This window comes from Pseudophryne corroboree, chromosome 4 (assembly GCF_028390025.1).
Source record: "Pseudophryne corroboree isolate aPseCor3 chromosome 4, aPseCor3.hap2, whole genome shotgun sequence".
In the NCBI taxonomy this organism is placed as follows: Eukaryota; Metazoa; Chordata; class Amphibia; order Anura; family Myobatrachidae; genus Pseudophryne; species Pseudophryne corroboree.
The window spans coordinates 602315792-602387880 of NC_086447.1; the positions used below are offsets into that span (position 1 = coordinate 602315792).

At 44.9% G+C, this 72089-nt stretch overlaps 1 protein-coding gene across 1 annotated transcript; it reads left to right on the forward strand.

Moving 5' to 3' along the window:
* Nucleotides 1–8606: 8606 nt before the first annotated feature.
* On the forward strand, nt 8607–28407 carry IRF2BP2 (interferon regulatory factor 2 binding protein 2). Its single transcript, XM_063917569.1, has 2 exons — nt 8607–10186; nt 27133–28407. Exons 1-2 carry the CDS (start codon nt 9304–9306, stop codon nt 27852–27854), a joined length of 1605 nt encoding a protein of 534 aa, XP_063773639.1. The 5' UTR covers nt 8607–9303; the 3' UTR covers nt 27855–28407.
* Nucleotides 28408–72089: the final 43682 nt, after the last annotated feature.

The window sequence follows — 72089 nt, forward strand, 5'->3', positions numbered from 1 at the left end:
GACTATGTGTGCTTATGATTTTGGCTTATGTGAGATTTTGGCTTATGTGAGATGTCATTGACATGTGAGATGAACTAGATAGTACACCGATCTAGCAAGGATTGACTTGCCTGCACAGTCTATCTTTTCTTGCGATGCCAACCTGGCGGGACCGCGCATCGGGAATCGAATCGGGATCACAAGGTGACTTTCACCTTACGATCTGCACTAACTTTTCTTGAGATTTTGACTATATAGTCAAAATTGAAAGAAAATATCTCACTGTGTGTACACACCTTTAGGAATATGCGAGAAAAATAAGAATTTACTCACCGGTAATTCTATTTCTCGTAGTCCGTAGTGGATGCTGGGAACTCCGTAAGGACCATGGGGGGATAGCGGGCTCCGAAGGAGGCTGGGCACTCTAGAAAGATCTTAGACTACCTGGTGTGCACTGGCTCCTCCCACTATGACCCTCCTCCAAGCCTCAGTTAGGATACTGTGCCCGGACGAGCGTACACAATAAGGAAGGATTTTGAATCCCGGGTAAGACTCATACCAGCCACACCAATCACACCGTACAACTCGTGATATGAAACCCAGTTAACAGTATGAAACAACAGAGCCTCTCAACAGATGGCTCAACAATAACCCAATTTAGTTAACAGTAACTATGTACAAGTATTGCAGATAAACCGCACTTGGGATGGGCGCCCAGCATCCACTACGGACTACGAGAAATAGAATTACCGGTGAGTAAATTCTTATTTTCTCTGACGTCCTAGTGGATGCTGGGAACTCCGTAAGGACCATGGGGATTATACCAAAGCTCCCAAACGGGCGGGAGAGTGCGGATGACTCTGCAACACCGAATGAGAGAACTCCAGGTCCTCCTCAGCCAGGGTATCAAATTTGTAGAATTTTGCAAACGTGTTTGCCCCTGACCAAGTAGCAGCTCGGCAAAGTTGTAAAGCCGAGACCCCTCGGGCAGCCGCCCAAGATGAGCCCACCTTCCTTGTGGAATGGGCATTGACAGATTTTGGCTGTGGCAGGCCTGCCACAGAATGTGCAAGCTGAATTGTATTACAAATCCAACGAGCAATAGTCTGCTTAGAAGCAGTAGCACCCAGCTTGTTGGGTGCATATAGGATAAACAGCGAGTCAGATTTTCTGACTCTAGCCGTTCTGGAAACATATATTTTCAGTGCCCTGACAACGTCTAGCAACTTGGAGTCCTCCAAGTCCCTAGTAGCCGCAGGCACCACAATAGGCTGGTTCAGGTGAAACGCTGACACCACCTTTGGGAGAAACTGGGGACGAGTCCTCAATTCTGCCCTATCCATATGGAAAATCAGATAAGGGCTTTTACAGGACAAAGCCGCCAGAAGCCAAGGCCAATAACATAACCACCTTCCACGTGAGATATTTCAGATCCACGGTTTTTAGTGGTTCAAACCAATGTGATTTTAAGAAACTCAACACCACGTTGAGATCCCAAGGTGCCACAGGGGGCACAAACGGGGGCTGAATATGCAGCACTCCTTTAACAAATGTCTGAACTTCAGGTACTGAAGCTAGTTCTTTTTGAAAGAAAATCGACAGAGCCGAGATCTGTACCTTAATGGAGCCCAGTTTTAGGCCCATATTTACTCCTGCTTGCAGGAAATGCAGAAATCGACCTAGTTGAAATTCCTCCGTTGGGGCCTTTTCGGCCTCACACCATGCAACATACTTCCGCCATATGCGGTGATAATGAGTTGCTGTGACCTCTTTCCTGGCTTTAATAAGCGTAGGAATGACTTCCTCCGGAATGCCCTTTTCCTTCAGGATCCGGCGTTCAACCGCCATGCCGTCAAACGCAGCCGCGGTAAGTCTTGGAACAGACAGGGCCCCTGCTGTAGCAGGTCTTGTCTGAGCGGCAGAGACCACGGGTCCTCTGAGATCATCTCTTGAAGATCCGGGTACCACGCTCTTCTTGGCCAATCCGGAACCACGAGAATTGTGTTTACTCCTCGCTTTCTTATTATTCTCAATACCTTTGGTATGAGAGGTAGAGGAGGGAACACATAAACTGACCGGTACACCCACGGTGTCACTAGAGCGTCCACAGCTATCGCCTGAGGGTCTCTTGACCTGGCGCAATACCTCTCTAGTTTTTTGTTTAGGCGGGACGCCATCATGTCCACCTGTGGACGACCCCATTGATTTACAATCATTTGAAAGACTTCTGGATGAAGTCCCCACTCTCCCAGGTGGAGGTCGTGCCTGCTGAGAAAGTCTGCTTCCCAGTTGTCCACTCCCGGGATGAACACTGCTGACAGTGCTAGTACATGATTCTCCGCCCATCGGAGAATTCTTGTGGCTTCTGCCATTGCCATCCTGCTTCTTGTGCCGCCCTGTCGATTCACATGGGCGACTGCCGTGATGTTGTCTGACTGGATCAGCACCGGCTGGTGTAGGAGCAGGGATTTTGCTTGACTTAGGGCATTGTAAATGGCCCTTAGTTCCAGAATATTTATGTGAAGGGCAGTCTCCTGACTTGACCATAGTCCTTGGAAGTTTCTTCCCTTTGTGACTGCCCCCCAGTCTCGTAGGCTGGCATCCGTGGTCACCAGGACCCAGTCCTGTATGCCGAATCTGCGGCCCTCCAGAAGATGAGCACTCTGCAGCCACCACAGAAGAGACACCCTGGTTCTTGGGGACAGGGTTATCAAGCGATGCATCTGAAGATGCGATCCGGACCACTTGTCCAACAGGTCCCACTGAAAAATTCTGGCATGGAACCTGCCGAATGGAATTGCTTCGTAAGAAGCTACCATCTTTCCCAGGACCCGCGTGCAGTGATGCACCGATACCTGTTTTGGTTTTAGGAGGTCTCTGACTAGAGAAGACAACTCCCTGGCTTTCTCCTCCGGGAGAAACACTTTTTTCTGGACTGTGTCCAGAATCATTCCCAGGAACATTAGACGTGTCGTGGGGACCAGCTGTGACTTTGGGATATTCAGAATCCAGCCGTGCTGGCGCAGCACTTCCTGAGATAGTGCTACTCCCACTAACAACTGTTCCTTGGATCGTGCCTTTATTAGGAGATCGTCCAAGTATGGGATAATTAAAACTCCCTTTTTTCGAAGGAGTATCATCATTTCCGCCATAACCTTGGTAAATACCCTCGGTGCCGTGGAGAGTCCAAACGGCAGCGTCTGGAATTGGTAATGGCAATCCTGTACCACAAATCTGAGGTACTCCTGGTGAGGATGGTAAATGGGGACATGCAGGTAAGCATCCTTGATGTCCAGGGATACCATGTAATCCCCCTCGTCCAGGCTTGCAATAACCGCCCTGAGCGATTCCATCTTGAACTTGAATTTTTTTATGTATGTGTTCAAGGATTTCAAATTTAAAATGGGTCTCACCGAACCGTCCGGTTTCGGCACCACAAATAGTGTGGAATAGTAACCCCGGCCTTGTTGAAGTAGGGGTACCCTGATTATCACCTGCTGGGAATACAGCTTGTGAATCGCTGCTAGCACCGCCTCCCTGTCTGAGGGAGCAATCGGCAAGGCAGATTTTAGGAACCGGTGGGGTGGAGCCGCCTCGAATTCCAGCTTGTATCCCTGAGATACTATTTGAAGGATCCAGGGATCCACCTGTGAGCGAGCCCACTGATCGCTGAAATTCATGAGGCGGGCCCCCACCGTACCTGGCTCCGCCTGTGGAGCCCCACCGTCATGCGGCGGACTTGGAAGAGGAAGCGGGGGAGGACTTTTGTTCCTGGGAACCTGCTGTTTGCTGCAGCCTTTTTCCCCTACCTCTGCCTCTAGACAGAAAAGACCCTCCTTTTCCCCGCTTGTTTTTCTGGGTCCGAAAGGACTGAACCTGATAAAATGGCGCCTTCTTAGGCTGTGAGGGGACATGGGGTAAAAATGCTGACTTCCCAGACGTTGCTGTGGAAACTAGGTCGGAGAGACCATCCCCAAATAATTCCTCCCCTTTATAAGGCAAAACTTCCATGTGCCTTTTGGAATCTGCATCTCCAGTCCACTGGCGAGTCCATAAGCATCTCCTAGCAGAGATGGATAATGCACTTACTTTAGATGCCAGCCGGCAGATTTCCCTCTGTGCATCTCTCATGTATAAGACTGAGTCTTTGATATGGTCAATTGTTAGCAGAATCGTGTCTCTGTCTAATGTGTCAATATTTTCTGACAGTTTATCTGACCACGCAACGGCAGCACTGCACATCCATGCTGACGCAATAGCTGGTCTAAGTATAATGCCTGAGTGTGTATATACAGACTTCAGGATCGCCTCCTGCTTTCTATCAGCAGGTTCCTTAAGGGCGGCCGTATCCTGGGACAGTAGTGCCACCTTTTTAGACAAACGTGTGAGCGCTTTATCCACCCTAGGGGGTGTTTCCCAACGTAACCTATCCTCTGGCGGGAAAGGGAACGCCATTAGTATCTTCTTAGGAATTACCAATTTCTTATCAGGGGAAGCCCACGCTTCTTCACACACTTCATTTAATTCATCTGACGGGGGAAAAACTACAGGTAGTTTTTTCTCCCCAAACATAATACCCTTTTTTGTGGTACCTGGATGTAAATCAGAAATATTTAACACCTCTTTCATTGCCTCAATCATGCAGTGAATGGCCTTAACGGGCATTAAATTTGACTCATCGTCGTCGACACTGGTGTCAGTATCCGTGTCGACATCTACTTGTGCCATCTGAGATAGCGGGCGTTTCAGAGCCCCTGATGACTTTTGAGACACCTGGACAGGCACGAGCTGAAGACTCGGCTGTCCCACAGTCGGCATGTCGTCAAATTTTTTATGTAAGGAGTCTATACGTGCACTCATTTCCTGCCATAAACTCATCCACTCAGGTGTCTGCCCCCCAGGGGGTGACATCCCTGCTAAAGGCATCTGCTCCCCCTCCACATCATTATCCTCCTCAAACATGTCGACACAGCCGTACCGACACACTCCACACACACAGGGAATGCTCAAACAGAGGACAGGACCCACAAAAAGCCCTTTGGGGGGACAGAGTAAGAGTATGCCAGCACACACCAGAGCGCTATATATATACAGGGACTAACTGAGTTATGTCCCTAATAGCTGCTTTTCAATAAAATATATATACTGCCAAATTTAATGCCCCCCCTCTCTTTTCCCTCTTACTGGTACTGTAGATTGCAGGGAAGAGCCAGGGAGCTTCCTTCCAGCGGAGCTGTGAGGGAAAAATGGCGCCAGTGTGCTGAGGAGATAGGCTCCGCCCCTTTTTCGCGGCCTATTCTCCTGCTTTTTATGGAATTCTGGCAGGGGTATTTACCTCATATATAGCCCCTGGGGCTATATATTGAGGTATTTTAGCCAGCCAAGGTGTTTTTATTGCTGCCTCAGGGCGCCCCCCCCCAGCGCCCTGCACCCTCAGTGACCGGAGTGTGAAGTGTGTGTGAGAGGAGCAATGGCGCACAGCTGCAGTGCTGTGCGCTACCTTGGTGAAGACAGAGTCTTCATGCCGCCGATTTTCCGGACCATCTTCTTGCTTCTGGCTCTGTAAGGGGGACGGCGGCGCGGCTCCGGGACCGAACATCAAGGCTGGGCCTGCGGTCGATCCCTCTGGAGCTAATGGTGTCCAGTAGCCTAAGAAGCCCAATCCGGCTGTAAGCAGGCGAGTTCGCTTCTTCTCCCCTTAGTCCCTCGCTGCAGTGAGCCTGTTGCCAGCAGGTCTCACTGAAAATAAAAAAATCTAAGACTATTACTTTCTAAGAGCTCAGGAGAGCCCCTAGTGTGCATCCAACCTCGGCCGGGCACGAAATCTAACTGAGGCTTGGAGGAGGGTCATAGTGGGAGGAGCCAGTGCACACCAGGTAGTCTAAGATCTTTCTAGAGTGCCCAGCCTCCTTCGGAGCCCGCTATCCCCCCATGGTCCTTACGGAGTTCCCAGCATCCACTAGGACGTCAGAGAAATTATATTATTATTTCAACCATACAGAAATGAATCACAGTGATAGTGTCTGGCAGTATAGTTTTCAGTGGCCTCAGGGCACCAGCTACTCAAGGACACAGGGTTACTGAACTGCTCACTGGCTATTACATGTCTTTCCCTTTCGTTATGGGCTATTTTAAGCCACACAGATTCTCACACGTTTAGTCATGGTAAGGACCATTATTGCAGAATAGCGAAGTAAGCAGAAGAAACTGACCTAGGAAGGATCACACAATGTGCCAGGTTAAAGCAAAACCACCTTACTGACATTTCCAATGTTTTTCACATTGCGACACACCCTCAAAAGTATTATTAGTAGCACATGAAAAAGAAAACATTTTTATAGAATTGAAATCAGTAATAATATACAAGTAGATTTAATATGTAAAGTTAATTTGTTCTTAATAATGTACAAATAGTTGACATAACTATCTGTTGCATAAAAAACATAAGACACCCTGGGCCTGAATCAGAGGTGTATGAATTGCCGATGTCGGATGTAGTGAATCCATCTTTTGCTACTACTAAGTCGCATTGTGCATGCGTCATGCATGTGTCTGTACAGAGTAGCATTTCTAATTTCAGGTACATGAAGGGAGAAGTGTATTGAAAATGTAGTGGGTGTTTCTGGGTGGTTACAGGAGTAAAGCGTACGCACAGAGATAGTCATCCCTATAAGCGTGTTATGGGGTGTTGCAGGTATGTTGGTGGAAGTAGTTGCGTAGTGAGATGCTCGACCTCTCACATAGGAGGCTGTACATGAAGAGAGAGATTGCACCTGCCATTTGTAGCACGTAAGGATGCTCCAATCTGTATTTCTGTGAGTACAGGTGCTGAAAGTGGCCGTCTCAGTCCTTGCACATTTGGACACACGGATGTACACAAGGGAAGGACTTTTGTATCAGCAACTGCATAAAGTCGCAGACAGGCTGCAAACAATAGATGCAGCTGCATACGCTACTGTGTCCACCTCTGAATCACACCTTCTGTCTGTCAGCCCTAATTTCTACCAGCACATCTTGCCACCTATTTTTGTAGTGCCTCTTATAATTACTCAGCGCCTATTTATCAAGTAATAGTTGCAGGGAGAGATATTGGAGATATCTGCTGTAGTCACCATTTTGATTACATAAGCAGCCCAGTAGATTTCCATGGGGGTATCTTAGTTGTGGAATTTACCAAGATGACATTAGCTGTTGTAGCCTATAGGCTACAGTCTGCAAAGTTTACCAGGAGAGCGTTCCATAAAATCCCTCTCCCACACTCCCAGCTCACACATGCGCAGAACCATGCTGGGGCCTAGATCGAGAACTTATGTGATCGTATTAGCTAACACTTCCATTCTGACACAATGCAGGGATATTCCTGCGTGTTCTTTTTAATACTTTGGGGTGATCCATCCTTAAAGTCTTATTGCCACAATAAGACATAATTATTGGGTGTAGAACTAGATAACTGATAAATATGCCTCTATGACTTTCCTCTCATGACATTAGGCCCTCCAATTGCAGGATGTGGAGGACCGAGAGAACTTCAATTTGGCACGAGGTAACTGTTGAGCCAATGTGGCCTTCCTAGATTTACATACCATCCATTTAAATCAATCCCTGTGCTGCATAGCTAGCAGGATCACTTCATTAGGAGTTTGTGAAGTAAAGAGGGGGGTCTCAAGGTAATGACCCTCACCTGACTGCCCCAGAGTGCTTAAGAATGCTTCCAAGCAAGAATGGAATAAAGAAAGTAAGCTTTGGTGTGTGGTGGCACGTGGGTTAATGTGTAACTTCCCTGTGCCTGTGGAGCATACGTTAACATTTGCAATGTGTTTTGAAAGCTAGTTGCAGCACTCTGAGCTTTTGACCTCTCTCTCTTTCCTGCTAACGCAAGCGCCTTTGGCAAAGTGATTCAGCAGCATTATACAACAGAACAGAAGGGGTGGGGGGAACAACAGTGGTGTATTTTTCCAGCCTTGTATAAGTCATAACCGGGAGAGTGAGAAATAATGGCTGGTAGCGGTTAAAAAAAAGAGAGAAGTAACAGTAAGAAGAATGTCCTGTGGGAGAGGGTGTGGGATCTGCCTGTGGCAGAGATATTTCTGGAAGGACTTGGCACTTACTCCTCGCGTTTGACTAATTATTAACCAGTTCCATTTTTCCATTCACATGAAGAGAACGGTGACCCACCCTAACCTTCACACACGGCTCTGTATTAGTACACAAGTGTGCTAGCTCTACGTGTCCATGCCTGCCTGTGCAGGAATACAGGGATGAGGCGTAAAAGCCGCAGATGAGAAAGGTATACAAGCTCTAATGCTTGTTTTACCGACATGAAACACGCCGCCATTACAGTAATACCTTCCCTTCTAGAAGATATACAAAGTGACTGCAGAAAGTTTCACCCTATAGATAATGTAACACACTGCCAGCAAGCACCCAGCAGTAAAATGTAGGAAACTGAACAGAAAGAATGTACAAAAATAAATACAACAAATGTAATTGTGCTTGCATCACACGCATATGATGATTCCCAGTCCCCTCCCCCCGCCCTTGCACACAGGGCATAGTAACTGAGTCAGTGCTAGCTCTCCCGCAGCAGCCGCCGCTCTCCTCCTCTCCTCTTGTTTGTTGTCTTGGCAGCAGTTCAAAGAATGAGGGGGATGGAGAGGAGGCGAGGAAGCGTGGGCGTGCATGGCCAGTGACAGTTACTGCGCCTGCGCACAGGAGGCGGCGGCGGCTGCTGCTGCTCGGGGACTGTCGAAGAATCAAGTAAATAGAGAACTTGGAATCACAACGGTTCGTGACGTCACCTGCTATGCCAGCGCGAGCCTGAGAGAGGCGGGAACCCGCCGGCGCCCGGATAGGGAGAGAGCACGGCTGTGTATGTGTGTCCGCCGCCATATGGGCTTGTATACACTCCAAACCGGGGTACATCTCTGTCCCGTCAGAGTCGCCTGCTCTCGGCGCACGAAGGGGTTAAGGCCGGAGTTGTTGTGAGCTTTTGGCAGTGTGAAGAGGGGGGCTCCTCTGGTGACTGAGGCCGCAACCAATCGGCGAGCCGCTCCCCCTCCCCCTCCTCCCCTCCCAGGAGCGGTGCAGCTGAGGAAGGCGAGAGAAGGATCGCTGCACCGAGAGTGATTCCTCCTCCTCCTCCCGGGATCCAGGGCGTAGTGTGCATGTCTCACGCCGGACTTCGCATCAGCCAAGGCGGAGGGCGCCGCCGCCGCCCAGCTCCCCGAGGCTGAGTCCCCGCTCTGCGCAGTCACCCCCGGAGTCTCCCGCACGGCCAGCGCCCGCCAGTCTCCCTCGGATCTGTGTGGATTGCTCGTTACTGCTATGTCATCCGCCACGGTGGCCGCCTCCCGGAGACAGTCCTGCTACCTGTGCGACCTGCCCCGCATGCCCTGGGCCATGATCTGGGACTTCACGGAGCCCGTGTGCCGGGGCTGCGTCAACTACGAAGGCGCCGACCGCATCGAGTTTGTTATCGAGACCGCCCGACACCTAAAGAGGGCGCACGGCTTCCAGGAGGGCCGGTCCCCGGGGCCCCCGTCCTCGTCGTCCGCCGCCTCCTCCTCCGTCAAGCCGCAGCTCACCGTGAAGGAGATGGCGCAGATAGGGCACACTGTGGGGGCCCCCGAGGGTGTCTCCCGGGCCTCGCAGCCGCCACCGCCGCAGTGCCTGGACCGCTACCCGCTGGTGTCTGAGCGGCCGCCGCCCCGCCTGGGCTCGGATTACAGCGTTGGGCGCCAGGTGAACGGCCTCCTGCTCCCCAATGGTTTCCCCAAGCCGGACGACCCCCCGGAGCTGAACCGCCAGAGCCCCAATTCCCGCAGGACTAGCGCCGTCCCCCCCTCCCTGGGCGCCCTGATGAATGGCTCCCCGATGGGCGGCCGCGCTCCTCCTCTGGGGATCTCCGCCGCCTCGCTGGTGGCCGCAGCTGCCGCCACGACCTCTGCGGATATGGGGAACAAGCGGCCGGGCTCGGTGTCCAGCAGCGAGCACGACGGCAAGGAGAAGCACCGGGCGGACAGTTACTCCGAGCTGGCGGAGAGCCACAAGGGCCGGCCGGAGGAATGGATCAACAAGCCCAAGACGGTGCGGGACACCCTGATGGCCATGCAGCACAACCACTCGCCCTACGACGCCAAGTTCAAGAAGGATCCCGGCGCTGGCAGGGCCCTTGGCTTTGATGCCGGCAACCCTGCACCGAAATCAGGTATATGGCTCTCTCTCCTCCCTGCCTAGCGCAGTGTGGGACCGGGGCATGGCGTGGTTCCTGCTGCACATGCTGCTCTGCTCACACCGCTTTCTGCTTTGAAGTCGGGGAGATGACAGAGAGAGGTGAGAGCATGTGCAGAGCATGGCTACCGTGTGCGCTGCCTCACAGTGAGACGTAACGACTACATAGCAGCGTGTTCTTGTGCTGATGCAGCAGTTTCTAGGGGTCACACACACACAGGCTCCCATTATTAAGGCTATTTATGGCAGCACGCTTACAGTAGTCTGGGCTTATTGGGATTCTGTCCGCATGCTTAGTGGAGGCATTTTACACGGTTGCTGTTCCAGTCATGGCAGCTGGATCACAAACGCTGGGAATACAGATCCTGCTCATTGCTGGCTGTCTGCAGGAAGACACATTTCCATTTCAGACTTATGTCGCTACACGTTGCACACCCTTTGAGGTTCAACATTATTCGACATATATGTACAAAATACATTTCTAAGAAGTTCCCATGCAGTATACATCAGTCATTTAGTATCACATTTACGTAACTGCATGTAAGATTTTCAGCTGTTTACATTGTAATTCAAAAACTTGATATTTTGTGGCTAATGGCAAAACTGCTGCTTGGAGGATATTCTCCAAATCCATGTGTTAGTCAAGAAGATATTTTATTTTTTTCACTCGTAAAACAATGTAGCTGCATGGTTTTTCTAGCTGATGTTGGTATTGCTCAGTATTCTGTTTTAGTTTTGGTTTGCATAGATGTTGCATTTTGAAAATTTGTAAGGACCTGAAAGCTAGTTTGGTTGTGAAAAGTTCCAATATTACAGTGTCCTCATAGAAAACAATAGTAAGTATGATTGCGAGCATGCAGACCTGTTACTATGCCATTATTTTACTGATGACTCATGTTGCATTAGCTCTATTGCTCAGGGGAAAAGCAGATCTGCTTTCGTTTTTGCACAACATGTTAAAATACAGTATGCCATTGCAAACTTGGTCGCATCCCAAATATCCAGTAAAGTTTCCTGAGAACCATGGTTGTGGTAAATATTTAGCTGGATTTCGTGTAACTTAGTATTGTGACCTCACATTTACAGTATGTCTACACAAATAGCATTGGGCTTTACTGCTGAACTTGCTGATATTGCAATGGCCTGCAGTCTGTGGTAGTTGCTCATTTAGCTGGTTCCTTGGTTTACAGACATCCACATCTTGTGTAGATTACTATAAATCTTTGGTTGATGGTAATTGTGTAGCCTGACTCAATATACACATTGGATTATGTTGGTTTTAATTAGAAGTTTTTTTTTTTTCCTGGATTTACATGTTGGAGGGATATATATCATCCCCCCCCCCCCCCCCCTAATGACTTTTTAGTATGCCAAATGTTTCCTATTGTATCTGTGTTTTAGAGTGTTGAATGTATCAGAATGGGCCTTTCTAGTAAGCCTAGGACAGGAAGCTGTTTTGTCTCATGCAATAATGTGCTTTCCCTAAAGGTTTGTAAACTACAGATTTATTTTCCTAATGTCTTGCCTGATTCCCAATTTCTGTATCATACTTTATTTTAATGTAATCCCACCCCATTCATTTCCCTTACTTTTGGACCTTGAAGCGAAAGGTGATATTTATGTGTAGTGTAGTTTTATGAATGTTTGTTGGGTTCAAGTAACTTTCTTGGCATATGACCTGTTGGTATCTGCAGGCCACCTCATTGGAAGCACAATTAAAGTACACTGTATAAACAAGGCCTCTTTTTCTGGCTTAAGTCTGTCCCATCCCCCATAAAAATTGTTGCTTATTAATGTAGACTGGGGAAGTAAAACATCCTCCTGCCATGTACAATTCCTTTCCTACACAGCAGCAGTATGTGTTGTGTTTTAGGCCAGCAGCTGCAGACTTGGGGAATTTCCACAAGTGTGTTTTTGGTGCTTTTGCTCTAATTAGAAACAACAGCTGTAGTAGGTGGCTGAAGTGCAAATAGTGGTGTGGAAGGGCTTGTACCAAGCCATTTTTGTGGTTTATTTTTAAAAATATAAATTTTGTTGGTAAGTTCACTGAAACTGGTATGGGCGATGCCTGCTACCGGGAGCAACAACAGATTTTGGACACTGCCTGCTCTTTTATTTCTGTTCATTGTAAGTAGTTGCATGGGGTTTACGGAGTATCCTCCTTCACACCCCCCCCCCCCCCCCCCCCCATGCTTCCTAACTGAAATTGTATTCTGTTGTAATGTTTGAAATAGCTTCACTTTTATTGGTCGACTAATATATAAGTGCTCCCAAGAGGTGTCCCCCCCCCCCCCCCCCCCACATGGACATAATCCCATCAGTGTGTATTGCATTAGAATAAAGTTTGCGAAGTATAGTAATAACAATGCTTTAGGGCGAGAAGAGCAAGACTAATAAAAATGATGCAAGTGTTGAAAGTGCAGCACAGTGGTTTCTATGAGGTCAGAAAGTGGTGATTTTAAGTCTAATAAATTATGATATTCGAAATAATTAGATTTGAGATGTTTGTTTGAAATGTGCATGGTCAGGAAATTTTTGTATCTTATGCAGCCAGGAATTTAGGGGGAAATGTATTATGGCGTCACGATAGGTCTTCCTGCTTCCCCTCTTATCGAGGCGTAGCAGGAAGCAATAATGCTGAGACTTATTAACATCTTGTCCACAGATGTGGGTGACAGAAAATGCCTCCCTCTGGTGATCCCTGCAAGTCCCACAGTGTATCAGCCTAATGTCTCTAGCCTTCTGCCTGGCCCCATTGCACATACATGAGATCTCGCACATGTCATTAGGTCTCAAGCACAGGCCGCCATGCATGCCATTGCTGCACAGTACACGTTCGCAGGTAATCCTGCTGATATGTAAATAAACAAGAAGATACAAAAATGTACTTACTGTTTTTAGTAGCGTGCGCGATTTCCATCGCCATACAATATAGTGACAGTGAAATCTTTAGATGTTTGTAGATACTGTTGAGCACGTGTATTCGGTATATGGCTGACCAGGTGCTGTGGCACTACACATTCCAGCATGCCTTGCTACAGTTCTGTTAAAAGGACGTGCTAAAACTGTCAGGGCATGCTGGTTTATGTAGTTTCACAGCAGCTGAAGGACAACCTATTGATTCTCTTCATAGACATTATTTTCATTATCTGCTTTCATAAATGTGGATGTTGATGCACAAATAGTGCTAGTTATAGTGCATTTGACACTTTGGGGGAGATTCAGTTGTGCCTGGGTGTCTATCGGAGCGATTCAGTTGTTGCTCCGATCAGGCACCCATTCGCTGCGGCAGTCACTTTTTTTTTTCTCGCAGCGAGTTGCAGGAAAAATAGTGTAAAAGTCTGTAGTTTGGTTGCCCAAACCTGGTCTTCAGACGCCATTCAAGTTCTTTAGATGGGTTTAGCTGCTTTGCTAAATCCAGAGCTACCTGGTGTGTTAATTACTGGGCTTCTGATCGGAGTAATAATAAAAATAGCTGCAGTAGACATCCAGCAGGGGGGGTGCACAACAATTTAAATGCCACCCTGTATGTAATGGGTGCCAATCAGAGCTATTCAGTTGTTTCTGCCAGCAGGTGCAAATGAATAATTTCTGCTCGCAGTCACCAGGATGAAAAGTCCATCTTTTGGGTTGCCAAACTGCCATTTAGGCGCAATAAATAATGCATTTGCCCCTGTCGGCAGAAATAATTGAATAGCTCCGACAAGCGCCCATTACTTATCGCCGCTTAACAATAATACAATAATAATAATCCTCTTAAGAAGAGAAGTGCACATGTGTGTTCTCCAGAAACATTAAATGTAATGTAATGCATATGGAGCAGTACCAATGGTGTAATGGTTAGTTAGCATTACACAGCACTGAAGTCATGGGTTCGATCCTCACCATAGCCTTAACTGTGTGGCGTTTGTATATTCTCCCGAACTTGCGTGGGTTTCCTCCGAATACACTGGTGTCCTGACACAACCCAAGAATATACTGGTAGGTTAATCTGTTCCCAACAAAATGAATCCTAGCGTGAATGTGTGTGCATGTGGTAGGGAATATAGATTGTAAGCTCCACTGGGGCAGGGACTGATGTGAATGGCCAGATATTCTCTGAAAGCGCTGCAGAATGTGTGCGCTATATAAATAACTGGTAATAATATGTCAGGGGTGTGGCATGAAACAAAATGACTTCTCTTAGAATGTCTGAAATGTGTAACATTTAGGGTCTGACTGGCCCACAGGGGTACAGGGGAAACCCCCCCGGTGGGTGGGCCCTTCATGCCCCAGTCCGACACTGATAACATTGCAAGGATCAGTGGTAGATGTACAGAGAAACATACAAAAGCCACACTATCCATCCTGTGTTGTCACCATGACATGTTTTGGACACACCACCTCCACAATTTTGTAGATACAAACCCCTTAAGAGTTGCCTCATTTCACAACCCATTTGCTCTGCTGCAGTTTATAACAGTTGAAGGGACAGGGTGCATTTTGCCCATAAAATTTCAGGCAGGTCTGCTAAAACAGCCTAGCGTGAATACTAATTCAGCATATGCCATACCTCTGTGGCTGCACTGCCTGATGACATCCACTTGTGAGAGCAACCATCTTAACTGTAACTATCAGCACAGATTAGCACCTGCCCTAAACCGAGTGCAAGAGATCCTTCTGAAATGGCTGATCTTTGCGTATGCTTACTTCTAAATAAGCTGTGATTCATCCTACATGCCCATGGCAAATGTTTACTAGGAGCAACTGGTTACACCCTTTTAGCAGCACTTGGAGAGTCAGCTGACTTTCATGCTACTCTGGATATCCTCCACAGATTGCAGAGATGAGTAAATTCACCTCTTTGCACCAATCACAGATGCAGCCTCTCTGTGCAACTCTGGATCAGGCCTTTTTATATTAACCATCAAATAAGCCAATATAAAGCAGAGATGTTTGAAGAAATGGATACAGACCATCATTCAGTAGATGGCAGAACAAACTTTTTGGCGATTTCTATGTCTGTCTTGCACCAAATGAAAAATGTAAGGCTAGACAACAGTGCTGTAGTTCATTGACTGGAAGGCATTCAGTATGAACTGCTGTCAAGGGCCAGTCACAGTACACAAATGGGATGGAGTCAAGGGGTTTGGCCTGGCCATTCCAAACAATTGACACCTTTATTTGGCAAGCCATTCAGTTGTAGAAGTGCTGTCTTCAGATCCTAAGTCTGTCTTGGTGCATGATCCAAGTCGGGTCATAACGTTTAGTTATTGAATAGAGAAGTCCATGATAAACGTACTGATTGCAAGGCATCCAGGTTTTATGGCTGCAAAACATCCCTTAAGCATTAGCCCTTCACAGCTATGCTTGATAGTATGACGTTTTTGTGATAATGGCAAACAGGGTGTTGCGCAGTACCACTAAACTCCAGAGTACAATGTTCCACAAGTGGTTTGTGTTTAGATTCAGCTTTGTTAAACCTAAACTGCACTGTGACTCATGTATTTTGTTAACCTTGTTAATGATATACAAAGGTGGTTCAGTAAATTATGGTAACAACCTCTCATTACGTAAATGTATTTAACTCCTTCATATAAGTATAATAAATAGTATGGCCTAGGTACAGATTCTTTTCTCTAACGTCCTAGTGGATGCTGGGGACTCCGTAAGGACCATGGGGAATAGACGGGCTCCGCAGGAGACTGGGCACTCTGAAAGATTTAGTACTACTGGTGTGCACTGGCTCCTTCCTCTATGCCCCTCCTCCAGACCTCAGTTAGAATCTGTGCCCGGCCAGAGCTGGGTGCTTTTAGTGGGCTCTCCTGAGCTTGCTAATAAGAAAGTATTTTAGTTAGGTTTTTTATTTTCAGAGAGCTTCTGCTGGCAACAGATTCTCTGCTACGAGGGGGAGAGAAGCAAACCTACTAACTGCGGCTAGGTTGCGCTTCTTAGGCTACTGGACACCATTAGCTCCAGAGGGTTCGAACACAGGATCTTAACCTTGGTCGTCCGTTCCCGGAGCCGCGCCGCCGTCCCCCTCGCAGAGCCAGAAGACAGAAGCCGGCAGAAGCAAGAAGACATCGAAATCGGCGGCCGAAGACTCCTGTCTTCACATGAGGTAGCGCACAGCACTGCAGCTGTGCGCCATTGCTCCCACACTAACCCACACACTCCGGTCACTGTAGGGTGCAGGGCGCAGGGGGGGGCGCCCTGGGCAGCAATTAAGTACCTCCTGGCAAAAGCAGCATATATACAGTTGGACACTGTTATATGCATGAGCCCCCGCCATTAATTTTACACAATCGTGGGAGAAGCCTGCCGCTGAGGGGGCGGGGCCTTCTTCCTCAGCACTCACCAGTAGGGGCACATACATTTGGCGTAAAAACAATATATACAGCACCTACTGGGTTAACACTAAGTTACTGTGTGATTCCTGGGTCATATAGCGCTGGGGTGTGTGCTGGCATACTCTCTCTCTGTCTCTCCAAAGGGCCTTGTGGGGGAACTGTCTTAAAATAGAGCATCCCCTGTGTGTGTGGTGTGTCGGTACGTGTGTGTCGACATGTCTGAGGTAAAAGGCTCCCCTAAGGAGGAGGAGAGAGCAAATGTGTGTGAGAGGGTGTCTCCGTCGACAACGCCGACACCTGTTTGGATATGTGTAAGTGCTGAGGTGAATTTATTGCACAAAAGATTAGAGAACAGACAGGAAATCTACCCATGTCTGTCCCTGTGTCACAGAGACCTTCAGAGTCTCACAATGCTCACTATCCAAAATAATAAACTGATATCGACACGGAGTTTGACTCCAGTGTTGACTACGATAATGCAAAGTTACAGCCAAGATGGCTGAAAGGTATTTAATATATGATTATTGTAATAAAAGATGATTTGCATATCACTGATGACTCATTTGTCCCTGACACAAGGGTACACATGTTAAGGGGAAGAGAGCTGAGGTAAATTTCCCTCCTCCTCATGAGGAAAAAGAGCGGGAATCTCCAGACAAGAGACTGCAGCTTCCCACTAAAACTTCTCAGGCAGTATCCTTTCCCCACTAGGGCCAGGATGTGTTGGGAATCTTCCCCTAGGGTGTCCTGTTTGCACAGAAGGTAGCACCAGCTATTCTCTGGGATCCTGCAGATAGCGTGCACATTCTAGTATACTACTCAGACCGGCGATTGTGTCGGCATGGGTTTATAGCGCTGTGGCAGCGTGGACAGGTACCTTATCAGCAGAGATTGAGACCCTAGTATGCATATAGATATATAGAGATAAGATGCTGTCTTAAGTGATATATATATATATATATATATAACATGCCCAAAGAGACATGAGTATACTGGGTCCTAGAGTCAACGCTATGTCGATTTCTGCTTGACGTGTCCTGTAGAATATGCAATGGACAGATGATGCCGACTTAAGAGGCATGTGGAAGGCTGAGGATTGCGTGGAGAAGGGTTCTCGGACCTGGTCTACACAGCTATAGCTGGTAATTCTGATATTTTGCCTTATATTCCTGCACAGCCTAGGAAAGCACGACATTATCAAATGCAGCCTTTCGAATAAAGAAACAAAGTCCGAGGTGCGTCCTTTCTTGCCAGAGGCGGGGGCACAGGAAAGAAGCTGTGCAACACAGCTAGTTCCCAGGAACAGAAGTCCTCCCCGGCCTCTACAAAAATCCACCGCAAGGCGGAGCTAGGCCCGGTGGGGCACGCCTTCGTCAGTTCAGCCACAAGTGGGTTCACTCCCTGTTAGATCCCTGGGCAATAGATATTGTGTCTCAGGGATACAAGCTGGACTTTGAGAAGATGCCCCCTCACCGACGGCCCTGCCGGCTTCCCCCCACGAGAGGGAAGCAGTGTTAACTGCAATTCACAAATTGTATCTTCAACAGGTGGTGGTCAAGGTTCCCCTCCTTCAACAAGGAGGGGGTTATTATTCGACCATGTTGTAGTCCCGAAACCAGACGGTTCGGTCGGACCCATATTGAATTTAAAATCCCTGAACATATACCTGAAAGGGTTCAAGTTCAAGATGGAATCGCTAAGAGCGGTTATTGCAAGCCTGAAAGGGGGAGATTTTATGGTGAATCGGGACATAAATGATGCATACCTACATGTCCCCATTTATCCACCTCATCAGGCGTACCTCAGAATTGCGGTACGGGATGGTCATTACCAATTTCAGACGTTGCCGTTTGGTCTCTCCACGGCCTTGAGAATATTCACCAAGGTAATGGCGGAAATGATGGTGCTCCTGCGGAAGCAAGGTGTCACTATTATCACGTACTTGGACGATCTCCTCATAAAAGCGAGATCAAGAGAGCAGTTGCTGAACAGCGTATCACTTTTCTCTGGAAGTGAAACGGCAACACGGCTGGATTCTATATATTCCAAAGTCGCAGTTGGTTCTTACAGCTCATCTGCCTCTCCTAGGCATGATCCTAGACACAGACTGGAAAAGGGTTTATCTCCCGATAGAGAGAGCTCAGAAGCTCGTGACACTGGTCAGGAATCTATTAAAACCAAAACGGGTGTCAGTGCATCACTGCACTCGAGTCCAGGGAAGGAGGGTGGCATCATTCGAGGCCATTCTCTTCGGCAGGTTCCATAGGAGGACCTTCCAATGGCACTTACTGGACAAGTGGTCCGGATCACATCTTCGGATGCATCGGTTAATCACCCTATCCCCCAGAGCCAGGGTGTCTCTCCTGTGGTGACTGCAGAGTGCTCACCTTCTCGAAGGTCGCAGATTCGGCATTCAGGACTGGGTCCTGGTGACCACGGATGCAAGCCTCCGAGGGTGGGGGGCAGTCACACAGGGAAGAAATTTCCAAGGGCTGTGGTCAAGGCAGGAGACTTGCCTTCACATCAATATCCTGGAACTAAGGGCCATATACAACGCCCTAAGTCAAGCGGAGACCCTGCTTCGCGACCTACCGGTTCTGATCCAGTCAGACCGCAGTGGCTCATGTAAACCGCCAAGGCGGCACAAGGAGCAGGGTGGCGATGGTAGAAGCCACCAGAATTCTTCGCTGGGCGGAAAATCACGTAAGTGCACTGTCAGCAGTGTTCATTCCGGGAGTGGACAACTGGGAAGCAGACTTCCTCAGCAGGCACGACCTCCACCCGGGAGAGTGGGGACTTCATCAGGAAGTCTTCACGCAGATTGCAAATCGATGGGAATTGCCACAGGTGGACATGATGGCGTCCCGCCTCAACAAAAAGCTAAAAAGGTATTGCGCCATGTCAAGGGACCCTCAGGCGATAGCTGTGGGTGTTCCAGTCGGTCTATGTGTTTCCTCCTCTACCTCTCATACCAAAGGTGCTGAGAATTGTAAGAAAAAGAGGAGTGAGAACAATACTCATTGTTCCGGATTGGCCAAGAAGGACTTGGTACCCGGAACTGCAAGAAATGCTCACAGAGGACCCATGGCCTCTGACTCTCAGACAGGACCTGTTGCAACAAGGGCCCTGTCTGTTTCAAGACTTACCGCGGCTGCGTTTGACGGCATGGCGGTTGAACGCCGGATCCTAGCGGAAAAAGGCATTCCGGATGAAGTTATTCCTACGCTGATAAAGGCTAGGAAGGACGTGACAGCAAAGCATTATCACCGTATATGGCGAAAATATGTTGCTTGGTGTGAGGCCAGGAAGGCCCCTACAGAGGAATTCCAGCTGGGTCGATTCCTGCACTTCCTACAGTCAGGAGTGACTATGGGCCTAAAATTAGGGTCCATAAAGGTCCAGATTTCGGCCCTATCCATTTTCTTTCAAAAAGAACTGGCTTCACTGCCTGAGGTTCAGATGTTTGTTAAGGGAGTGCTGCATATTCAGCCCCCTTTTGTGCCACCGGTGGCACCTTGGGATCTTAACGTGGTGTTGAGTTTCCTGATATCCCACTGGTTTGAGCCACTTAAGACTGGAGCTAAAGTATCTCACGTGGAAAGTGGTCATGCTGTTGGCCTTAGCTTCGGCTAGGCGTGTGTCAGAATTGGCGGCTTTGTCATGTAAAAGCCCCTATCTGGTTTTCCATATGGACAGGGCAGAATTGCGGACTCGTCCGCAATTTCTGCCAAAGGTGGTGTCGTCTTTTCATTTGAACCAACCTATTGTGGTGCCTGCGGCTACTTGTGACTTGGAGGATTCCAAGCTGTTTGACGTAGTCCGGGCTTTGAAGATTTAGGTAACCAGAACGGCTGGAGTCGGGAATGCATCCAACAAGCTGGGTATCCTGTATGCATCCAACAAGCTGGGTGCTCCTGCTTCAAAGCAAACTATTGCTCGCTGGATCTGTAACACGATTCAGCAGGCTCATTCTGCGGCTGGATTGCCGCATCCAAAATCAGTGAAAGCCCGTTCCACAAGGAAGGTGGGCTCTTCTTGGGCGGCTGCCCAAGGGGTCTCTGCATTACAGCTTTGCCGAGCTGCTACTTGGTCGGGTTCAAATACCTTTGCAAAATTCTACAAGTTTGATACCCTGGCTGAGGAGGACCTTGTGTTGCCCATTCGGTGCTGCAGAGTCATCCGCACTCTCCCGCCCGTTTGGGAGCTTTGGTTATAATCCCCATGGTCCTTACGGAGTCCCCAGCATCCACTAGGACGTTAGAGAAAATAAGATTTTACTCACCGGTAAATCTATTTCTCGTAGTCCGTAGTGGATGCTGGGCGCCCGTCCCAAGTGCGGACTTTCTGCAATACGTGTATATAGTTATTGCTTAATAAAGGGTTATGTTATGTTGGCATCCATTGGTTGATGCTCTGTTTGTTCATACTGTTAACTGGGTATGGTTATCACGAGTTGTACGGTGTGATTGGTGTGGCTGGTATGAGTCTTACCCTGGGTTCCAAAATCCTTTCCTTGTAATGTCAGCTTTTCCGGGCACAGTTTCCTTAACTGAGGTCTGGAGGAGGGGCATAGAGGGAGGAGCCAATGCACACCAGTAGTACTAAATCTTTCTTAGAGTGCCCAGTCTCCTGCGGAGCCCGTCTATTCCCCATGGTCCTTACGGAGTCCCCAGCATCCACTACGGACTACGAGAAATAGATTTACCGGTGAGTAAAATCTTATTTTTTCACACAGTCCCCATACTTGTATAAGCATTTGTTCCAATGGTACACCAAAGCATCTGTCCCAACATAGAAGAATTCAGTGTCCAGCACCTGAAACCAGGACGTGACTGCTTTCTGAACTTCAGTCTGTTGGGATTTACCTTCCACCCAGGTGCTTTTCAGTGGTCCAGATAGATGGAAATCACTCTGTGCCAGGTCAGGGCTGCAGGGAAGATGGTCCAGTGCCTCCCAGTGGTAACAACTTGCGCGTGTGGTTGGCTGATTGTGGCCTGACGTTATTGTGCAGCAATACGACGCCTATTTGCAGCAACCCAGGTTGTTTCCGATTAATTTCCCTCTGCACCCGGCTCAATTTGTTGCAATAGCGTCAGCATTCACAGGGCGGTATTCAAATGTTTGCGCTCGCTGGCATCTATTCAGTTGTTTGTGCCCATGGGCAAGATATCATTTCAGCTTGCTAGCCCCTGGGGGTGGCGAGCTGAAATGCACGAAAAGTGACCTGTTGGGGCGCCCAAACGGGACTTGTATCGATCGCAGCCCTTACTTTAGTCTGGTTTAGCCACTTTACGCAGCTAATCCCGTCTATTATGGGTACAATATGCGCGATAATGAGGGAATATTGCCCTGTGATCTCTCGTCACTTTAGATCGGGCGCAGTATATATCAATTGAATAACGTCCACCGTATCTCCCTTGGTGAGGAAATCAACAAGAAGCACACCTTTTGTGTTCCCAAAACACTGTTGCCATAATCTTCTTTGCTGAAGGAGTTGGTTTGAATTTCTTTGAAGGTGTGTGTTTCCATGTCATGAATGCTTCTCCAGTGTCACATGATACACCCGTTTTATTCCCTGTAACAATATGCTGCCCGCACTGCACTCCCTCCTCATGGTAACGTGCACTATAGACAATCCCATCCTATTGGTTTTGTCAACTTTTGTGACTTGTTTTGGTACCCAGTGTGGACACTTTCCTGTACCCCAGTTGCTCATGAACGATGTTGTGCACAGTATCCCCTGGGATGTTCAGTGCATCAGCAATATCACTAACCCAAATGCATCTGTCCTCCTGAATCAGACCTTCAATGCGGAACAAATTATCTGTGGTGGACGTGCTTGGCCGGCCGGATTGCTTCTCATCTTGAACATCTGTGCTGCTGTTACCAAAGGCAGTGTACCAAATGCAAACTTTTCTGTGTCATGTTACCACCGTACACTTCAACAAGTTGGCAATGAATTTCCACTGCTGATTTGCACTTTAGCCGCAGAAATCTGATCACACTACGCATCTCAATGTGTGGCCATTTTTCCAGCAGCCCCGCCGTTGCAACTGATGTTGGGATAGTATGAGTGAGATGAGGAGCAGTCTTATGGCCGTGACGAGAAGCAGTGGTCTGCCTTCTCTCACCTGGCGTGACATCGAATAGAAACCGAGAACATTACACACGTTGGAGGTCTTGTTGCCTTACTTATTGAACCAACCTTGTATATACCTGGCTGTAAGTTTTGGGTTGTTATAATATAACGCAGTCTAAACTTGAGGTGAACACAGTCAAGGGAGGATTGGCAGCTGTCTTTGGGATTTACCTTTCTAGCTATATAATTACAGCAAAAGGTTGGGCATGGCTTTCAAACCATCTTCAGACAGGTGAGAAGGGCAAATTGTTTCTCTGACATCACTGCAGGTGTCTGTTAGGCTTAGCAGTAAGACAAATCTGTATGCAGCTGGGCATCACAGCAATGATCACCATGAATTGAACTTTGTTTAATGTGTTGATTAAATGCTGTAGGTTGTTTGACGCATACATTGTATAAAGGGTCGATTCAATTGTTTTGGTGTCTAATTTTCCTGTCTTAATGGAACTGTTTAGGCGCCCAAACAGTTTTCACAATTCAATTATGTAGGTGCACATGCATGTCATGCACAAACGGACAGGGTTTAGCCACGTAAAACGGCATCCCCACGGCTACTTGGCATCTAAATGTAGCAACAATTGAATTGCTCCATTTATGCTAAGTGCTAAGAGCCTTCAGGATGCTCGAACTGTGAACTTCTGTTCGCACCCACCTGAGGTGTCAGCAGTAATCCTCAATAAGTAGGGCTACGGTGGTTGGTTGTGAAATGACTGTTGCATTGCACCCGGTACTTAGCCGGGGAGCTGCTGCTTAATGTGGCTAACCCAGGTTTTATCGCAGGGAGTAATTGAATAGCTGCCAGGAAGTTAGCTCTGGCTAAGTTTTGACATAGGAATTAAATCCCCCCTGTATAGTTAAGTCCACCAAGTACTCTTACAGAACAAACTTGTCTGTTAAGATCCTACAAACGGAATTTAATCAATGGAAAAAATATGTAATATGTTTTATTAAAGGGCCATCTGTATCATTGGGGTCGATTCTATTCGGCAACTAATGAATAGCGCCGGGAATTAGCTCCCGACGCTATTCAATTCAGCAACTAGTTACGTCGGCGATGGCCCGTTCTCGCCGACAAAACAGGTAGTTTTGTCGGGAGAACGGGCATTCTCCGACTTAACTCCCCGGCGCGAGGCCAGAATACCACTGCTTAATCTGCAAAACATTCAGAAGTTGCTTTTGGCAGTCTTCAATTTTTGTGACAGCCTATCCTACACACCCAATAACTATTAAAAGTAATAGTTTTTCAGTCATTTGTTTCCAAATTCTAAAAAAAAACAAAACTTGCAAATGGACATGTAGCGAAGTACTAGTAAATGTTACATTTTTGTGGACCAGCTACTGAATGGTAAGCACACCCAGAACAGCAGCACTGTATTTTTTTTTTGTGTGTGTAATTTGCCACAGCTAAATAGACAGATACTGCAGGTAAAACTTCTTATAAGGGTCACAGACACTATAGAGAGCACTTGACCTGCAGCCAATTTTCATCTGGCACCTGAAAAAACGGCTGTACCCAATAATAAGCTGATCAAACTTATTCAGATAGTTATCAGGCATATCTGGCAAATCTGCTCAGAAGATGGCTACTTTAGGTATTTGTTTAAAGTCCTCTTCTGCATCAAAAGCGATTAAGGTAATGTCTGTCATAGGGGTTAATTCAATTCAGCACGATACCGTCCCCTACTAGAGGGTTTCTTCTCAACAAAACTAGGTCTGCAATGCTGTTTTGAGACCAAACGCGATCACAACGAGGCAGTTTAGTCAGAGAATGCCCATTCTTGCCACTGTACACCCTATTTAGTTTGAGAGTACAGAGATTCTCCAACTTGGCATCGTGCTTAATTGTATGGCTCTGGAAACTTCCACCCGCTGCTATTCAATCCGCTATGAATTGAATTGACCCAAAAGTTTGCTCAACAAGTGTGTAGCTGTCTTGAACAACATTTGTTTATGCAATTTTTTATGACCGCACTTGTTATTTATTAGCTGCAGGAAAGCGTGTCACAATTTCTAAATAGTATTTCTTCACACTCATGACTTTTTACACAATGTGTAGCAGCAAAGTGTTAAAGGCTAAGGTTACTTATGTGACTACTACTGCCAGCTTAAATGCTATTTATGTTCTTTGTTTGATATCTCCTGTGATTTGAATTGCGTATACTCCAACGAGGGGGCAGGAGCTGTTGGAAATGTTCTAAGAAAAAATCTAGTATAACAAGCCTTCTACTTGCAAGACTAGATTTAAAAAAAAATGTAGACTTGACTGGCCCTATTGCATATTGTCCTTTCATATCACATTCCAAGTATATTTGTTTTATTATACTATTAGGACTGTGTTCCCAAGTATAATTTTCTGGTGTAGAAATAATTAATGTTCTCCTATGTGACGCCTAGCCTGTTAGCAGTTTTCCAGATTGTAGGTATCTTGTAAGGGAACCAAGTAAAATAGCAATTAAGGTGCAGATTTAACGGTTTATATTCTTGTTACATGTATCGAATGTTAAAATGGTGTTCAGCCAATCGGCTCCTAACTGTCATGTGTTGGTAAAATGAAAGGAGCTGATTGGTTGGAGCACCATTTAACATTCATAACGAGTAATAACAAGAATATCACTTGTTAAATCTGCCACAAAGGGGAATATTCAATTACCCGCACATACTGTTGGGTGCAGAATATCGTCAGGGTGGCCATTTAATTAGCCCAGATAAGCTGGCGCTTGCCGTGGCTTATCGGAGATTTTGTTTCACCTGCCTGCGGCAGGCAAAGCAAACCCCGATAGCGCCGTTTGCTGTTATTTCATACGAAAACACACAGGTTACATTGTGTTTTCGTGTGAAAATGCACTTTTTAACGGACGAGCTAATCGAATAGCCCGACAGTAAAACCCGAAGAAACATCATGGGTTAATTGAAGAAACATCGGGGGCTAATTGAATCTCCCCATAAGTACTAACTTGTCAGGATCTTATCCTGTGTATCTATGCTATTGATATGTATAGTGATTACCAGTCAATAAAAGGAAAATCAGTTTTGTTTATAGTTAACAAATGGCAGATGTACTAATATATCTGCATGATATTTGGGCATCTGCAGGGCCGACCTGATGGCCTGTGAACCACATCATTCTGACATACTGGCAGTACGAATGATACATCACTTATGGCAATGGTTCCCAAACTTTCTTGAATCAGCGCCCTAAAGTATCAGCATTTTTTTTCTCTCACTGCAGAATTGTGTACGAAAGATTAGCAGAACTGCTACTTAATAATTCTATGCAGTTTCTGAGTAGCTCCGGACCTACTCGCGAATTGCGATCAGCTCAGTCCGTTTAGTTCCTGGTTTGACGTCACAAACACGCCCTGCATTCGGCCAGCCACTCCCCCGTTTCTCCAGACACTCCCACGTTTTTCCCTGACACGCCTGTGTTTCTTTGCAAATGCCGGGAAAACGCTGAGTTGCCGCCCAGAAACGCCCCTTTCCTGTCAATCATTTACCGAACACCAGTGCGACTGAAAAGCGGCGCAGAAGCCACAGCAAAACAGCTAAGTTTTGTGTTAAATAACTAAGCGCATGTGCCCTGCGTGCCTTGCGCAATTTGCAACTGATCGCAGCATTGCGAAAATCGGCAACGAGCGGACAACTCTGAATGACCCCCTTAGTGTAGTATTTCTGTGTATCGAATAGCTGAGAGCCAGTTGTTGTATGGCTAACTTGGTACAGAATTACTTCGCAAGGGCTGCCTGTGTGAGGGAATATAATAATAAAAAAAAATCTCCCCATCACACCTTTCATGTGAAATCTATCCAATTTTAACAAACTTTATCTATTGAATGTTAGTAGCTCCTTTATTATTATTATTATTTATTATTATTATTATTCTCTCGCCAGTTCTAGTGCTAGCGTGCTTGGTTGTAAATCATTTAAACATTAGCGTGCCACCAAATGATTTATCCGTACAAGATAGTGCTGTAATGTTGCAATTGCTATTATGGACCTAACATTCATGTAAGTAGAGAGAAATACCGTACTTTTCAATAAGCAGAGACCGTTCTTTTAAGACACTAGCAGAAAGTGTGATGGCTGCAACTTTAATATTTATAAAAAAAAAGCTTTATTAGAATGTTTCAGTAAACTTCTGGCTGGTTTGTTTTTGCTTTGGCTACGGTTTTCTTGTGTGCTGTATGGGTTTTACATTTGAAACCTGACACTGAGCTACAGTAAGGGGCAGAAGTAACAGAGGGATATTCTTGTTATCACTCATTACCAATGTTAAATGGTGTTCCAGCCAATCAACTCCTGTCTGTTACAATCACATGGCAGTTAGGAGCACCATTTAACATTTGTAACGAGTGATTGTTAAATATGCCCATAAATATTTCTGCTTTTTGTTTGCACTCATAATGCATAATGTCATGCCAGTGTGCAGTATTTTCATGTTATCATCCTCTTCTTCAGGTGCCCGTGCAGCAAGGAAGCGAAAAACTTCTCCAGAACCAGAGCAGGAAGGAAGTTCAGTTAAGATGAATGGAGAAGGGCAGTCATGGTTGCCAGCAGCAGACTGTCTTAAAATTTCAACAATGACTAATTCATCATTTATGTCTCCACCTTCTACTGTATCCCCTCATTCCAACCGTACCACACCACCGGAAGCTGCACAAAATGGGCAGTCGCCAATGGCTGCTTTAATATTGGTGGCTGATAACGCTGGTGGTAATCATGCTTCAAAAGATGCTAACCAGGTTCATTCTACAACTAGGAGAAATAGTAACAGTCCACCATCACCTTCCTCTATGAACCAAAGAAGAATGGCAGCGAGGGATGTGCCAAGTCAACTTCCTAGTGGTGGAACCTCATCCCATGGAGGATTGGAACAGGCACACCCCCAAAGCATTCCTGATTCTTCCATACCAAACAGTATACCATTGTGCTGCACTCTTTGCCATGAGCGTCTTGAGGACACACACTTTGTACAGTGCCCTTCAGTACCTTCTCACAAATTTTGTTTTCCGTGTTCAAGGCAAAGTATTAAACAGCAAGGATCATCTGGAGAGGTATATTGCCCAAGTGGGGAAAAATGTCCCCTGGTGGGATCAAATGTACCATGGGCCTTCATGCAGGGAGAAATTGCCACAATTCTTGCTGGGGATGTAAAAGTGAAAAAGGAGAGAGACTCTTGACTTTTTTTTTTTTTTTTTGTGCTTCGTAGCCATCATAATCTCTTACTAAACCTCTTACAGTGTGTGTGATTATTGAGATATATATATATATATATATATATATATATATATATATATATATATATATATATATATATATATATATATATATATATATTAGTATATCACACACACAATGTAGACTGCATAAACATGGCTGTATAATTTTTAATTTTTGAATACATTGTGTTTCTATTTTTGAAAACAAAGGTATGTACTGATCAGAAAGGTATTCTTTGCTAATGTTATTTGCAAGTATTTGTTCTTATCCAGTGACAGTTACTGTTCAGTGTAGGCTGTGACTTGAGATGCTTTTTAGAGCACTTGGAAAAACAGAAATGCTTTTAGCTGTATTTGTATGCACTTGTTAAAAATGCCAAATACATTTTATGACATTGTAAATTGTCTCTGGTTACTCATTTTCTTTGAGATTAAGCTTTTTTAATTGTAAAATTTATTGATGTAACTTGAACCACTGGGTGATGTTTATTAAAAAAAAATACTGTTCACCAAAGCACTATTTTGAGTATAGTAATTATTTTACTGTTTTTTTTTTTTTTTATATATATAAATATATATGTTTAATATTTGATTACGTATTGGAAACGAGCATTACATATTTGAAAACTATTGTAGGATAAGTGGTATTTACCTAATTACAGAAAATAATTTGTACTGGTCAGTAAAACTAAAAATGGCATCCTTCGGACTCCATTATATACTACACACAGATGTGCCTTAGCATTGGTTTGTATACTCTCTTGGAAGAATTCATGATTCACATGCCGTAATAATTTTACTTTTTGTAACATTAAAAATCTTCAGCTGTTGGCAATGAAGGTGCTTACACGTTACAATTTATATCTTTAACGCTGTCGATGTACAAAGGTTGTCCTACTTTCGTATTTTGAACTTTACTCTTATGCGGGCCTACTGATTGAAGTTTGCCTCTCTGTTTTTTTATTACTGTGACCGGTACAGGATGACACATAACGTACTGTTTGTCTACACGTTTTTTTTTTTTTCTTCTCTTTTCATGTATGTTAATTCTTTCAAAAGCAAGCATGTCTGAGGGAATGTAGGAAAGTTTCTCTTTAACCCCGTGTTCATGGAGCATAAGGCCTTAGTGTATGAAAACTCACCCTGCCCACCCATGGTCTCCATCTGTGATAAGTTTGATTTATTTTGGGCAATTCTGTTAGTGGAGATGTCCACAAAGTACCTGAGAAACGAGTGGAACACTAAAGCTTTGTGTCCAACCACACGGCACATCTTCCCATGTACCCCATAGAGGTGCACAGAAAAATGATTATTTGCTAAGAAATCAATTGCCCCCTTTGGTTTGAGCACACTGTACTAGCAAAAGTGCAAGTATGTTTTAGATTTTTATTTTGTGTACTATATAACATTTGTCTATTGTTACATAGCTTGAAAAACATTTATCAATTGATAGCAAACTTTTAAAGCATTCTATGGATGGGCGATTCAATTGTTTATATCTCCCTAAGGTTCCATCTAATCTAGGCAGGAGCTAATCAATTGTTATGGGTAACCAGCCCCGAGGCTGCACTTATAACGCATTTCTGTTTATATCATCCTAGGTAGAAACAGAAATCTGAGGGAAGTAGGGCTTTGGGTCATGTTGCAGATGCCGGACACCTAACCAGGCTAATCCTGTGCATTCTCGCTCAAACAGTTGAATAGCTCCCATGCAGTTAAACTGGGAGATTATGGAGATATAAATAATTGAATTTCTCACTAATTGTATTAGGATTCTTGTTCTTCTCGATAAACATGTATTTTGACTTTTGGGGAGATTTCAATTGGCTTTAGCGCAGTAATAATCAATGGGTGCCCAACAGAGCAATTCAGTTGTTTTGGGCACCTTTTAATTATCGTGCTTGTCACGCCCAAAAGCACTCACTTTTCACACACAGTGCTGATCACCACCACAGGAGGTTGCAAGCAGAAATATAGGTGCCCGCAGCTCTTGCGCCCAATCACAATTTCAATTACTGTGTTGGACACTCATTACTGATGGGCGTGCAAAAGAGAATTGAATTACCCCTTAGGTTTCCACATTAGTACCATGGGGTATAGATGGGTTCACCAGGAGCCATTGGCACTTTAGGAGTTTAATAGTGTGGGCTGGCTCCTCCCTCTATGCCCCTCCTACCAGACTCCATTTAGAAAATGTGCCCGGAGTAGCCGGTCACAGCTAGGGGAGCTCCATAGAAGTTTGTGTGTGTGGAGGGCTTGGGTGGTAGCCCCAGGCGACTGCTCACTCGCGCAGCATGCCGCCACCCCCTAACATTTCCAGAAGATAGAAGGTGGTGAGATATGGCGGCACAAGGGTAGGAGCGCAGCTCTGAATGGCTGTGCTCCGGGGAAGGCTCAGCGGCACACGATGTTGGCGCTATGAGGGGTGTCCTGAGCCAGCATCTAAATACCCTAAACTGGTCACAGACGCTAACCGGAGACTGAATTCCCCAGCTAGCGATGGAATCCTCAGGCCAGTACAAAGAATTTGTGAGGGAAGACGTGCCATCTTCAGGGGGCGGAGCTTCTCCTCAGAGCGGACCTAACAGCGTTCAGTGCCATTTTCCTGCCTGCAGTTCCTGTACACAGACCCTGACAGAGGAAACCGTCCCTCCACGCAACTCCAGCTATCATGTGTGGGACCAGGGGGTTGTAGAAGGGGGGTGGGGGGGGGTGGAGGCTGTGTAGTCTGTTAAGGTACACAGTAAGCGCTGTTATATCCTACCTCAAGAAGCGCTGTGTGTGTGTGTGTGTGTGTGTTGGTTCCAATCTCTCTTTCTCTGTGGCATACTTGGGGGGGGGGGGGGGGGGGCGGGGACTGTGTCTACAATTCCCTGGGTGTTGTTATCTCCCATAGCCACGTCTAGGGACTCTGTGTCATATGCTGCAGAGGATGTTTTTTTTATCAGGAAGAATCAATTCCATGTACACAGGAATGTACTGTCTTGTCTCAGATCCCTATGATTGAACCTGAGTGGTTGACCTCCATTAAAGGAATGATCCCTCTTCTACTAGGATAGCACATACTGAGACAAACTCAGGTGTTTAAAGAATTCTATGGCAGTTTGGTCAGGTTCTGTTCCTATTCTGACAAGACCCCCTAACATGTTCCCACGGAAACGTGCACTTGCCCAAATTATGCAAGATGACACGGATACCACCTCTGATACAGCAGACCGTGATGGGGATGTGCTAAGGGGGGCGGCATCCCTTGCAAAGGGGGTGCAGCTCATGATTGAGGCCATTAGAGATGTATTAAATATTACTGACACGCCACCTGAACAGGTTGAGGAGGCTTGCTTTACTGACAATAACCTTCCCTGCGTCTAAAGAATGAAACGCTATATTTGAAAAATCCTGGGAAAACCCGGAGAAAAAATTTCAGATCCCCAAAAGAGTTCTGGTTGCCTTTCCCTACCCTGAGGAGGATCGAAAAAAGTGGGAAAACCCACCCATAATTGACGCATCTGTCTCCAGACTGTCAAAAAAGGTGGTTTTGCCTGTCCATGGATCTACCGCGTTAAAAGAACCGGCTGACCGTAAGATTGACACTACACTCAAATCCATATACACTGCTTCGGGAGTGGCGTTAAGGCTCACCATTTGCCTGTGCATGGATTTCTAAAGCCATAGTAAAGTGGTCAGGCACATTACTAGGGGATTTGGATACAATGGATAGAAGTGACATTGAATTTTTTACATAACACAGGATTCTGCGGGGTTCATGGTGGTATCCATGAAGGACCTGGGTACGCTGACTGGGCTACGCTGATGGTCTGCAGACGTGGAATCCAGGAGAAGTGTGGAGAACGTACCCTACACAGGTCAGGCTCTATTTGGGGAAGCATTGGATGCATGGATTTCCATGGCAACCGCGGGAAAGTCACCTTTCCTTACCTCTGCTACACCTTCTACGAGGAAACCTTTTTCCCCAACTGCATCGCAGTCCTTTCGGACCGCTAGAACAAAAAGATCCAAGACTCGTACCACCTTCTTTAGCGGTGGTCGTGCAAAATCCAAAAAGCCTACACCCGCAGGCTCCCAGGACCAGAAACCTGCTTCTGGTTCCTCAAAATCCTCAGCATGACGGTGGACCGCACAGCCTGGAGGACGGGCTGGTGCGTGCGACACTCGGACATTCCAGTAACGTCTGGGTGTCGTCCGGCCTTGATACCTGGGTACAGGATATTGTGTACAGATGGGAGTTTCAAGAACTCCCGCCTCACGATTCTTCAAATCAGGCTTGCCAGCGTTGTTGACAGACAGGGCGATCCTACAGGACGCCATCCGAAAATTGGAAATGTCGCAGGTCATTGTCCCAGTTTCACCACGTTTGCAATGCAAGAGTTACTATTCGAACCTTTTCATGGTACCGAAACCAGATGGTTCGGTCAGACCAATTTTAAACTTGAAGTCGCTAAACCCTTACCTGAGGGAATTCAAATTCAAAATGGAGTCTCTTGAGAGCGGTGATCTCTGGTCTGGAGGAGGGAGAGTTTCTGGTATCCCTGGATATCAAGGATGCGTACCTCCACATTCCGCTTATCTCAGATTTGCACTGTTAGACAGTCACTATCAGTTCCAGGCACTGCCGTTTGGCCTCTCCACCGCACCGAGGGTGTTCACCAAGAGATAATTCTCCGCAGACGGGGGTGAACATAATCCCATATCTGGACAATCTACTTATAAAGGTGTAATCCAGGGAGACATTGTTGCAGTCCATTGCGCTCACGATTCATCTGCTCAGGAAACACTGTTTGATCCTGAACCTTCCAAAGTCACATTTAGAACCGACAAGGAGGTTGTCTTTTCTGGAGATGAACCATCGACACGGAAGTGCAGAGGGTGTTTCTGCCGGAGGAGAAAGCGTTGGTGATTCAAACAATGGTCCAGGATGTCTTGAAGCCAGCCCCGGGTATTGGTTCATCAGTGCATTCATCTTCTGGGGAAGATGGTTGCCTCCTTTGAGGCTCTACAGTACGAAAGGTTTCATGCACGGTCCTTCCAGCTGGATCTCCTGTACAAGCGGTCGTGATCTCCCCTAATGCACCAGAGGATACGTCTGTTGCCGAAAGACAGAATTTCACTCCTCTGGTGCCTGCAAATGTCTCCCCTTCTGGAGGGCCGCAGGTTCGGGATTCAGGACTGGATCCTTCTAACTACGAATACAAGCCTCCGGGGCTGGGGTGCAGTCACTCAGGGAGAAGACTTCCAAGGAAGATGGTCAAACCTGGAATCCAGTCTTCAGATAAACATTCTGGAACTAAGAGCTATCTACAATGGTCTTCTCAAAGCGGCTCATATTCTGCGAGATCGAGCCATTCAAGTGCAGTCAGACAATGTAACGACGGTAGCCTAAATAACCCTCCAGGGCGGAACAAAGAGCAGAGCTGCAATGTCAGAGGTAACAAGAATTATCCTCTGGGCAGAAAAACCATGCGTTGGCGCTGTCGGCAATCTTCATTCCGGTAGTAGACAACTGGGAAGCGGACTTCCTCAGCAGACACTATCTCCATCGAGGAGAGTGGGGTTTCCATCCGGGGCTGTTCACAGAGGTGACATCTTCGGGGTGTACCTCAAATAGACATGATGGCCTCCCGTCTCAACAAGAAGCTTCAGAGGTACTGTTCCATGTCGAGAGACCCACAAGCAGTGGCAGTGGACGGCCTGGTGACTCCGTGGGTGTTCCAGTCAGTGTACGTGTTTCCTCCTCTTCCACTCATTCCAAGGATTCTAAAACTCATAAGAAGAACAAGATTTCAGGCGATCCTCATTGCTCCGGACTGGCCAAGAAGGACTTTGTACGCAGATCGTCTGGATCTACTGCTGGAAGATCCAAGGCCTCTTCCTCTTCGGGAGGACCTGTTACAACAGGGGCCGTTCGCTTATCAAGACTTACCGTGGCTATGTTTGACAGCATGGAAGTTGAACGCCAGATATTAGCTCAGAAGGGCATTCCAAACAAGGTTATTCCTACCCTGATACAGGCTAGAAAAGGAGTAACGTCTAAGCATTACCATCGTAGTTGTAAAAAGTATGTATCTTGGTGTGAATCCAAGAAGTTTCCTACGGTGGAGTTTCAACTGGGAAGGTTTCTCCTCTTCCTACAATCAGGTGTGGATACGGGCCTGAGGTTGGGGTAAAGTTCCAGAATCGGCCCTATCCATTTTCTTCCAGAAACAGCTGGCCTCCCTCCCTGAGGTTCAGACTTTTTTGAAAGGGGTTCTGCACATCCAGCTTCCCTTCGTGCCACCTACGGCACCCTGGGATCTTAACGTGGTGTTACAGCTCCTCCAATCGGATTGGTTTGAGCCTCTACCGGAGGTTGAGGTCGGGTTTCTCACGTGGTCACTTTGTTGGCCTTAGCTTCTGCTAGACGTGTGTCCGGAGTTGGAGGCTTTGTCTTGTAAGAGCACCTACTTGATCTTCCATGAAGATAGGGCTGAGCTCCGTACACGTCAGCAGTTCCTACCTAAGGTTGAGTCGGCTTTTCATATTAATCAACCTATTGTGGTGCCAGTTGCTACTGACTCCTCAATTACTTCAAAGTCCTTGGATGTGGTAAGGGCTCTGAAAATCTATGTGAAGAGGACTGCTCGTCACAGAAAATCGGAGACTCTTGTCCTGTATGATCCAAAGAAAATTGGGTGTCCTGCTTCTAAGCAGACGAACTCTCGCTGGATCAGGTTCACTGTCCAGCATGCGTATTCTACGGCAGGATTGCTGTGTCCAAAATCTGTTAAGGCCCACTCTACATTTAGGTGGGCTCTTCCTGGGCGGCTGCCCGGGGTGTCTCTGCTTTACAGCTTTGCCGAGCGGCTACTTGGTCTGGGTCGAACACGTTTGCTAAGTTCTACAAGTTTGATACTTTGACCTCTGAGGACCTGAAGTTTGGTCAATCAGTTCTACAGGAGCTTCCGCGCTCTCACTCCCATTCTGGGAGCTTTGGTACATCCCCATGGTACTAATGTGGACCCCAACATCCTCTAGGATGTAAGAGAAAATAGGATTTTAATTACCTACTGGTAAATCCTTTTCTCGTAGTCCGAAGAGGATGCTGGGCGCCCGCCCAGCGCTTCGTTATCCTGCAGTAGTTACTTGATTGAGTACGGCTCAATCAAGTTAAGTACTGCGTTATTAGTTGGTTAAGTAATGTTTTCAGCTATTGCTGAGTTTCAAGCTAGTTAGCTTGGTTTGCCTTGTGTGTGTGTGTGAGTTGGTATGAATCTCGCCACTATCTGTGTATTTCCGTCTTCTCGGGCGCAGTTTCTAGACCGAGTCTGGTAGGAGGGGCATAGAGGGAGGAGCCAGCCCACACTATTAAACTCTTAAAGTGCCAATGGCTTCTGGTAGACCCGCCTATTATACCCCATGGTACTAATGTGGACCCTAGCATCCTCTACGGCAGGCATTCCCAACCACGGTCCTCAAGGCACACCAACAGTGCAGGTTTTAGTGATATCCAGGCTGCAGCACAGATCGTTAAATCAAAATAACTGAGGTGCTAATTAAGTCACCTGTGCTGAAGCCTGGATATCACTAAAACCTGCACTGTTGATGTGCCTTGAGGACCATCGTTGGGAATGCCTGCTCTACGGACTACGAGAAAAGGATTTACCAGTAGGTAATTAAAATCCTGTTTTAATTTGCAGCAACAAATCCATAGTCTTTGATGATTAATATGGTATTTAGGATGTTGCCTTAGTTCTGTAAATGGAGCATTCATTTTGTTCAGTCCGATTCCACCACTTACAAAACATTGTACAGGTAGAATATTTTGACTCTGTAAAAGTTAATCTGGATTATATGAGGTCATTGTGAGTTTGATGCAAATAGATCATTTCTACTAAACTATTGTTAGCTAATTTTTTTTTTTTTTAAACTAACAAAAACGTCACAAGATATTTTTTTGTCCAATAAAGTCACACCAGAGGATAAACACATCTTTAAAATGCAGGGTTTATTTTTGGGATACAGTACAATAAAAGCCTAGATGTAGAATGTTACAGCTAAAGCTATATTTCTTTAGATACATAGGGCACAATTCAATTCTAGGAGAGTTGAATAGTGTCGGGAATTAGATCCCGGGTCTAATACAGCACACTGGTAAGTTGGAGATTGCCAATTCTCCTGGACTAAGCAAGTTGGCGAATGCCAGTTCTCCTGACAAAACACCCCAAGTGCACAGCGTGATGCTGTTTCAGAAATGCTAAGGGCAGAAATCAGCATCGCGCTGGCACATTTGTCGAATTTCTGCTCTCATCCCCCCAGTGTTTGAGGAAAAATCCTGTCTTTGGCTGTCACAGGGTGCTTTATTGAATAGCCCCAGTAGCTAATTCCCAGCGCTGTTCAACTCTCCTAGAATTGAATCATGCCCATAGTTTACAACACTGCATTGTGGTAGTTACTGTGGCATTTTTAGAAATTGGTGGTATGTGCTGAATATTTATGAACACTGTTGTCCTGCCTTCCATTCTTCTGCTTTTGTGAAGTCACAGACCTCTTTCCCGCAACGTCAGAGTCCTTGATTCTCTGTTATATAGCGCCACTTGGGAAGTACAGGGTGGCATGTGAAAGATTATATATGGGATTTGCCGCAATTTTCACGGCTAAACTCAGTCTGTTTGGGTGTGTATAAAACAATGGGCTCCTGATCAGAGCAATAATTGAATTATGATGGGCGGCCATTATTTTGGAAGCCCAAAAAAAACATTTGGTCCGCCACATATGTTCCCTACCACATATAGACACTAGACTTAGTTTTTGTCAGGAGACAATCTACCAGTATATTTTTGGATTGTAGAAGGAAACTGGGTACCCAGAGGATGCGCACACAATCATAAGGAGAATATACAAATTGTACACACTTAGGGTCGTGGTGTGACTTGAACCCAAGACACACACACACACACACACACACACACACACACATATATATATTACTATTGCACTGTGCATGAATGTACCACCTCATCGCTCTCATTGACAATGTTTGCCATAGCCTCACTCCTCCCCAACTCAGCCCTGAAGCCTGAGCATCATTTTACCCTCTCCCCACTCTGCAAATGCCACCCAATGGGGGTGGAAACACAGATGAGAAACGGGGGGATGGAGATGAATGAGAGACTGACATGGAGGGAGACGGGTGTAAAGGAAAGCCTGGACAGACATGTGGCTGGTGCACTCATGCTCCTTGTAATCAGATAATATAGTTACCAAGAATGTATGGCACAATAAGCCACGCTATATCAAAGAGGTATATAAATGTTTTAATGCATTTACATTTTCTTCAGGACATACAATAAATTAAAAACAATGCTAGATATAATTTCATATTGCACAGAAGGGCACTCTCCAATATTTATCTCCTAATCACAGAATATTTTTGTCCAAGTCACAGAATTTTTTCTTTTTTTATTCCCACAACCCGGTGAATATACACTTTTGCATCTTCAATGTGATAACATCTAAGAGTTACAGGACTTTTACCTATCATTGCCACAATGTGATATCTGGCTTTGGTTACCATCCAATAATCACACAGATGCCATACCTTACATGCTGGTTGACTTTAGTCTATATCCAGACCGTTCAAAGGCTACCTCCATCACTTTAAGCCACTCATTGTGTCCTGGACACTGTGTGCAGCTGAAGACCAGGCCATCTTCTACCACTGCTCCATGGTCCAATTTTGAGGCTCCTATGTCCATTGTAGGTGCTTTGGTGATAGATGACTTGAATTTTCTATCAAAGCCATCATTTACTTTTTTTCAGCAATTTACAGTAAAGTTCTTTTTCTGTGATATAGGACCAGATGAGCTAGCCTTCGCTCCCCATGCATCAATGAGGCTTGGTTTCCTATGATCCTGTTGCCGTTTCACAGGTTGTCCTTCTTTGGATCACTTTTGGTAGGTACTACTGCATACTGGGAACACCCCATATGACCTGCTGTTTTGGTGATGCTCTGACTCAGTTTATTAAGCCATCATAATTTGGATTTTGTCAGTCGTTTTAATTTTATGACTGATTTTTTATATAAACAGATGTAGCTAAGATCATTCAGCCAGCTGCATGGGCACTCGGGCTGCGACTTTGCACCCACGACTAGGCAATGTAATGGCTATAGATCACGGGTGTGAACATACACATCACGTGAAATGAGTTGCACCTGCGGCTAGTCACAGCCACAACTGTCGTGACGCACACATATATATATATATATATATATATATATATATATGTATATACACATACATACATCTATTTCTGCTGCGGGGTACACTGGGCTCCACAAGGATTGGACAATGGGGTGTAGAGTAGGATCTTGATCGGAGGCACCAACAGGCTCAAAGCTTTGACTGTTCCCAGAATGCACAGCGCCGCCTCCTATATCACCCCGCCTCCCAGCACAGGAGCTCAGTTTTGTAAGTTGGTGCTGCAGTAAGCAGGCACTTAACAGAGGGGCTGCTCCAAGCAGCCCTAAGAAAAGCTTTTTATGAGGTAAAAAGTGAAGACTACAAGGGCAGCAGCTGTGGTAAATGTCTTGTGACATTCACTGCTGCAGCTCCAGCTCTCCCCAGCGGCGCTGTACACTCCCGAGCCCTGGTTGCCGGGTACCTACAGCGGAGGCTCCGGTTTTCTTCACGTTAGACACACACGGCTGGGGCTCTCCAGGATTGCGTGGCCGTGCAGTCTTTATCGCGATCCGGCGCGGTCAGTGGGAGGCGGGCCGCGCGTGCTGGCGGTGGACACTGGCAGTACAGGCGATCCCACTAGATCACTTGGGCATGGGCGCAGGTCAAGTTTTCTCTCTAAACCAATTCTTATATCGCCCACAGTACCTGGTGGTTTTGCCAGCAGAGGGGATAAGGCGTAGACCTGAAGCCCCTCCCCCAGCCCCAGGGTGCCATTTCTAGCAAGTGTTCCCGCCCTGGAGCTGCATATCTGTCTTTTCCTCACTCCCTGCCAGTGTCTGCGGCGCCATTATCCCTCAGCTCACTGTTCCTGGGAATGCTTGGGCAAATCCTCCTATGTAAAGCCGCCTGGTTGTCAGCGCTGTGCCTTTACATGACACTTAAGTATTCTACCTGCCTTTTTAGACCGTGATAGTTAAGAAAGAGTGCACTTCGTCAGGGTTTTATAGTACAATTACCCTGTGATATACATCCAGTTCTTACTGTGTACTGTTATATCTATTGTTATATAGCTGTGTAAGCTAGTCCAGTGTGGTATTATTGTCAGTAATAACCTCTGCATTGTACAAACTGTGACTTTGTGTGCGCGCATTTGATAGCTGAGTGGTGTCCATTTCGTGTCTTTCACTCAACCTGCTATCCCTATATTCCATAACCTGAGGGGGCTTGGTGCGTCAGGTGTTATCTACTATAGGATTTTCACAAAGATATACTGAATCACCATATCTCTCCTTTATCTCTGCTAGTGCTGACTACACTGCGCAGGGGTTTGGGTTCAGAGGTATAGTGCTGCTAATAATTGTACTGTGTTAACCTCATACTGCAAGTTATATCATGTCTGCTTCTGAGGGTAATGGTTCTGGGGCTGAACACACTGCCGGTGTTGCTGACGCCACGGGGCCATATGAGGAGAATATAGCAGCTGTGGGCTCTGGTTCTAGGGGCTCCTTGCCCTCCCAGTGGGACTGTGGCACATACTGACCCACCGTGGGCCGCTTTTTCCACGCTTCTGCATACGCTAGTTCATAAACTAACTCCCCCCTATGGGAACCCCAATGCCGGTACAACCGTATGTGGTCCCTGCAGCTAACCCGCCGTGGGCGGATGATTTATCTGCTCAATTAAAGAAGTTGAACCAGTCCTTGACTACTAAAAGTCTGACCAACGCTCGCCTAAGTCCAAGAGGTCCTCTAAGCGAGCACTTATCTCCTCACAATCCACTGCTGTCACTGACACCTCGTCTGATGAAGACGGCACATATACTGACCCCTCAGGTTCTGACTCAGATACGGCTGATGGGGAGGGTAGTTCACATGTGGATGTTCCTGATCTTTTGGAGGCTAAATTAATTCTGCAGATTACGGATGATCCCGAGCCATCCGTCCCTCCTAAGAAACCAGATAGGTTTAAGCGTCAGAAGGTGGTTAAGTAAGTTTTACCTCACTCTGACCACCTAGTGGATATGCGTCAGGAACCCTGGGAAAACCCGGTTACGAAGTTTGTGCCTCAAAAGAAGATGCTGGCTCGCTATCCCCTCGCGCCAGAGCTGTCTAAAAATTGGGAAACGCCTCTTCCGGTAGACTCACATGTGGCTAGGATGGTGGTTTCCTCAGCTCTACCTGTCACTACCGTCACGTCTCTAAAAGAGCCTACGGAAAAACGTGTGGAGGGTTGTCTGAAAGCGAGTTACACCCTCACGGGTGTTGCACAAAGGCCCACTATTGCAGGTACATGGGCTGCAGAGGCTATTGAAGCATGGGCCTTGGTGTTAGAAGCTGAAATCTCCTCTGACCATGCTAGACAATGCTTGTCATATATTGTCACAGCTTCTCGATATATTAAAGAGGCGGCTTCTGATGCCGGTATCCTAGCAGCCAAGGCCTCTACTACGTCAGTCCTGGCTCGCCGGATATTGTGGCTGAGATCCTGGTCTGTGGATCTGGACTCTAGAAAAACCCTGGAGGTACTCCCTTTCAAGGGAGATATTCTGTTTGGGGAGGACTTAAATAAGATTGTGGCTGACTTGGCTACTGCCAAAACTGCCTGTCTGCCTAATACCGCTCCATCTGTGTCGAAGGCTAAAGGTACGTCCTTTCGCCCCTTTCGTCCTTCAGGTAAAGCAAAAGGTCAGGCGTACCATAAGCAGGCCTGCACTTCCAAACCTGGTAAGCCGAAGCCCAAAAGAGCCTCGGCTGCCCGTCAGCCAGCTGCCAAGACCGATAAGCCTGCCGCATGACGGGGCAGGCCTCCTCCTGGGGGATCCCAGGGTGGGGGGCCGGCTTCTAGGGTATACCCAGGAATGGTTGAAGACCACTTCAGATGCATGGGTACGGGAAGTCGTCACTCGAGGTTACGTCATAGCCTTCAAATACCGACCCCTTCATCGATTTTGCCTGACAGACGTCCCTTTAGACCAGACAAAGGCAAAAACTCTACACTGTGGTACAGACCCTCATGGATACAGGAGTCGTAGTACAGGTGCCTCTTGCTCAGAGGGGCCGGGGGTACTATTCTCCGCTGTTTCTAGTCCCGAAACCGAATGGGTCCTCCCAGCCCATTCTCAACCTCAAGGCATTGAACAGGTTTGTGTAGGTTTGCAAGTTCCGTATGGAAACCCTTCGCTCTGTAGTTCTGGCCTTGGAACCTGGGGACTACATGGTCCTCCTGGACATACAGGATGCTTACCTGCATATTCCTATAGCAGTGTCACATCAACAATACCTGAGGTTCGCTATTGGCAACCTACATTACCAGTTTCGGGCATTACCTTTTGGTTTAACGACTTTGCGAGTCTTCACCAAAGTTATGGCGGTGGTGACTGTGGTACTCCGCCATCAAGGGGTCAGGATACTGCCGTATCTGGACGACTTGTTAATCCTGGAAAATTCCCCAGATCTTCTCCTGCATCATCTAGATATGACGGTCCGTTCTCTACAAGCCCACGGGTGGCTCGTCAACTGGAAGAAATCCTCCCTGATCCCTGCTCAGAGCATGGTGCATCTGGGAGCGTTGTTGGACACTCACAACCAGAGGTTGTTCTTGTCTCAGGAGAAAGTCCTGAAGATTCGGGACAGAATTCGTTGCTTCCTTTCTCGTCCGCAAGTGTCGATACATTCGGCAATGCAGGTGCTGGGCCTAATGGTATCAGCATTCGACATGGTGGAGTATGCTCAATTCCATTCTCGCCCCCTCCAGAGGCTGATTCTAGCCAAGTGGGACTGCCTGCCTCACCGGATCAGATCTCAAATGATCTTCTTGACTCCGGAGGTCCGTCTGTCGCTACACTGGTGGCTCCGGGACCAACAATTGTGCAGAGGTCATCCCTTCTGGATATCCAACTGGGTCCTGTTGACGACAGATGCCAGTCTAAGAGGTTGGGGCGCGGTGCTGAAGCAACACTCCCTTCAGGGTCGGTGGACCAAGGAGGAATCTCTCCCCTCGATCAACATTCTGGAATTGCGGGCGGTCTTCAATACGTTGAACCTGGCCCAGCATTTAATTCAGAACCGTCCTGTTCAAGTACAGTCGGACAACGCCACCACAGTGGCTTACATAAATCATCAAGGCGGCACTCGAAGCCGCTTGGCAATGAAGAAAGTCTCACGATTTCTACGTTGGGCGAAACGCCATCTACCGGCCATATCGGCAATATTCATTCCGGGAGTCCTGAATTGGGAAGCGGACTTTCTCAGTCATCAGGACGTGCATGCCGGTGAGTGGGGCCTCCATCCAGAAGTGTTTCAACTCGTGGAAAAGTGGGGTCGTCCAGACGTGGATCTGATGGCGTCTCGACACAATCACAAGGTTCCGGTCTTCGGAGCAAGGACAAGGGATCCTCAAGCAGCATTCGTGGATGCGCTGGCGGTGCCGTGGAGGTTTCGGCTGCCGAATGTGTTCCCTACGGTGTCACTCCTGCCCAGGGTAATTCGGAAGTTCAAGCAAGAAAAAGGAAATCTGCTTCTCATAGCTCCAGCGTGGCCCAGACGGCACTGGTTCTCAGACCTGCAGGGCCTATCGTCAGAGCGTCCAATTCTACTTCCACAATGCCCAGACCTCCTCGTTCAGGGCCCCTGTGTCTTCCAGGACCTAGCCCGGCTATCTTTGACGGCGTGGCTCTTGAAGCTCCCATCTTGAGGGCTAAAGGGTTTTCTGAAGGGGTCATTAAAACTATGTTGCGGGCCCGGAAACCGGCTTCTGCTCGGATTTATCATAGAGTCTGGCATTCCTACTTTGTTTGGTGCGCATCTAACAATTATGACGCTTCCAAGTTTAGTACAGCCAAACTTTTGGCTTTTCTGCAGCAAGGCCTAGATTTAGGCCTGCGTCTGGCCTTCGTCAAGGTTCATATTTCTGCCTTGTCGGTGTGGTTTCAGAGAAAAATTGCGACTTTACCTGATGTTCATACTTTCACTCAGGGTGTGTTGCATATCCAACCTCCCTATGTCCCGCCTGTGGCTCCTTGGGACTTGTCGGTGGTTTTGAAGGCGTTGCAGGTGCCTCCATTTGAACCTCTTGGTTCAGCTGACCTTAAGTGGCTTTCCCTTAAGGTGGTGTTCTTGCTGGCTATTGCCTCTGCTAGAAGAGTGTCGGATCTGGGTGCCTTGTCTTGTAGTTCCCCATATCTGATTTTTCACCGTGATCAGGCGGTTCTTAGGACTCGTCCTGGATATTTACCTAAGGTGGTTTCTTCTTTCCACCTTAATCAGGAGATTGTGGTTCCGGCCTTTGTCTCTCCTGATTTGTCTCCCAGAGCTATCTTTGGATGTGGTACGGGCTCTCCGTATCTATGTGAAGAGAACTGCTTCTATTCGAAAACCTGATTCTCTCTTTGTTTTGTTTGGATTTCACAAACGTGGCTGGCCTGCTCACAAGCAAACTCTGGCCAGATGGATTAGAATGGTGATTGCACATGCTTATGTGAAGGCTGGTCTCTCTGCTCCTGATCACATTAAGGCCCATTCTACTCGGTCTGTTGGACCTTCTTGGGCGGCCCAACGTGGTGCGACTCTTGATCAGTTGTGCAAGGCGACTACGTGGTCCTCAGGGAACACGTTCATAAGGTTCTATGCCTTCGATACTGCCGCTTCCCAGGATGCTTCCTTTGGACGCCGGGTTCTTGTGCCCGCTACAGTGTGTCCCCTCCCATAAGGAACTGCTTTAGCACATCCCCATTGTCCAATCCTTGTGGAGCCCAGTGTACCCCGCAGCAGAAAACGAGTTTTATGGTAAGACCTTACCTTTGTTAAAACTCTTTCTGCGAGGTACACTGGGCTCCACAAGGCGCCCACCCTGACGCACTTAGCTTCTTTGGGTTGGTATGGCATTAGCCGCTGACACTTCTCGTGTCGTGAGAGTGTGGTGTATGTGGCTACTAACCGTTGTCGTCTCTTTTCCTGCTACTGCATTGGGCTGGTTAACTAAAAACTGAGCTCCTGTGCTGGGAGGCTGGGTGATATAGGAGGTGGCGCTGTGCATTCTGGGAACAGTCAAAGCTTTGAGCCTGTTGGTGCCTCGGATCAAGATCCTACTCTACACCCCATTGTCCAATCCTTGTGGAGCCCAGTGTACCTCGCAGAAAGAGTTTTAACAAAGGTAAGTTCTTAGCACAAAACTCGTTATATGTCATTATCTCAGTAAGGTTGTGTACACACGATGAGATATTTTCTTTAGATTTTGACTATATAGTCAAAATCGCAAGAAAAGTTAGTGCAGATTGCAAGGTGAAAGTCACCTTGCGATCCCGATTCGATCCCGATGCGCGATCCCGCCAGGTCGGCATCGCAAGAAAAGATAGACTGTGCAGGCAAGTCAATCCTTGCTAGATCGGTGTACTATTTAGTTCATCTCACATGTCAATGACATCTCACATAAGCCAAAATTGTAAGCACACATAGTCCATATCTCAAGAAAAGTTAGTCAAAATCTGTGCTACTGTATCTGGGCTGCGGGGAGTTCAAGGGAAATCGCAAGTGAAAATCGGGCAAAGGAAGGATCTCACCGTGTGTACACACTGTAAGGGACTCACAAATTTGGGATTTTGGATAAGGGATACTCAACTTGTGTGTATATATATATATATATATATATATATATATATATATATATATTTCTCTAACGTCCTAAGTGGATGCTGGGGACTCCGTCAGGACCATGGGGAATAGCGGCTCCGCAGGAGACAGGGCACAAAAATAAAGCTTTAGGATTAGGTGGTGTGTACTGGCTCCTCCCCCTATGACCCTCCTCCAAGCCTCAGTTAGGTTTTTGTGCCCGTCCGAGCAGGGTGCAATCTAGGTGGCTCTCCTAAAGAGCTGCTTAGAAAAAGTTTTTAGGTTTTTTATTTTCAGTGAGTCCTGCTGGCAACAGGCTCACTGCATTGAGGGACTTAGGGGAGAGAATTTCAACTCACCTGCGTGCAGGATGGATTGGATTCTTAGGCTACTGGACACCATTAGCTCCAGAGGGAGTCGGAACACAGGTCTCACCCTGGGGTTCGTCCCGGAGCCGCGCCGCCGACCCCCGTTACAGATGCTGAAGATTGAAGGTCCGGAAACAGGCGGCAGAAGGCTCTTCAGTCTTCATGAAGGTAGCGCACAGCACTGCAGCTGTGCGCCATTGTTGTCACACACTTCACACCAAGCGGTCACGGAGGGTGCAGGGCGCTGCTGGGGGCGCCCTGGGCAGCAATATTTAATACCTTTATGGCAAAAGAATACATCACATATAGCCATTGAGGCTATATGTATGTATTTAACCCATGCCAGTTATCTAAAACTACGGGAGAAAAGCCCGCCGAAATAGGGGGCGGAGCTTATTCTCCTCAGCACACAGCGCCATTTTCCTGCTCAGCTCCGCTGTGAGGAAGGCTCCCAGGACTCTCCCCTGCACTGCACTACAGAAACAGGGTAAAACAGAGAGGGGGGGCATTTTTTTGGCGATATTTTGATATATTTAAGCTGCTATAAAGAACAACACTTATATAAGGTTGTTCCCATATATATTATAGCGCTTTGGTGTGTGCTGGCAAACTCTCCCTCTGTCTCCCCAAAGGGCTAGTGGGGTCCTGTCTTCGATAAGAGCATTCCCTGTGTGTCTGCTGTGTGTCGGTACGTGTGTGTCGACATGTATGAGGACGATGTTGGTGTGGAGTCAGAGCAATTGCCGATAATGGTGATGTCACCCCCCAGGGAGTCGACACCGGAATGGATGGCTTTGTTTATGGAATTACGTGATAATGTCAGCACATTACAAAAATCAGTTGACGACATGAGACGGCGGGCAAACCAGTTAGTACCTGCCCAGGCGTCTCAGACACCGTCAGGGGCTGTAAAGCGCCCTTTACCTCAGTCGGTCGACACAGACCCAGACACAGACACTGAATCTAGTGTCGACGGTGATGAAACAAACGTATTTTCAAGTAGGGCCACACGTTATATGATCACGGCAATGAAGGAGGCTTTGCATATCTCTGATACTGCAAGTACCACAAAAAGGGGTATTATGTGGGGGGTGAAAAAAACTACCTGTAGTTTTTCCTGAATCAGAGGAATTAAATGATGTATGTGATGAAGCGTGGGTTAACCCAGATAGAAAAATGCTAATTTCAAAAAAGTTATTAGCATTATACCCTTTCCCGCCAGAGGTTAGGGCGCGCTGGGAAACACCCCCTAGGGTGGATAAGGCGCTCACACGCTTATCAAAACAAGTGGCGTTACCGTCTCCTGATACGGCCGCCCTCAGGGATCCAGCTGATAGGAGAATGGAAACTACCCTAAAAAGTATATACACACATACTGGTGTTATACTGCGACCAGCCATCGCCTCAGCCTGGATGTGCAGTGCTGGGGTCGTCTGGTTGGATTCCCTGACTGAAAATATTGATACCCTGGATAGGGACAGTATTTTATTGACTATAGAGCAATTAAAGGATGCTTTCCTTTATATGCGAGATGCTCAGAGAGATATTTGCACTCTGGCATCGAGAGTAAATGCGATGTCCATATCTGCCAGAAGGAGTTTATGGACGCGACAGTGGTCAGGTGATGCGGATTCCAAACGACATATGGAAGTATTGCCGTATAAAGGGGAGGAATTATTTGGCGTCGGTCTATCGGATCTGGTGGCCACGGCAACTGCCGGAAAATCCACCTTTTTACCTCAGACCCCCTCCCAACAGAAAAAGACACTGTCTTTTCAGCCGCAGTCCTTTCGGTCCTATAAGAACAAGCGGACAAAAGGACAGTCATATCTGCCTCGGGGCAGAGGAAGGGGTAAGAGAGGGCAGCAAGCAGCCCCTGCCCAGGAACAGAAGCCCTCCCAGGGTTCTGCAAAGCCCTCAGCATGACGCTGGGGCCTTACAAGCGGACTCAGGAGCGGTGGGGGGTCGACTCAAGAATTTCAGCGCACAGTGGGCTTGCTCACAGGTGGACCCCTGGATTCTGCAGGTAGTATCTCAGGGTTACAGGTTGGAATTCGAGAAGTCTCCCCCTCGCCGGTTCCTAAAGTCTGCTTTGCCAACGTCTCCCTCAGACAGGGCGACGGTATTGGAAGCCATTCACAAGCTGTTTTCTCAGCAGGTGATAGTCAAGGTACCCCTCCTACAACAGGGAAAGGGGTATTACTCCACGCTATTTGTGGTACCGAAGCCGGACGGCTCGGTAAGACCTATTCTAAATCTGAAATCTTTGAACCTGTACATACAAAAATTCAAGTTCAAGATGGAGTCACTCAGAGCAGTGATAGCGAATCTGGAAGAAGGGGACTTTATGGTGTCCCTGGACATAAAGGATGCTTACCTACATGTCCCAATTTGCCCTTCACATCAAGGGTACCTCAGGTTCGTGGTGCAAAACTGTCATTATCAGTTTCAGACGCTGCCGTTTGGATTGTCCACGGCACCTCGGGTCTTTACCAAGGTAATGGCCGAAATGATGATTCTTCTGCGAAGAAGAGGCGTATTAATTATCCCTTACTTGGACGATCTCCTGATAAGGGCAAGGTCCAGAGAACAGCTGGAGGACGGAGTAGCACTAACCCAACTAGTGCTGCAACAACACGGGTGGATTCTGAATTTTCCAAAATCTCAGTTGACCCCGACGACACGTCTGCTGTTCCTGGGAATGATTCTGGACACGGTTCAGAAAAAGGTGTTTCTTCCGGAGGAGAAAGCCAGGGAGTTATCCGAACTTGTCAGGAACCTCCTAAAACCAGGGAAAGTGTCTGTGCATCAATGCACAAGAGTCCTGGGAAAGATGGTGGCTTCTTACGAAGCGATTCCATTCGGCAGATTCCACGCACGAACTTTTCAGTGGGATCTGCTGGACAAATGGTCCGGATCGCATCTGCAGATGCATCAGCGGATAACCTTATCGCCACGGACAAGGGTGTCTCTTCTGTGGTGGTTGCAGAGTGCTCATCTGTTAGAGGGCCGCAGATTCGGCATACAGGACTGGGTCCTGGTGACCACGGATGCCAGTCTGAGAGGCTGGGGAGCGGTCACACAGGGAAGAAACTTCCAGGGAGTATGGTCAAGCCTGGAGATGTCTCTTCACATAAATATACTGGAGCTAAGAGCGATTTACAATGCTCTAAGTCTGGCAAAACCCCTGCTTCAGGGTCAGCCGGTGTTGATCCAGTCGGACAACATCACGGCAGTCGCCCACGTAAACAGACAGGGCGGCACAAGAAGCAGGACAGCAATGGCAGAAGCTGCAAGGATTCTTCGCTGGGCGGAAGATCATGTGATAGCACTGTCAGCAATATTCATTCCGGGAGTGGACAACTGGGAAGCAGACTTCCTCAGCAGACACGATCTACACCCGGGAGAGTGGGGACTTCATCCAGAAGTCTTCCACATGATTGTGAACCGTTGGGAAAAACCAATGGTGGATATGATGGCGTCCCGCCTCAACAAAAAACTGGACAGGTATTGCGCCAGGTCAAGAGACCCTCAGGCAATAGCTGTGGACGCTCTGGTAACACCGTGGGTGTTCCAGTCAGTGTATGTGTTCCCTCCTCTGCCTCTCATACCAAAGGTACTGAGAATTATACGGCAAAAGGGAGTAAGAACGATACTAGTGGCTCCGGATTGGCCAAGAAGAACTTGGTACCCGGAACTTCAAGAGATGCTCACGGAGGATCCGTGGCCTCTACCTCTAAGACCGGACCTGCTTCAGCAGGGACCGTGTCTATTCCAAGACTTACCGCGGCTGCGTTTGACGGCATGGCGGTTGAACGCCGAATTCTAAGGGAAAAAGGCATTCCGGAAGAGGTCATTCCTACACTGGTAAAAGCCAGGAAGGAGGTGACTGCACAACATTATCACCGCATTTGGAGAAAATATGTTGCGTGGTGTGAGGCCAGGAAGGCCCCCACGGAGGAATTTCAACTGGGTCGATTCCTACATTTCCTGCAAACAGGATTGTCTATGGGCCTCAAATTGGGGTCCATTAAGGTTCAAATTTCGGCCCTGTCGATTTTCTTCCAGAAAGAATTGGCTTCAGTTCCTGAAGTCCAGACTTTTGTAAAAGGAGTACTACATATACAGCCCCCGGTTGTGCCCCCAGTGGCACCGTGGGATCTTAATGTAGTCTTGGATTTTCTCAAATCCCATTGGTTTGAGCCGCTCAAATCGGTGGAGTTGAAGTATCTTACATGGAAAGTAACCATGCTACTGGCCCTGGCTTCAGCCAGGAGAGTATCAGAATTGGCGGCTTTATCATATAAGAGCCCATATCTGATTTTCCATACGGACAGGGCAGAACTGCGGACACGTCCTCATTTTCTGCCTAAGGTGGTGTCAGCGTTTCACCTGAACCAGCCTATTGTGGTGCCTGCGGCTACTAACGATTTGGAGGATTCCAAGTTGTTGGACGTGGTCCGGGCATTGAAAATATATATTTCAAGAACGGCGGGAGTCAGAAAGTCTGACTCACTGTTTATATTGTATGCACCCAACAAGATGGGTGCTCCTGCTTCTAAGCAGACGATTGCTCGTTGGATTTGTAGCACAATTCAACTTGCCCATTCTGTGGCAGGCTTGCCACAACCTAAATCTGTCAAGGCCCATTCCACAAGGAAAGTGGGCTCATCCTGGGCGGCTGCCCGGGGGGTCTCGGCATTACAACTCTGCCGAGCTGCTACTTGGTCAGGGGCAAACACATTTGCAAAATTCTACAAATTTGATACCCTGGCTGAGGAGGACCTTGAGTTCTCTCATTCGGTGCTGCAGAGTCATCCGCACTCTCCCGCCCGTTTGGGAGCTTTGGTATAATCCCCATGGTCCTGACGGAGTCCCCAGCATCCACTTAGGACGTTAGAGAAAATAAGAATTTACTTACCGATAATTCTATTTCTCGTAGTCCGTAGTGGATGCTGGGCGCCCATCCCAAGTGCGGATTGTCTGCAATACTTGTACATAGTTATTGTTACAAACAAATTCGGGTTGTTATTGTTGTGAGCCGTCTGTTCAGAGGCTCCTACGTTTGTCATACTGTTAACTGGGTTCAGATCACAAGTTATACGGTGTGATTGGTGTGGCTGGTATGAGTCTTACCCGGGATTCAATATCCTTCCTTATTGTGTACGCTCGTCCGGGCACAGTATCCTAACTGAGGCTTGGAGGAGGGTCATAGGGGGAGGAGCCAGTACACACCACCTAATCCTAAAGCTTTATTTTTGTGCCCTGTCTCCTGCGGAGCCGCTATTCCCCATGGTCCTGACGGAGTCCCCAGCATCCACTACGGACTACGAGAAATAGAATTATCGGTAAGTAAATTCTTATTATATATATATATATATATATATATATATATTTCTCTTACGTCCTAGAGGATGCTGGGGTTCCATTTAGAACCATGGGGTATAGACGGGTCCACTAGGAGCCACTGGCACTTTAATAGTTTAATAGTGTGGGCTTGCCCCTCCCTCTATGCCCCTCCTACCACACTCCATTTAGAAAATATGCCCGGAGGAACCGGTCACAGCTAGGGGAACTCCTAGGAGTTTTCTTAGTTTTATTATTCTCTAGAGTTTGTTAGTTTACAGGAGGCTGTTTGGCAACAGTGCCTGCTTCGTGGGACTTAGGGGGAGTAATGAACCAACTTAATAAAGAGTTAATGGTACATTACTCCGCTGACAGGACACTGAGCTCCTGAAGGAAATGTCAGCAAGCTCACGAGGCGACCGCACACTCCCGCCGCACGCTGCCACCCCTAACAGAGCCAGAAGATAGAGGAGTGATAAGTACAGCGCCGGCATCACGGTTAGCGGGTATACAAGGTGGCACAAGGGTGGGAGCGCAGCCGTCAGAGCTGCGCTCCCACCCTTGTGCCACCTTGTATACCCGCCGGAGACCCGCTAACCAAGATGCTCAGCAACATGCACAGCATGTAGGCGCTGTTGAGGGGCATCCTGAGCCAGCGCGATAAACCCTACACTGGTCAAGGGCTAATACCACTGTTAACTAGAATACCTCAGGCCAGTACAAATAACAAAGTGCGGGAAGCCGCGTGACATTGCAGGGGCGGGGCTTCCTCTCAGAGCGGACCGGCGCCATTTTCTCTCTGCAGATCTCCACACAAGACGCTGACAGGGAAGCGCTGTCCCTCCACATAACTCCAGCACCTCTGTTCCTGCAATCGGATTGGTTCGAACCTTTACAGGGGGTGGACGTTAAGGTTCTTACTTGGAAGGCGGTCACACTGTTGGCATTGGCTTCTGCAAGACATATGTCAGAATTGGGGGCATTGTCGCACAAGAGCCCCTACTTGATTTTCCATGAGGATAGAGCTCATGGTCAGTGTATGTGTTCCCTCCTCTGCCTCTCATACCAAAAGTACTGAGAATCATAAGAAGGAGAGGAGTAAGAACTATACTCGTGGTTCCGGATTGGCCAAGACGGACTTGGTACCCGGAACTTCAAGAGATGCTCACGGACGAACCGTGGCCTCTACCTCTAAGAAAGGACCTGCTACTGCAGGGGCCTTGTCTGTTCCAAGACTTACCGCGGCTGCATTTGACGGCATGGCGGTTGAACGCCGGATCCTGAGGGAAAAAGGCATTCCAGAAGAAGTCATCCCTACTCTGGTCAAAGCCAGGAAGGACGTAACCGCAAAACATTATCACCGCATTTGGCGTAAATATGTTGCGTGGTGTGAGGCCAAGAAGGCCCCTACAGAGGAATTTCAACTGGGTCGTTTCCTTCATTTCCTGCAAACAGGACTGTCTATGGGCCTAAAATTAGGGTCCATTAAGGTTCAAATTTCGGCCCTGTCGATTTTCTTCCAGAAAGAACTGGCTTCAGTACCTGAAGTTCAGACATTTGTAAAAGGGGTGCTGCACATACAGCCTCCTTTTGTGCCTCCAGTGGCACCTTGGGATCTCAATGTGGTGTTGAGTTTTCTAAAGTCACATTGGTTTGAACCACTTTCCACTGTGGACTTAAAATATCTCACATGGAAGGTGTCGATGCTGTTAGCCTTGGCTTCAGCCAGGCGTGTGTCAGAATTGGCGGCTTTATCATATAAAAGCCCTTACTTGATATTTCATTCTGACAGGGCGGAATTGAGGACTCGTCCTCAATTTCTACCTAAGGTGGTTTCTGCATTTCACATGAACCAACCTATTGTGGTACCTGCGGCTACCAGGGACATAGAGGACTCTAAGTTGCTTGACGTTGTCTGGGCCTTGAAAATATATGTTTCCAGGACGGCTGAAGTCAGAAAATCTGACTCGCTGTTTATCCTGTATGCAACAAGCTGGGTGCTCCTGCTTCTAAGCAGACGATTGCTCGTTGGATTTGTAGTACAATTCAGCTTGCACATTCTGTGGCAGGATTACCACAGCCAAAATCAGTAAAAGCCCATTCCACAAGGAAGGTGGGCTCATCTTGGGCGGCTGCCCGAGGGGTCTCGGCTTTACAACTTTGCCGAGCAGCTACTTGGTCAGGGGCAAACACGTTTGCTAAATTCTACAAATTTGATACCCTGGCTGAGGAGGACCTGGAGTTCTCTCATTCGGTGCTGCAGAGTCATCCGCACTCTCCCGCCCGTTTGGGAGCTTTGGTATAATCCCCATGGTCCTTACGGAGTCCCAGCATCCACTAGGACGTCAGAGAAAATAAGATTTTACTTACCGATAAATCTATTTCTCGTAGTCCGTAGTGGATGCTGGGCGCCCATCCCTAGTGCGGATTGTCTGCAATACTTGTATATAGTTATTGTTACAAAAATTCGGGTTATTATTGTTGTGAGCCATCTTTTCAGAGGCTCCTTTGCGTTTATCATACTGTTAACTGGGTTCAGATCACAAGTTGTACGGTGTGATTGGTGTGGCTGGTATGAGTCTTACCCGGGATTCAATATCCTTCCTTATTATGTACGCTCGTCCGGGCACAGTATCCTAACTGAGGCTTGGAGGAGGGTCATAGGGGGAGGAGCCAGTGCACACCACGTGATCCTTAAGCTTTTATTTTGTGCCCTGTCTCCTGCGGAGCCGCTATATCCCCATGGTCCTTACGGAGTCCCAGCATCCACTACGGACTACGAGAAATAGATTTATCGGTAAGTAAAATCTTATTTTTTCCCACGTATTTTTTGTGGCAGGTGCATTCCAGCAGGTAAATAACTGATGTGCTATTGCAATTCATAAATTCTTTAATTTTGAACTCCTGGGTGTTTTCCATGTCGCTGAAGGTCCTTCTGTTGGGATTCAAAAATCTGCAGATGTTGTAATGTCCACACTTGTATGCTCCAATGCATTTCGGAAGGGAGCAGTGGTTGGTATCTGGGGGTAGTTCTCTTAACATGCTCGGTGCAAGAATGTCTTTCAAGTTTTTTGATTTTCGAAATATGAGTTCTGGTTGCGGAGGGAGGATATTCTTAAGGATCGGATCCATTAATAAAATGTCCCAATGGGATTTCAATGAAGTTCTGATGTCTTGTTCGTGAATGCTGTAAGTGGTTATGAAGGAGACAGAATCCTGTTTCTCGTTTTTCTTTTCTTTCTTTTTATATGAAAGTAGACTGTCCCTCTCAAGCAGTCTAGTTTTGGTAATTGCCTCGTCTAGTATTGTAGGTGGATATTTCTTTTCTTCAAATCTTTTCCTGTAAGTTGCTAGCTGTTGTTCGCAGTCTTCAATCTTATTACAGTTCCTACGGATCCTGTGAAATTGCGAGTAGGGGATATTATTCTTCCATTTCTTCGAATGACTGCTTTTGTAATGGAGGTAGCTGTTCATATCAACCTCTTTAATATAGTTCTTCGTGATGACCATCCCTTCTTCGCTTCTTAAAACCAGGTCCAGAAATTCAATGGAATCTTTATTCACATTGCAGGTAAAAGACAGGTTAAAATCGTTGGTCTGTAAAATCTTAAAAAAGTTCATAAAAGACTCGGCAGTTCCGTCCCAGATGATGATTATGTCGTCAATATATCTTTTGTACATAACGACTGACTCCTTGAAAGATTGTGCGGTATACATATATTTCTCTTCCCATTGTCCCATAAATAAATTAGCGAAGCTTGGTGCGAAAATAGTACCCATCGCTGTGCCACACTTTTGAAGATAAAATTTGTCTAAAAATTTGAAATAATTCCGGCTTAAAATGAAAAGAATTAGTTCGCAAATAAAATTCCTGTGTGCTTCTGTAATGGAGTTGTCTTTGTTCAGGTACTCTCGACTTGTTTCGATGCCTTTTAGGTGTTCTATACTGGTATACAGCGACTGAACATCGATGGTTACCCATAGATAAGAGTCTTTCCATGTGATGTTCTTTATTTCATTTAATACCATAGTAGTGTCCAGGAGGAATGATTGTAGTTTTTTAACGTGTGGGTTTAAAAAGACATCAACATATTTAGAAAGATTAGAAGTAAGAGAGTCTATTCCTGCAACAATAGGTCTCCCAGGTGGATCAATCATGCTTTTATGAACTTTGGGTAAAAAATAAAATATGGGGGTTATGGGGTTGGATTGCATTAAAAAGGAAAATTCCTCCTTCGTAATGATATCACTCCTCAGACCCCGTAGGAGAAGTGATCTAAGTTCCTCAATGAAGATATCCTTTGGATCTTCAGATAAGGTTGTATAGGAGTGGTTATCTCCTAGAAGTCGTTGCGCTTCCTGGACGTACTTATCTCGGTCCATTATAACCAACCCCCCCCCCTTTGTCAGCCGGTTTTATGACAATGTGTCTGTTTTTTTGAAGGTTTTTCATTGCTTCTATCTCTCTATTGTGGAGATTTTTCTTCGTGATCGGTCTGGGTTCTGTTTCGCAAAGGTCTTTTTTCACAAGGTCATAAAATATGCTTATATTATTCCCTTTGGACTCCACTGGATAGTATTTACTTTTGGGTTTGAGTCCCGATTTTGAGCTTGCTTCGTAGTTGGAAATAATGGCGTTTTCTTTTTTTAGGAAGTGCCTTTTCAACGTGAGTTTTCGCACAAACTTATTCAAGTCTATGAATGTTTCAAATTTGTTGAGTCCTTCCGTGGGTGCAAAAGATAGTCCTTTACTGAGTAGGGATTGTTCCGAGTCTGTCAGTTCATGTGTTGATAAATTAAATATTCCTTTTTCCTTGGTGTTGCTATTCACAGGTTTCTTTTCTTGAATTCTTTCCCTCCTACCGCCCCGTTTTCCTCTATGTCTGCGAATCTTCTTTTGAGTGGGGAGGCATGTTTGACGTCCTCGTGTATTGAGCTCTTTACTGGACCTTTGGGCCTTGTTCCTTGTCTTGCATCTAAAAAATCCTGTTCGCCACTTGATCTTAGGCGATTCAGTGCAGTGAATCTATTCGATGTTCTAGTGTATGGTGTTCTAGGTGAATCGTCTCTCCGTGGTGGTCTCGTTCTTTGTGGCATTGTTTTCCACTGGTATCTTTGGTCTGTTTTCGGTTGTTTGTCATGTGTGTTAAATCTGCTCCAATTCTTAATAGTTCCTTGTTCATAGTCCCTTTTGTCTCTGAGAAATTTCTTCTTTTTCCCTCTTATGACATCCTCCTCTATACGTTCAAGTTTTTTAGTAAGAACATTCTCATTAACCCGGTAATCTTCAGTATCCTTGTGGGGTTCTAGTTCAGCTTCTTTTTCCTTTATGTCTTTTTCTAGAGCGGTCATGTTCTTTCTCCTTTCACTTATCAAAAGTCTCATTAGATTTAAGGAGCATGTATGTAGAATGGAATCCCACTTTTTAATGAATTCAGGATCTGTATTTCCAAGAGTGGGTTGTTTCTGGATTCTCAATCCTCTCGGTATTCTGTTAACTTCAATGTAATGCTCCAGTCCTTTGATGTCCCACCAATTTTTTATTTCTTTGGCTAATAGACGTTCCATTCCCCAAAATAGGTCATCTAAATTACCAGATGGGGGTATCGCAATAGTCTGAGTTTCTTCATTAAATATTTTCTGGCACCATTCATTACGTTTAGTGGTGCGTTCATTCACCCTGAACATTTTAAAAAACTCTACACACACTCACCGGGCTGCCTTACAGAATATATCAAAATAGGATGAAATAGTGGTAGTACGGCGCCACAGATTTGTGTAAGTAGATTATATATAGGGTTATAAAAATAGACCCAACCATAGACACTCCTTTGTAAATATAAGGTGTCAGCTAGCCTCCAAGCAAATTAGACAGGGATAAGCTGTCTATAATTTAAAGGTAAAAAACAGGGGAATGGGGGTGCCAGCGACCATCGGTGTCTAATGGTTTTTAGATATGATATGAAGAAATGGCTGGATACATTCAGATAAAATTATAAAATTCAATTTAATTTATAAAAGAGATTGGTGGGATAAAAGTTTACAAGCATAGGGAGATATTTAAGAATACAACAAAGATATATTTTTTTAAAAACCGGATATATAACATATGAGAATAAAAAATTAAATAAGAAAAATATATCAATATTCTAAAAAGATAAAAACAGTGCTTATCTTTTGAAATGGAGGGTCAGTTTAGAGGTACACCCAACGCGTTTCGTCCATCTGACTTCATCAAGGGGTAGGGTGCTAATGAACAAGGATGGTATTTATAGCTGGTGTCATGTGTTCATAGGTAATTATGACATCACTTCCTGTTAAAAATCTAATAGGCATAGTACTACACAATTCTCTATGTAAACATAAGTGTGCTGAGGGGGCAGTGAAATTATGTCCTGTGGTGTCATTTTGTGTAAAAAACGAGTACTAGAATGCTGTATTTTCAGTCTGAAGTGTCCGAGACGCGTCCTGCGTCATTTCCGCCCCGTTTCCGGTGTCCGCTCAGACGGTGCGCGCATGCGCGTCAGGCCGAACTTCCGTTATCGGTTGCTTTCACGAGCGCACTGAATGTTCCCCACTTCCGTCCTTTGCTTCTAGTGGAAAGCGCCCCACTTCCTACTCGGCTGTTCCCTTTGCTTTATTGGAGGAGGAGGTTGTCATTCATTGCGGCGGCCATTTTCATGGAGTTCGTTACAGCTGCAGACATATTTTTTGTGAGAGTAACCGCAGTCTCCAAGGGAACCATACATAGTAAAAGATATAGATATAAACAGAGATTAGTGCCTGTGTTTTTATTTTCTAAAAAGCAATATAGGCTTTATATGATACTGATGTATTAGAAGAATGGAGAGATTTTAGATCTTAATTAAACCTTGCATTAGTGCTGCCGAATCTTCTTTGCCCAGATATCCATCATAATTAGAAAATATAAATAGTACATTATAAGGAGATATGGGTGGTGGGATGCCAGGAATTTTTAGAAAAAAACGTAGATATAAATAACTTCTTAGGTGACACATCGCCAGGGTTAAAATTAATGTGGTTAAGATATAAGTGGCGACAATAGTGACTATAAGAGTATATATGAGGAGTCCATCATACTTGTGGTGCTAGAAAATAATTCAGTAAACGAGTTATAGGGAGGATTACTATTTGTGTCCGTCATGTAATGATAAGTGTTGTGTGTTTTAATTAGTGCATAATGAATTAGTGCATAATTGACAGACTGTGGGGTATTTTAACCATACTGTCTAATGTGTGTGATGGACATCCTCAGTGTGTCAACATTGCATAGATTATTTTTAGCCAGCCGATATGTACAGTACCCAATCTTCGCAAATGGTTCCCCATTTGGTACTGGTTAGGCCCTACACTGCTTAGCTTCCAAGATCGGGCGAGATTGGGCGTCCGCCAGTGTGGTATGACTGTATCTTTTGGTGTGGCGACTCAATAAAACACAATAGAATGCTGTTTATTTGAGATGTTGACATACTAGTTATAAGTGCTGTTGTAACATATTTAATTTTAAAGTGCCAAGTGCATATAAATAGTGAGAGATAAAAAACAGAATATATAGCCAGCGGAGTCTCTTTTCACAGGAACGGTGCGATCTCGTAGCCTTCATTAAAACCCATGGGATGGGTGGTTTTCAATTGGAAAATCCAATACATCTCCCTCTGGGAGAGTTTCTTGGCTAGGTCGCCGCCTCTTTCATTGCTTGTGACATGTTCTATCGCCTTGAAGGAAAGTTCTTCTGGATTGGAGTTATGATGAAGTTTGAAGTGTCTATATATTAGATGTGTCTCCAATTTGTTTTTAATGCTGCGTATATGCTCCTGTATTCTGATCTTCAATATCCTTTTTGTTTTTCCCACGTATTTTTTGTGGCAGGTGCATTCCAGCAGGTAAATAACTGATGTGCTATTGCAATTCATAAATTCTTTAATTTTGAACTCCTGGGTGTTTTCCATGTCGCTGAAGGTCCTTCTGTTGGGATTCAAAAATCTGCAGATGTTGCAATGTCCACACTTGTATGCTCCAATGCATTTCGGAAGGGAGCAGTGGTTGGTATCTGGGGGTAGTTCTCTTAACATGCTCGGTGCAAGAATGTCTTTCAAGTTTTTTGATTTTCGAAATATGAGTTCTGGTTGCGGAGGGAGGATATTCTTAAGGATCGGATCCATTAATAAAATGTCCCAATGGGATTTCAATGAAGTTCTGATGTCTTGTTCGTGAATGCTGTAAGTGGTTATGAAGGAGACAGAATCCTGTTTCTCGTTTTTCTTTTCTTTCTTTTTATATGAAAGTAGACTGTCCCTCTCAAGCAGTCTAGTTTTGGTAATTGCCTCGTCTAGTATTGTAGGTGGATATTTCTTTTCTTCAAATCTTTTCCTGTAAGTTGCTAGCTGTTGTTCGCAGTCTTCAATCTTATTACAGTTCCTACGGATCCTGTGAAATTGCGAGTAGGGGATATTATTCTTCCATTTCTTCGAATGACTGCTTTTGTAATGGAGGTAGCTGTTCATATCAACCTCTTTAATATAGTTCTTCGTGATGACCATCCCTTCTTCGCTTCTTAAAACCAGGTCCAGAAATTCAATGGAATCTTTATTCACATTGCAGGTAAAAGACAGGTTAAAATCGTTGGTCTGTAAAATCTTAAAAAAGTTCATAAAAGACTCGGCAGTTCCGTCCCAGATGATGATTATGTCGTCAATATATCTTTTGTACATAACGACTGACTCCTTGAAAGATTGTGCGGTATACATATATTTCTCTTCCCATTGTCCCATAAATAAATTAGCGAAGCTTGGTGCGAAAATAGTACCCATCGCTGTGCCACACTTTTGAAGATAAAATTTGTCTAAAAATTTGAAATAATTCCGGCTTAAAATGAAAAGAATTAGTTCGCAAATAAAATTCCTGTGTGCTTCTGTAATGGAGTTGTCTTTGTTCAGGTACTCTCGACTTGTTTCGATGCCTTTTAGGTGTTCTATACTGGTATACAGCGACTGAACATCGATGGTTACCCATAGATAAGAGTCTTTCCATGTGATGTTCTTTATTTCATTTAATACCATAGTAGTGTCCAGGAGGAATGATTGTAGTTTTTTAACGTGTGGGTTTAAAAAGACATCAACATATTTAGAAAGATTAGAAGTAAGAGAGTCTATTCCTGCAACAATAGGTCTCCCAGGTGGATCAATCATGCTTTTATGAACTTTGGGTAAAAAATAAAATATGGGGGTTATGGGGTTGGATTGCATTAAAAAGGAAAATTCCTCCTTCGTAATGATATCACTCCTCAGACCCCGTAGGAGAAGTGATCTAAGTTCCTCAATGAAGATATCCTTTGGATCTTCAGATAAGGTTGTATAGGAGTGGTTATCTCCTAGAAGTCGTTGCGCTTCCTGGACGTACTTATCTCGGTCCATTATAACCAACCCCCCCCCTTTGTCAGCCGGTTTTATGACAATGTGTCTGTTTTTTTGAAGGTTTTTCATTGCTTCTATCTCTCTATTGTGGAGATTTTTCTTCGTGATCGGTCTGGGTTCTGTTTCGCAAAGGTCTTTTTTCACAAGGTCATAAAATATGCTTATATTATTCCCTTTGGACTCCACTGGATAGTATTTACTTTTGGGTTTGAGTCCCGATTTTGAGCTTGCTTCGTAGTTGGAAATAATGGCGTTTTCTTTTTTTAGGAAGTGCCTTTTCAACGTGAGTTTTCGCACAAACTTATTCAAGTCTATGAATGTTTCAAATTTGTTGAGTCCTTCCGTGGGTGCAAAAGATAGTCCTTTACTGAGTAGGGATTGTTCCGAGTCTGTCAGTTACAGAGATGTATTGGATTTTCCAATTGAAAACCACCCATCCCATGGGTTTTAATGAAGGCTACGAGATCGCACCGTTCCTGTGAAAAGAGACTCCGCTGGCTATATATTCTGGTTTTTATCTCTCACTATTTATATGCACTTGGCACTTTAAAATTAAATATGTTACAACAACACTTATAACTAGTATGTCAACATCTCAAATAAACAGCATTCTACTGTGTTTTATTGAGTCGCCACACCAAAAGATACAGTCATACCACACTGGCGGACGCCCAATCTCACCCGATCTTGGAAGCTAAGCAGTGTAGGGCCTAACCAGTACCAAATGGGGAACCATTTGCGAAGATTGGGCACTGTACATATCGGCTGGCTAAAAATAATCTATGCAATGTTGACACACTGAGGATGTCCATCACACACATTAGACAGTATGGTTAAAATACCCCACAGTCTGTCAATTATGCACTAATTCATTATGCACTAATTAAAACACACAACACTTATCATTACATGACGGACACAAATAGTAATCCTCCCTATAACTCGTTTACTGAATTATTTTCTAGCACCACAAGTATGATGGACTCCTCATATATACTCTTATAGTCACTATTGTCGCCACTTATATCTTAACCACATTAATTTTAACCCTGGCGATGTGTCACCTAAGAAGTTATTTATATCTACGTTTTTTTCTAAAAATTCCTGGCATCCCACCACCCATATCTCCTTATAATGTACTATTTATATTTTCTAATTATGATGGATATCTGGGCAAAGAAGATTCGGCAGCACTAATGCAAGGTTTAATTAAGATCTAAAATCTCTCCATTCTTCTAATACATCAGTATCATATAAAGCCTATATTGCTTTTTAGAAAATAAAAACACAGGCACTAATCTCTGTTTATATCTATATCTTTTACTATGTATGGTTCCCTTGGAGACTGCGGTTACTCTCACAAAAAATATGTCTGCAGCTGTAACGAACTCCATGAAAATGGCCGCCGCAATGAATGACAACCTCCTCCTCCAATAAAGCAAAGGGAACAGCCGAGTAGGAAGTGGGGCGCTTTCCACTAGAAGCAAAGGACGGAAGTGGGGAACATTCAGTGCGCTCGTGAAAGCAACCGATAACGGAAGTTCGGCCTGACGCGCATGCGCACACCGTCTGAGCGGACACCGGAAACGGGGCGGAAATGACGCAGGACGCGTCTCGGACACTTTAGACTGAAAATATAGCATTCTAGTACTCGTTTTTTACACAAAATGACACCACAGGACATAATTTCACTGCCCCCTCAGCACACTTATGTTTACATAGAGAATTGTGTAGTACTATGCCTATTAGATTTTTAACAGGAAGTGATGTCATAATTACCTATGAACACATGACACCAGCTATAAATACCATCCTTGTTCATTAGCACCCTACCCCTTGATGAAGTCAGATGGACGAAACGCGTTGGGTGTACCTCTAAACTGACCCTCCATTTCAAAAGATAAGCACTGTTTTTATCTTTTTAGAATATTGATATATTTTTCTTATTTAATTTTTTATTCTCATATGTTATATATCCGGTTTTTAAAAAAATATATCTTTGTTGTATTCTTAAATATCTCCCTATGCTTGTAAACTTTTATCCCACCAATCTCTTTTATAAATTAAATTGAATTTTATAATTTTATCTGAATGTATCCAGCCATTTCTTCATATCATATCTAAAAACCATTAGACACCGATGGTCGCTGGCACCCCCATCCCCCTGTTTTTTACCTTTAAATTATAGACAGCTTATCCCTGTCTAATTTGCTTGGAGGCTAGCTGACACCTTATATTTACAAAGGAGTGTCTACGGTTGGGTCTATTTTTATAACCCTATATATAATCTACTTACACAAATCTGTGGCGCCGTACTACCACTATTTCATCCTATTTTGATATATTCTGTAAGGCAGCCCGGTGAGTGTGTGTAGAGTTTTTTAAAATGTTCAGGGTGAATGAACGCACCACTAAACGTAATGAATGGTGCCAGAAAATATTTAATGAAGAAGCTCAGACTATTGCGATACCCCCATCTGGTAATTTAGATGACCTATTTTGGGGAATGGAACGTCTATTAGCCAAAGAAATAAAAAATTGGTGGGACATCAAAGGACTGGAGCATTACATTGAAGTTAACAGAATACCGAGAGGATTGAGAATCCAGAAACAACCCACTCTTGGAAATACAGATCCTGAATTCATTAAAAAGTGGGATTCCATTCTACATACATGCTCCTTAAATCTAATGAGACTTTTGATAAGTGAAAGGAGAAAGAATGTGACCGCTCTAGAAAAAGACATAAAGGAAAAAGAAGCTGAACTAGAACCCCACAAGGATACTGAAGATTACCGGGTTAATGAGAATGTTCTTACTAAAAAACTTGAACGTATAGAGGAGGATGTCATAAGAGGGAAGGAGAAGAAATTTCTCAGAGACAAAAGGGACTATGAACAAGGAACTATTAAGAATTGGAGCAGATTTAACACACATGACAAACAACCGAAAACAGACCAAAGATACCAGTGGAAAACAATGCCACAAAGAACAAGACCACCACGGAGAGACGATTCACCTAGAACACCATACACTAGAACATCGAATAGATTCACTGCACTGAATCGCCTAAGATCAAGTGACGAACAGGATTTTTTAGATGCAAGACAAGGAACAAGGCCCAAAGGTCCAGTAAAGAGCTCAATACACGAGGACGTCAAACATGCCTCCCCACTCAAAAGAAGATTCGCAGACATAGAGGAAAACGGGGCGGTAGGAGGGAAAGAATTCAAGAAAAGAAACCTGTGAATAGCAACACCAAGGAAAAAGGAATATTTAATTTATCAACACATGAACTGACAGACTCGGAACAATCCCTACTCAGTAAAGGACTATCTTTTGCACCCACGGAAGGACTCAACAAATTTGAAACATTCATAGACTTGAATAAGTTTGTGCGAAAACTCACATTGAAAAGGCACTTCCTAAAAAAAGAAAACGCCATTATTTCCAACTACGAAGCAAGCTCAAAATCGGGACTCAAACCCAAAAGTAAATACTATCGAGTGGAGTCCAAAGGGAATAATATAAGCATATTTTATGACCTTGTGAAAAAAGACCTTTGCGAAACAGAACCCAGACCGATCACGAAGAAAAATCTCCACAATAGAGAGAGAGAAGCAATGAAAAACCTTCAAAAAAACAGACACATTGTCATAAAACCAGCTGACAAAGGGGGGGGGTTGGTTATAATGGACCGAGATAAGTACGTCCAGGAAGCGCAACGACTTCTAGGAGATAACCACTCCTATACAACCTTATCTGAAGATCCAAAGGATATCTTCATTGAGGAACTTAGATCACTTCTCCTACGGGGTCTGAGGAGTGATATCATTACGAAGGAGGAATTTTCCTTTTTAATGCAATCCAACCCCATAACCCCCATATTTTATTTTTTACCCAAAGTTCATAAAAGCATGATTGATCCACCTGGGAGACCTATTGTTGCAGGAATAGACTCTCTTACTTCTAATCTTTCTAAATATGTTGATGTCTTTTTAAACCCACACGTTAAAAAACTACAATCATTCCTCCTGGACACTACTATGGTATTAAATGAAATAAAGAACATCACATGGAAAGACTCTTATCTATGGGTAACCATCGATGTTCAGTCGCTGTATACCAGTATAGAACACCTAAAAGGCATCGAAACAAGTCGAGAGTACCTGAACAAAGACAACTCCATTACAGAAGCACACAGGAATTTTATTTGCGAACTAATTCTTTTCATTTTAAGCCGGAATTATTTCAAATTTTTAGACAAATTTTATCTTCAAAAGTGTGGCACAGCGATGGGTACTATTTTCGCACCAAGCTTCGCTAATTTATTTATGGGACAATGGGAAGAGAAATATATGTATACCGCACAATCTTTCAAGGAGTCAGTCGTTATGTACAAAAGATATATTGACGACATAATCATCATCTGGGACGGAACTGCCGAGTCTTTTATGAACTTTTTTAAGATTTTACAGACCAACGATTTTAACCTGTCTTTTACCTGCAATGTGAATAAAGATTCCATTGAATTTCTGGACCTGGTTTTAAGAAGCGAAGAAGGGATGGTCATCACGAAGAACTATATTAAAGAGGTTGATATGAACAGCTACCTCCATTACAAAAGCAGTCATTCGAAGAAATGGAAGAATAATATCCCCTACTCGCAATTTCACAGGATCCGTAGGAACTGTAATAAGATTGAAGACTGCGAACAACAGCTAGCAACTTACAGGAAAAGATTTGAAGAAAAGAAATATCCACCTACAATACTAGACGAGGCAATTACCAAAACTAGACTGCTTGAGAGGGACAGTCTACTTTCATATAAAAAGAAAGAAAAGAAAAACGAGAAACAGGATTCTGTCTCCTTCATAACCACTTACAGCATTCACGAACAAGACATCAGAACTTCATTGAAATCCCATTGGGACATTTTATTAATGGATCCGATCCTTAAGAATATCCTCCCTCCGCAACCAGAACTCATATTTCGAAAATCAAAAAACTTGAAAGACATTCTTGCACCGAGCATGTTAAGAGAACTACCCCCAGATACCAACCACTGCTCCCTTCCGAAATGCATTGGAGCATACAAGTGTGGACATTGCAACATCTGCAGATTTTTGAATCCCAACAGAAGGACCTTCAGCGACATGGAAAACACCCAGGAGTTCAAAATTAAAGAATTTATGAATTGCAATAGCACATCAGTTATTTACCTGCTGGAATGCACCTGCCACAAAAAATACGTGGGAAAAACAAAAAGGATATTGAAGATCAGAATACAGGAGCATATACGCAGCATTAAAAACAAATTGGAGACACATCTAATATATAGACACTTCAAACTTCATCATAACTCCAATCCAGAAGAACTTTCCTTCAAGGCGATAGAACATGTCACAAGCAATGAAAGAGGCGGCGACCTAGCCAAGAAACTCTCCCAGAGGGAGATGTATTGGATTTTCCAATTGAAAACCACCCATCCCATGGGTTTTAATGAAAGCTACGAGATCGCACCGTTCCTGTGAAAAGAGACTCCGCTGGCTATATATTCTGTTTTTTATCTCTCACTATTTATATGCACTTGGCACTTTAAAATTAAATATGTTACAACAGCACTTATAACTAGTATGTCAACATCTCAAATAAACAGCATTCTATTGTGTTTTATTGAGTCGCCACACCAAAAGATACAGTCATACCACACTGGCGGATGCCCAATCTCGCCCGATCTTGGAAGCTAAGCAGTGTAGGGCCTAACCAGTACCAAATGGGGAACCATTTGCGAAGATTGGGTACTGTACATATCGGCTGGCTAAAAATAATCTATGCAATGTTGACACACTGAGGATGTCCATCACACACATTAGACAGTATGGTTAAAATACCCCACAGTCTGTCAATTATGCACTAATTCATTATGCACTAATTAAAACACACAACACTTATCATTACATGACGGACACAAATAGTAATCCTCCCTATAACTCGTTTACTGAATTATTTTCTAGCACCACAAGTATGATGGACTCCTCATATATACTCTTATAGTCACTATTGTCGCCACTTATATCTTAACCACATTAATTTTAACCCTGGCGATGTGTCACCTAAGAAGTTATTTATATCTACGTTTTTTTCTAAAAATTCCTGGCATCCCACCACCCATATCTCCTTATAATGTACTATTTATATTTTCTAATTATGATGGATATCTGGGCAAAGAAGATTCGGCAGCACTAATGCAAGGTTTAATTAAGATCTAAAATCTCTCCATTCTTCTAATACATCAGTATCATATAAAGCCTATATTGCTTTTTAGAAAATAAAAACACAGGCACTAATCTCTGTTTATATCTATATCTTTTACTATGTATGGTTCCCTTGGAGACTGCGGTTACTCTCACAAAAAATATGTCTGCAGCTGTAACGAACTCCATGAAAATGGCCGCCGCAATGAATGACAACCTCCTCCTCCAATAAAGCAAAGGGAACAGCCGAGTAGGAAGTGGGGCGCTTTCCACTAGAAGCAAAGGACGGAAGTGGGGAACATTCAGTGCGCTCGTGAAAGCAACCGATAACGGAAGTTCGGCCTGACGCGCATGCGCACACCGTCTGAGCGGACACCGGAAACGGGGCGGAAATGACGCAGGACGCGTCTCGGACACTTTAGACTGAAAATATAGCATTCTAGTACTCGTTTTTTACACAAAATGACACCACAGGACATAATTTCACTGCCCCCTCAGCACACTTATGTTTACATAGAGAATTGTGTAGTACTATGCCTATTAGATTTTTAACAGGAAGTGATGTCATAATTACCTATGAACACATGACACCAGCTATAAATACCATCCTTGTTCATTAGCACCCTACCCCTTGATGAAGTCAGATGGACGAAACGCGTTGGGTGTACCTCTAAACTGACCCTCCATTTCAAAAGATAAGCACTGTTTTTATCTTTTTAGAATATTGATATATTTTTCTTATTTAATTTTTTATTCTCATATGTTATATATCCGGTTTTTAAAAAAATATATCTTTGTTGTATTCTTAAATATCTCCCTATGCTTGTAAACTTTTATCCCACCAATCTCTTTTATAAATTAAATTGAATTTTATAATTTTATCTGAATGTATCCAGCCATTTCTTCATATCATATCTAAAAACCATTAGACACCGATGGTCGCTGGCACCCCCATCCCCCTGTTTTTTACCTTTAAATTATAGACAGCTTATCCCTGTCTAATTTGCTTGGAGGCTAGCTGACACCTTATATTTACAAAGGAGTGTCTACGGTTGGGTCTATTTTTATAACCCTATATATAATCTACTTACACAAATCTGTGGCGCCGTACTACCACTATTTCATCCTATTTTGATATATTCTGTAAGGCAGCCCGGTGAGTGTGTGTAGAGTTTTTTAAAATGTTCAGGGTGAATGAACGCACCACTAAACGTAATGAATGGTGCCAGAAAATATTTAATGAAGAAGCTCAGACTATTGCGATACCCCCATCTGGTAATTTAGATGACCTATTTTGGGGAATGGAACGTCTATTAGCCAAAGAAATAAAAAATTGGTGGGACATCAAAGGACTGGAGCATTACATTGAAGTTAACAGAATACCGAGAGGATTGAGAATCCAGAAACAACCCACTCTTGGAAATACAGATCCTGAATTCATTAAAAAGTGGGATTCCATTCTACATACATGCTCCTTAAATCTAATGAGACTTTTGATAAGTGAAAGGAGAAAGAATGTGACCGCTCTAGAAAAAGACATAAAGGAAAAAGAAGCTGAACTAGAACCCCACAAGGATACTGAAGATTACCGGGTTAATGAGAATGTTCTTACTAAAAAACTTGAACGTATAGAGGAGGATGTCATAAGAGGGAAGGAGAAGAAATTTCTCAGAGACAAAAGGGACTATGAACAAGGAACTATTAAGAATTGGAGCAGATTTAACACACATGACAAACAACCGAAAACAGACCAAAGATACCAGTGGAAAACAATGCCACAAAGAACAAGACCACCACGGAGAGACGATTCACCTAGAACACCATACACTAGAACATCGAATAGATTCACTGCACTGAATCGCCTAAGATCAAGTGACGAACAGGATTTTTTAGATGCAAGACAAGGAACAAGGCCCAAAGGTCCAGTAAAGAGCTCAATACACGAGGACGTCAAACATGCCTCCCCACTCAAAAGAAGATTCGCAGACATAGAGGAAAACGGGGCGGTAGGAGGGAAAGAATTCAAGAAAAGAAACCTGTGAATAGCAACACCAAGGAAAAAGGAATATTTAATTTATCAACACATGAACTGACAGACTCGGAACAATCCCTACTCAGTAAAGGACTATCTTTTGCACCCACGGAAGGACTCAACAAATTTGAAACATTCATAGACTTGAATAAGTTTGTGCGAAAACTCACATTGAAAAGGCACTTCCTAAAAAAAGAAAACGCCATTATTTCCAACTACGAAGCAAGCTCAAAATCGGGACTCAAACCCAAAAGTAAATACTATCGAGTGGAGTCCAAAGGGAATAATATAAGCATATTTTATGACCTTGTGAAAAAAGACCTTTGCGAAACAGAACCCAGACCGATCACGAAGAAAAATCTCCACAATAGAGAGAGAGAAGCAATGAAAAACCTTCAAAAAAACAGACACATTGTCATAAAACCAGCTGACAAAGGGGGGGGGTTGGTTATAATGGACCGAGATAAGTACGTCCAGGAAGCGCAACGACTTCTAGGAGATAACCACTCCTATACAACCTTATCTGAAGATCCAAAGGATATCTTCATTGAGGAACTTAGATCACTTCTCCTACGGGGTCTGAGGAGTGATATCATTACGAAGGAGGAATTTTCCTTTTTAATGCAATCCAACCCCATAACCCCCATATTTTATTTTTTACCCAAAGTTCATAAAAGCATGATTGATCCACCTGGGAGACCTATTGTTGCAGGAATAGACTCTCTTACTTCTAATCTTTCTAAATATGTTGATGTCTTTTTAAACCCACACGTTAAAAAACTACAATCATTCCTCCTGGACACTACTATGGTATTAAATGAAATAAAGAACATCACATGGAAAGACTCTTATCTATGGGTAACCATCGATGTTCAGTCGCTGTATACCAGTATAGAACACCTAAAAGGCATCGAAACAAGTCGAGAGTACCTGAACAAAGACAACTCCATTACAGAAGCACACAGGAATTTTATTTGCGAACTAATTCTTTTCATTTTAAGCCGGAATTATTTCAAATTTTTAGACAAATTTTATCTTCAAAAGTGTGGCACAGCGATGGGTACTATTTTCGCACCAAGCTTCGCTAATTTATTTATGGGACAATGGGAAGAGAAATATATGTATACCGCACAATCTTTCAAGGAGTCAGTCGTTATGTACAAAAGATATATTGACGACATAATCATCATCTGGGACGGAACTGCCGAGTCTTTTATGAACTTTTTTAAGATTTTACAGACCAACGATTTTAACCTGTCTTTTACCTGCAATGTGAATAAAGATTCCATTGAATTTCTGGACCTGGTTTTAAGAAGCGAAGAAGGGATGGTCATCACGAAGAACTATATTAAAGAGGTTGATATGAACAGCTACCTCCATTACAAAAGCAGTCATTCGAAGAAATGGAAGAATAATATCCCCTACTCGCAATTTCACAGGATCCGTAGGAACTGTAATAAGATTGAAGACTGCGAACAACAGCTAGCAACTTACAGGAAAAGATTTGAAGAAAAGAAATATCCACCTACAATACTAGACGAGGCAATTACCAAAACTAGACTGCTTGAGAGGGACAGTCTACTTTCATAGAAAAAGAAAGAAAAGAAAAACGAGAAACAGGATTCTGTCTCCTTCATAACCACTTACAGCATTCACGAACAAGACATCAGAACTTCATTGAAATCCCATTGGGACATTTTATTAATGGATCCGATCCTTAAGAATATCCTCCCTCCGCAACCAGAACTCATATTTCGAAAATCAAAAAACTTGAAAGACATTCTTGCACCGAGCATGTTAAGAGAACTACCCCCAGATACCAACCACTGCTCCCTTCCGAAATGCATTGGAGCATACAAGTGTGGACATTGCAACATCTGCAGATTTTTGAATCCCAACAGAAGGACCTTCAGCGACATGGAAAACACCCAGGAGTTCAAAATTAAAGAATTTATGAATTGCAATAGCACATCAGTTATTTACCTGCTGGAATGCACCTGCCACAAAAAATACGTGGGAAAAACAAAAAGGATATTGAAGATCAGAATACAGGAGCATATACGCAGCATTAAAAACAAATTGGAGACACATCTAATATATAGACACTTCAAACTTCATCATAACTCCAATCCAGAAGAACTTTCCTTCAAGGCGATAGAACATGTCACAAGCAATGAAAGAGGCGGCGACCTAGCCAAGAAACTCTCCCAGAGGGAGATGTATTGGATTTTCCAATTGAAAACCACCCATCCCATGGGTTTTAATGAAGGCTACGAGATCGCACCGTTCCTGTGAAAAGAGACTCCGCTGGCTATATATTCTGGTTTTTATCTCTCACTATTTATATGCACTTGGCACTTTAAAATTAAATATGTTACAACAGCACTTATAACTAGTATGTCAACATCTCAAATAAACAGCATTCTACTGTGTTTTATTGAGTCGCCACACCAAAAGATACAGTCATACCACACTGGCGGACGCTCAATCTCGCCCGATCTTGGAAGCTAAGCAGTGTAGGGCCTAACCAGTACCAAATGGGGAACCATTTGCGAAGATTGGGTACTGTACATATCGGCTGGCTAAAAATAATCTATGCAATGTTGACACACTGAGGATGTCCATCACACACATTAGACAGTATGGTTAAAATACCCCACAGTCTGTCAATTATGCACTAATTCATTATGCACTAATTAAAACACACAACACTTATCATTACATGACGGACACAAATAGTAATCCTCCCTATAACTCGTTTACTGAATTATTTTCTAGCACCACAAGTATGATGGACTCCTCATATATACTCTTATAGTCACTATTGTCGCCACTTATATCTTAACCACATTAATTTTAACCCTGGCAATGTGTCACCTAAGAAGTTATTTATATCTACGTTTTTTTCTAAAAATTCCTGGCATCCCACCACCCATATCTCCTTATAATGTACTATTTATATTTTCTAATTATGATGGATATCTGGGCAAAGAAGATTCGGCAGCACTAATGCAAGGTTTAATTAAGATCTAAAATCTCTCCATTCTTCTAATACATCAGTATCATATAAAGCCTATATTGCTTTTTAGAAAATAAAAACACAGGCACTAATCTCTGTTTATATCTATATCTTTTACTATGTATGGTTCCCTTGGAGACTGCGGTTACTCTCACAAAAAATATGTCTGCAGCTGTAACGAACTCCATGAAAATGGCCGCCGCAATGAATGACAACCTCCTCCTCCAATAAAGCAAAGGGAACAGCCGAGTAGGAAGTGGGGCGCTTTCCACTAGAAGCAAAGGACGGAAGTGGGGAACATTCAGTGCGCTCGTGAAAGCAACCGATAACGGAAGTTCGGCCTGACGCGCATGCACGCACCGTCTGAGCGGACACCGGAAACGGGGCGGAAATGACGCAGGACGCGTCTCGGACACTTCAGACTGAAAATACAGCATTCTAGTACTCGTTTTTTACACAAAATGACACCACAGGACATAATTTCACTGCCCCCTCAGCACACTTATGTTTACATAGAGAATTGTGTAGTACTATGCCTATTAGATTTTTAACAGGAAGTGATGTCATAATTACCTATGAACACATGACACCAGCTATAAATACCATCCTTGTTCATTAGCACCCTACCCCTTGATGAAGTCAGATGGACGAAACGCGTTGGGTGTACCTCTAAACTGACCCTCCATTTCAAAAGATAAGCACTGTTTTTATCTTTTTAGAATATTGATATATTTTTCTTATTTAATTTTTTATTCTCATATGTTATATATCCGGTTTTTAAAAAAATATATCTTTGTTGTATTCTTAAATATCTCCCTATGCTTGTAAACTTTTATCCCACCAATCTCTTTTATAAATTAAATTGAATTTTATAATTTTATCTGAATGTATCCAGCCATTTCTTCATATCATATCTAAAAACCATTAGACACCGATGGTCGCTGGCACCCCCATCCCCCTGT

Bases quoted from the DNA above. Each gene is read 5' to 3' on its own strand.
- IRF2BP2 (XM_063917569.1), top strand. From the start codon at position 9,304: ATGTCATCCGCCACGGTGGCCGCCTCCCGGAGACAGTCCTGCTACCTG. The intron at 10,187-27,132 runs GTATATGGCTCT...CCTCTTCTTCAG, and splicing joins CAACCCTGCACCGAAATCAG to GTGCCCGTGCAGCAAGGAAG.